The sequence below is a fragment of the Rhodamnia argentea genome, chromosome 6 (assembly GCF_020921035.1).
Source record: "Rhodamnia argentea isolate NSW1041297 chromosome 6, ASM2092103v1, whole genome shotgun sequence".
Lineage (NCBI taxonomy): Eukaryota > Viridiplantae > Streptophyta > Magnoliopsida > Myrtales > Myrtaceae > Rhodamnia > Rhodamnia argentea.
This window is the reverse complement of record NC_063155.1, coordinates 13,169,992-13,242,080: the sequence shown is the minus strand read 5'-3', so window position 1 is coordinate 13,242,080 and position 72,089 is coordinate 13,169,992. Positions and strand designations below refer to the sequence as shown.

Genomic DNA, 72,089 nt, shown 5'->3' with positions numbered 1-72,089 from the left:
GCTTCCAATGTTGATTTTTTTTAATTTTTTGATTTTTTGTGAATTTTTAGTGAATTTTGGAAAATAAAACTAAAGAAAAATTGATTAAAAATCGGGTGTCAACAATAGGTAGACGAGACATTCTCGCTCTCCTCCTAAGAGGTTGTGTATCATAAGCTCCCACTAAATCGGAGATCGGTGTCTGAATTTGGTTATTTGGTACTTTAATATTTTCTTCTTGTAAGACTATTTTTCGCTCAGCACTACCTTCTTGGATGAACTGATTTTCTAGAAGAGAAACATGCTTGCTGTCCGAAACTTTTTGGGCAGAGTGGAAATAGAAAAAATATCTAAGAGTCTCTTTTGGATATCCAATGAAGCGGCTTTGTTCAGACCTTGCCTCCAATTTTTTTGTTCTCATCTTCTTGACGAAAGCTAGATAACCCCAAATCTTGATATGATTAAGATTTGGTGTCTTACTATGATATATCTCATAAGGCATAGTTAGAACAGATTTGAATGGCACTCTGTTAAATAAATATGTAGTTGTCTCAAGAGCATATCCCCAAAGGGATACAGGCAAATCGGTGTAACTTATCATAGATTTCACCATATCTAATAAAATGCGATTTCTTCTTTCAAATACACCATTATGTTCTTGATTTGCATAAGATGTCAACTGTAATAAAATGCCATTATCTTTAAGATAGTCCAATAATTCAGTACTAAGGCATTCACCTCCTCAATCAGATTGAAAAGCCTTAATACTCTTTCCTGTTTGTTTCTCAAATTCAAACATAAATTCCTTGAATTTTTCAAAGGATTCAAATTTATACTTCATTAAGTACAAATAGCCATTCCGTATGATCGTTGGTAAAGGTAATGAAGTAAGAAAAATCACCTCTAATAGTTTCATTAATTGGTCCACATATATCCGTATGTATCAATCCCAATATTTCAATAGCTTACGCACTATGTCCTACAAAGTGCGCTTTTGGTTATTTTTCCTAGAAGACATGCATCACAAGCTGAGTATGGTTCAAAATCGATTGGATTAATATATCCATCATTACTTAATTTGTTGAGTCTTTATTATCCAATATGATCTAATCGAAGATACCAAATATATTTTGGATTTGGACTATCTCTAGAGTGTTTATTGGTTATAAAATTTACATAATGATTATTTTGCTTATTGATATTGGTAATCGCATTATTGGATAATGTAATGGTATAGAGATTATTGGTTAATAAACCATAACTAACACATATTCTATTATAAAAAATATAACATACATCATTTGCAAAAGAAAATTTATAATTCTCTTTACCTAAATGAGGTATAGAGATGATGTTTTGAATATCATTCTCATAATGCAAACAATTTTTCAAACCAAAATATGTTTAAAAGGCAAACATAAACGAAAAAGCCCTATAGCTAATGCAGCAACTCTTGCTTCATTAGCAAAAGTCGAGACAATCTCATTTCATCTCAACATCCTGTTTATTTCCAGATTTTGCAAAGACATAAATATGCGAGGTTATTGCAGAATATAAAATTCATATGCTGGATTTGACACTAATCATAAGATTAGTTTTAACAAACATAGACACCATACCTTAGTAAGGTTGATTCTTAGGCTTGACCTTTAAGCTAGTGAAGTACTTCTTACAGTTCCTCTTCAAGTGCTCCATGACAACACAGTAATGACATTTCCCTTTTTCAACCTTGAGCTTTAATTGCACAACAGCTTTCACAGGCTTCTTTCATTTCTTTTTCTTCAAAATAGTTTTACTCTTTCAAGAAGTTTTAGCCACGGCCACTAGATTGGGCCTCGTGTTGTGCATTTTCTTTTTCATGAACTACCAACATGCTGTGTAACTCGGCAAGAGTTTTCTCCATCTTATGCATGTGAAAGTTTAGGACAAAATCGGGGAAGGAATCGGATAAAAATTGGAGGATCAAGTCGTTGACGCCTAAATTTTGACTTTTCCTCTTCAATCATTTTCTACATAAAAATTAGAGCTAAAATTTTAGTTCAATCAAAAATAATTAAATCATTTTTCATACTTATTTTTAGGATTCACGCATTTGCATATTCATTTGGATTGGTGGCGGGCGACTTGAGCTTAATTTGATAGGCGATTTAAACCTAAACTGGCATATAATTTTTTGGCAATTCATGAATATATGCACCGAAATTTTCAGGCTTTTTTTTGGAGCTTATAATTTAGGAAAAAGAGGCTTTAGTTAAAATGCTAATTTTATGAAGCCTGATTCAAGCCCAGAAAATGCGCAGTAGGCCTGCGATTGAATGATAAATTTTGGGTAAGACGTGGACATAGATGTGCTGAATTTTCATAGGTTCTGGAGCCTATTTTGATTTCGATTGGGACTGCATATGTTTTGATAAGAAAAGGCGTGCTCTCAAACTTTAATAGAGTTGAGTTGGACTTGTATGATCAGAATCAATGTTTATTAAAGTTTTCAAGCCCAACTCAGCCAATGAACTTATGAGGTTCGTCCTAGTCCATGTCAAATAGAGCAGTGAGTGGCTGAAAATTTTATAAAGGAAACAAGAGACCTGCATTGGTTCGAGCCCACGTGAGTTGGAATCAAGGGATGACCCATTACTCCTTTGGTAGCATACAATTGGCCCAGTCAATAAGATTAAACCTAGCTCATAATATTATAAATAGACCCTTAAGTCTTCACAAAGAGGGGTCGGCAATTACATCCAGAATTTACGTGAAAAAAGCGTGAGAGAAAGGAGGAGCGACGGCCCCTTTGTTCGGCCAACCATCACGCCTGAGCGGCCCTCATCACCGGTGCAATCCCCTGCACTGAATCGGCACCATCCCTTGCTGTCATTGCAGTCACGATATTCTTCCAGCTCATCAACAAGTGGTTGCTTCCCCTGCTTGCCGATGAACCTTAGCCAAGGTAGTCATACCGATCTTGTCCTGCATCAAGCCTCTGTTCTTGCTGAATTGCTGAGTCCATATTGAGAATAAAGACCAATATAAGGGTGGTCTTCTTGGATGTATTCAGCAGAAAAGAGATGCAGAGAATGATTTGGGGAGTGGTTCTCTTCGGTGAGCACGAGTCCGTCTGGGTCAGAGATTGACGTAACCCAGTCCAGCGGAGGTCCAACACAGTGTTGTCACGAAATTCCGTGCTCGTCCAATAATCCTAAATGGATTTCCGTATTCTGGTCGTGCAAGGAGCGATATTCACAGTACTTTTCACTGAGAACTTCGTTGATTGAACGTGTCCCACCGAACTGGTCCAAAATTGCAAGCTCAGAGTGCAAGTTCGTGCAAGTTCAAACGAGGAAAGGAAAATTTACAATCTAGGTATTTTCCTAATTTGAAACTTGAAATATTTGATTGCATAATTTGGTTGATTGAAATTACATATTTTGAAAATTGCCTTGCAAGATTAGAATGTTCACTTGCCTGAGTTGAAAGATTGCACGTTATTTTGGAAATCGGAAATTCAGAATATATCTTGCAATATATCTTGGGTTTGATTTGGAAAGATTATATGTAATGCGAACATTTTTGGGATTTTGTGATAATCTTGTGATAATTCGAAAATCTTTCTGAATATACTCAAGATATCAAAAATCTTTCAAAATGTGATCGATTAGGAAAATTTCCTAACCCGCAATTGCATACATGGAAATAAGTTTATCATCAGGCTTTAGATGGAATTATTTCCATAGCGGGTATTTCAAATTTTAGGGTCGATCTGTCAAGCTCCGGATCGAAACTTAATTCTAAAGATTTAGCGGTAATTATCTTTTTCATTAAAAGATTTGCAACTTGAATTTAAATTCACTCATAAAAACTAAAAATCACAAAAAATTCAAAAAATTCAAAAAAATAAAATAAAAATTCATCTCTCATTTCATGTCAGAAAATCTCAGAAAATAAAAAAAAAAGATTTGGAAGATATGGTTTCTTAAAAACCACATCCCGTCAGCTTTTTTTAGAAGGAAGATATGGTTTCTTAAAAATCACGTCTTATAATTTTCTTAGAAAGATAAGATTTTCTAGAAATACTATCTCATAGATTACATTCAATAAACAAAATCTTTTGAATCCATTAGGATAGATATTAATAGAGGTAGACATAGGTTAAGAGATTTTCTTAAAAATTTTGTGGCTTAATGTGAATTAAATCCGAAAATTTTAAGATAATCTTGAACCAATTCACTCTCATTTTCCTTTAATTTTAATTTCGAAAATACTTAAAAAATACAAAAAAATTCATAAAAAGAAAACCCAAAAATTGTACCTTTGAACTTAAAGTCAGAATTCATCAAAATTGCCAAATTGAACTTTTTTTTTCGTAAAATTGATACCGAAAGGGCATTAATTTAAAAATTAATGTAACCAAGTCTCGAACTTAAAATCTCTGGTTCGTAGAAATAAAATAGCTTTCTACCACTATTTTATTTAGGTTTCTAATCAATCTACCAATAAATGATTAGTAGTAGCTCCAAAGAATAAATTTTTGTTTTTGTAAAATAATCACTCGAACCACAAGTCACGATTTGGTAGAACTTGGGAGAGTTCGAGCAAGGTTAGTTAATTTAATTAATTAATATAGTAATCCATTAACCTAAAATTGAAATCCCGATTTTTAGGTCACGACACAAATCCACAGCTAAATCGTTATCCATGGCAAGATTCAGCCTAACCAATTCTTCTAAGTGCAAGATCATTTTCAAAACATGATCGTTAATCGATGATCCATCAGCCATCCTCATATGATACAATGCTTTAGATATCTCATATCTAGAGGTTCGACCATTCTCATCAAAGAACTCCTTTAAGTGCAATATGATCAACTTAGCAACTTTCATTGCTTCATACTTCTTTTGAAATTCGTTATTCATTGAAGCAAGCATATATAACCTAACTTTTAAGTCATCATCATGCCATTTATCATAATTGAAGCGTTCCTCTTGTGTCTCACCCTCGGGAAAAGAGGTTGGCATTTTTCATCATGCACATACCTGATTTTTTTCTGAATTGAGAACAATTCTCAAATTCCTCACCTAGTTGGTGAAAAAGGTCCTGTCAAACAATTCTCGCCAAGTATCGAAGCAAGTGGGTTTGTGTTTGCCATTTTCAAAGTAATAAATATGTGTACAGAAAATAAATTGTTAGCCGTTATCTTTCAAAATAAATATTTCATTTTGGCCTTTAAATGAAATAGAGCATCCCACTAAATTTATATTCGGATCCCATACTTTTTAAAATGGGAAATGACAGTCTTTGTTGGGTAGAGATTATTAGTAGGGATCGACGTCCCATCAACCCGTAGTCTACCTCACCTGACAGCTATTGGTGTTCTATGAACTTAGTAGTGAATCAACTTATTCAACGGATCGTATGCGTCCCAATCATAACTTCGGTCTCTAGACCATGAAAGTTTCACTTGACAATTATTGACTTCAGGATCATAGTTAAATCTAACACACCGTCTCATGCAAGTATTGAAAACGCAAATGATCCCCTCATCTAACCGTTATTGGAAATCCTTTGGCTCCAACCCACAACACCATATGTTTAATGGAGTGGTTCATTATTATGAATGACAATTGACCCCTATGTATCCATGGCCGGTCAATCAACCACTATAATATAAGATCAAACCACGATGACGGAAGGCCATGAGTTCGAAATCCATTTCGACTTAATATTTTTATTAAGGAGGTTTCGGTCATTATTAAAGGTATCACTTTTCATATTAACTGATTTAACATGCTCACATAAACATAATAAATAAATAGATGTCAAACACATAAACATATATCCTACACGGTGATCATGGAATTATGGTTTAATGGGTCTTGAGCCAATGAGACCACGTTTAACCATATTAATATTTTAATAAAAAAGAGCCACTTTTCATTTCTTTTTGGTTCCTCGAACTCTTTGCGAACCAGGCCCTTAGAGCTTTTTGGTTTAACGGCTTCTCCACGTAATCCTCATGGCATTTACATTAATATTCAACTATATTAAACTACGCTAAAAATAAAATATTGCATGAAAAATAAAAGGACCCAGCCTCCATTTAATAATTATAACCCCAAAAATATCAATAATCAATATACATTCCTCCATACAACAATCACATTGATTAGGGATTTTTTCAAGATCATCACGTGAAAATACAACAATCACATTGATTAGGATTTTTTTCAAGATCATCACGCTTTCACGTGAGCAATAAATTCATAATTTAATGCTTCAGAAGGCACAATACAAATTTTGCATTGAATCAAATTCATGGTTGATCAACGCAAGCCGCATCAAGAAATTAATACTGGCGAAACAAATTTCACGTGCATTCTCGCCACTAGATTCATATCCACGAATCACTTTTGCAGAATTCATACGTAATGTAAAACCAACTACAGATTTTCAATTCAAAATTGTTTTAGTCCCAATTTTTGCTACATTTATTAATTTATTATATAAAATAATCAACTTCTATTAGCCACGTAAGAACAAACAATTCTCTAAAATTAAATTGGCCATTGAAACGCAAAAATTACTACGAACCTAAATCAATTAAATGCACGAAAAAGCTGAAGGATTGGCTCTAATACCACTGTTAGGATACACGAGACAAGCATAGGAAATAAAAAAATATAAAACGCAGCGGAAATAAAAACCCATACATGTATCTCCAGAGGCATTGTTCGTATGTTTCAATAAAGAATCAAATTACATGAGAGGGTGTTAAATGAATTACCTCTTGAAGCATGCTTTAAATGAGTTGGATTAGTTGTTCTTCAATTCGAGTTCCACAAGCGTTGAGCCTCTAGTTCAGACACACCATCAATTGTACGTCGAATGGGAGAAAGATGATGCGGATAATCACTACACTTAATTGTGCTAGCAATCTTGTGAAGATAACTCTCCGCACTCTTAATATTTTGACCACCGCAAGAATAAAAGTGTAGAGAGAATTTTTGTTCTGGTTTCTCGCACTTCCTCTCTCTCCTTACTTTTTACACACCGAAGAAGAAAACTCCTATTCTTCATTTACAATATGCACACTCACACGTTGCAAAATTGTTGCTAAATCCATGTGCACGATCAACAAAATTTTGATCGTGGGACACATGGTCAACAACTATTGATCGTGGGGGTAAGTACACTACGAGTGCCATAACTTTTACACAACGTTTACTTGAGTACCATAACTTTTTTTCGCTCACTTGAGTGCTTTAACTTTGAAAAATCGACCACTTAAGTGCTATCACCGACGTGGATGCCAAAAAAGCTGACATAGTGTGACATCCCGTATTCCGACTTGTTTTCAAAGCTTTGAATAAATGAAAGGTCTTATTGATGTATTTTAGTCTAATCTCACTTAGAAATGGTCCATTTTGAGCAGACTAACCAAATGTGAATAGCTAGTTAGGAAAATCAAGTACGTGAACCTAAGAACTTGATCTTAAACTAACTCTTTGGCCATGAAAATTGTTGAGGGAATATTTTGGACCAATATAGGCCGATCCTAGAATGGTTAAGGAACAATTTGGGTAATACCTTATGCTTGGATCACAAGTGATTCCGTTTGACCTCGTGTGGGTTTTGAACGTCCCTAAATTATTTTCTAACGATCGTATCCGTCGGGACTAGTAATTGACCCTCGCAATTGAATGAGAACCAAAGTTGCCATGACTCGAGAAATTCTTAAATGTGATATTAATCACGGGCCAATACGCGTAACTCCTAAAAGCTGCCCGTTAGTTTGAGATACGCTAAATTTCAATTGATCGAGATTGATCGCGAATCGAGCTTTAAAATTTGATGTCGGACCTTCAAAGGTTTCAATAATTAAATTTTGGACGTTTCCTCATCTAGTGCATGATTTCTTCGTGGTTCGCCCCAAAGGGTTCGGGAAAAATAAAATTTGGATTGAAAATGGGAAAAGACCCATTTACCCTTGGAGAATATCCAATTTTCCACTTTGGCTCAAGGGCATTTCGGTCAATACCCCTAGTGGCCGAAAATTTGGACTATTCTTTGGTGAGGAAATTACCTTTTTGCCCTTCTTGACTTTGAAGACCCTAAAATATCTAGCCTAAATATTATCCAACTTTTTATTAATCAATTTTCTTGGTCTTCTTCTCCATTAATTCAAGACCACACACTCTCTCTACCTCACCCTCTCTCTTGGCCGAAACCTCCATTGTTGCCCTCCCTCATCGAAAATTTTTCAAGCCGCCACCGGTTTCACCTTGAACCACCGGAGCTCAACCACCGCCGTGAATCGCCCGGGCCCGCCGGATCTTCGTGAGTTTTAGCCGATCAAGAGAAGTCGCCGGAGCCACCGGTTGGGATCAAAATTTTCTCGATTTTCTCGCCGGAAAATTTGCTAAACTTTGAGTAAGTTGGTTCCTAACCTTGGATTAGGTATCTAGGTTGCTAATAGACATTAGATTGAGTAGTTTGGAAGAAAAATATGTGAGATTTGCTCTAGAATAGAGCTAGGCCGAAAATGGTGATGTAGGAGAGAGAAAAATGTGTTCTTGAGTGAATAGTGAATATGCATGATAGATGATGGATGGCTAGCATTTAATCTAGCTTGATCTTGCTTTATTTGAACGGCCTAGAATGAATCTTGCTTAGGAAGATTGATCGGACGGCTACAATTAAATCCCGCTTTATGTAGAATAATCATGTGGTGGAGATTATTAATTGTCACGCTAGTATGGTTTAATTATATGGTACGTATTAATTCTACGTTAGTGGAATTTCGATCGTACGGTGATTATTAATTGCTACGTTGGTATAATTAATATCGTGTGGCATAGATTAATTTTTGTGGTAGCATAAATTAATCGTGTGGCCCGATTGACCGACGGCTTGAGTGTGATTTAATCGGGTGTTCCCGATTTATTATTTATTTAATGTGTGAGTGAATCACATGGTCCCGATCGAGTATTTATTCAGTATAATTAAATCGAGCGGTCTTGATTGAGCAGTTGAAGAAAATTAGAAAGATCGTGTGGCCCGATCTTTATTTGGAGCAAAATTGGTGGGATCGATGGTCTCGATCCGCTAATCGGGAAGTTTAGCAAGATCACGTGGCGAAGATTGATCGATCGGAAGGATTTAAGAGATCGTGTGGTTTCGGACGAGCGATCAAGGAATTATTGTTATCATATGGTCTTTATGAGGATTATTTGAGAGGAAATGTGGAATTTTACCTTGAAGCGTTTTGACGCGGGGTTCGTATTTTATAAGATCATATTTTTCCCGAGGCGTTATGACGCGGGCTCTAATATTATTATTTTACCCTGAGGTGTTAAACGCGAGGTTATGCTTATTATTTTATCTTGAGGCGTTAAATGTGGGATATTAACCTGAGGCGTTATTACGCGGGTTACAATGACTCGAGGCGTTATTAAGCGGGTCTGTCCATTTATTTGTTAACCCGATACGTTAAACGCGAGCATTTGAGTAACGTGGAATTTTATTTGTTAGCCTGAGGCGTTAAATACGAGCTCTAGAGTACGTGGAATATTTTATTTACAGTTTGAGGCGTGGAACGACAATATGGGAGTAATGTGGAATTTTCGTAAATGTGTGGCAATTTTGGGAGAAAGAATGGAATATTTTGGAATTTATTTGTGGAATTTTTTATTAAAGGAAGAATTGTTGGGAATTGCTCACCTAGGACGTGTCTGGAGGCACTAGCACCCTAACCTAGGATTAGAGACTTTCTTACTAAGAGATTTATTCTAATCACGTCGTGGGCTCGTCTTTTTTTTTTTTTTTTCTTCAGACCCTCCGCCTCAACCATGAGTGTTCCGCCCCCGAGGTTCGGCATTCCCCGGGATATGGATACGTTAGTGACCGAGTATCCAGTTGGGGAGGATCAAGTGTATTATAGGCACGCTACTATGATTTTGGTGGACACAGGAGAGCTCTATTGGAAGCCCCACACATACGTGGTATGGACATACCATCATGGGGATTTGTCGGTGGGTCCGTTGAGTGGATTCGATATTCCCTACGATGGTGTTGGGGAGTGGGACCCCACTAATGTTGTACCTCCAGATAGCGTAGTGGTGCACCCCAACGCTGGACCTGCAGGTTTGGAGCCCAACCCGGAAGTTTTGGTGCCGGAAGAGAGTGAGGAAGTGGTGGAACCATTTGTTGCGGAGTAGCTACCAGAGTTGGACGAGGACGAGTTGACAGCTATGGATGAGATAGTAGCGGATAGCGAGGACGAGGCATAGGGTAGTTGGCCTCTTGACTTTTGTAGAGTGTTTTAATTTGGAAGTGTAGTGGGCTTCGGCCATGTAATCTTTTTGTTATAGGTGGTCACGGGCTTGTACGGTGGCCTCTAAAGCTCTAGGTTTGAGAGTTGTAACAACTATGTATATATGTACATAATTTTTTTTTTACCATCCCAAGTTATCGTTTTGTTGTTGGTTTCTATCACGCCCGCGTACCCTAGTGCTCGCCACATCCCTTTACGATCGTCATACTCCAGGATCCGGACGATGATAAAACTCAAATTAGATGTACACGTGGAACTAAATAAATAACCCCGACAAACAAAAGGTACATCGAGGTACCCCATACATAATTAACATATGCATCAAAGTCTTACAGGAAGGTCAGGTCAAAATACAACAGACATCCACTTGGTCTCGTCAAAAGTCTCTAGCAAAAGACAACCAAGATCCCAGAGAAATAACACCACTACACCGAACTATCGGTCTCATCATCATCCTCGCCTTGGTCCGCTTTAGGGTCGTAATCAGAAGAACCGCCGGATCGTACCTCGGTGGCATTCTCCTCTTCCTCCTCCTTCTTCGAGTCAGAAATCTCAATCACTTCTATGTCCTCCTCAGCTTTATGAGTACTCTCCAGGATGTTCGTCGATCCAACCATACTAATTTCCAGCTCTACGTCATCTCGGATACGGTGACACCGGTTGGGCACTACTCCTCTAGGGACCTCTGTTGGCTTTAGCGGACCTGTTGTAATGTTCCTAACCCGACGATACCACGCCTCATAACGATAAGGTGCTAACCGTTCCTTTCCTTCATCCACCCAGACGGTAGTACACTTCCTAATGTACGTAAACCCTCTACCATCAGGAAATTCATCAAAAGTGGAGGTCATCTCCTTGGGGTCTCCCAGGCGAATTGGTAGCATCTTCGTGGCCTGGGGTCTAAAAAAAAAGATCCCACGACGGGGTGAGAATAAATCTCAATAAATCAACCCTAACCCTAGACTAAGCCACTAGTACCTCCAAATTACTTCTCAAATCAAAGACGCCTGAAGACATCAATAAAATCAAGATAGATATGATGCAGTTGCAGACATAGACATTGGCAATTTAAACAAACACAATAACCAGGCATTCAAGGGTTTAGAACCAAGCTCTACGTACCGGTATAATAATCTCAATTTTTTTTTATATATCAAGACCCGCGTAATAACGCATCAGGCTATCTTGAGGTACTTGGCAAGACCCGCGTAATAACGCATCAGGTTTATATATATATTTGCCAGGACCCGCGTAATAACGCATCAGGTCAAATTCCGCGTTTAACGCCTCAGGATAATATCAAAACCCCGCGTTATAACGCATCAGGGTACAAATAATCTCATAACCCGCATCATAACGCCTCAAGTTACCATAGTCCATGACTTTGCAATCCAATCGATCAGACTCAAATTCAGTCAAAACCTTCCCATTGGCCAAGGGTTCACAAATACAATTCTCATTTTGTAGACTTCATGATCGAGTATAGCTCGACTTAGCGAACATTTAATCTATCACACGAGAATACACACGGCCACGTTACACTAGGCCCGGCACAAATTGCACCACTATGCAATCAAGTTAACAAGTATAATTCCCGCCAATTCCAGCATAATTTATTCTCGTGTCAAACAGATGATTAAATACCATATAATCATTCAATGCAATCGATCATGCATAACTTGCCTCATAATTCACCCAATTGGATCACAAATTGGTCCCTTAGTACCCTAATGTCTTAATAAAGGGTTAAGGGCAATTTACCTTTTTAATTGAGCTAGCCACAACCATTCAGTCAAGCGTCCAAGTCCAAAATCAATTCTGTCCAAAACAGGGCAGAGTACCATTTAGGTTCAATCGCGCCGTTTAGCCACAAAACTACCCCTAATCGTCAATCCACTGCATATACTCCTCAATAACACATTCATATACGTCGTAGCATGTCTAAACGAAAAATTCAAGCCAAGGCGACACCAATTCTAGCCTTGAACAGAATCGGACAGCACCTTCCCAGAACAGAGCAGAAACCGGTTCTGCTTATACCATTTGCAACAGTCCTTAATTTCATCCTACGCTCCAAATTAATGCGAAATCAACTTGCTAAAACCTTATTCTGTATGTCTCATGAGTTCACCGAAAATTTGAAGTCAAAATAAAACTTTGAAGATCTCCAATTCATCCAATTCTCTCAGACATACAAACAGGCAGTTTCTGCTCCTCAAAAACCATCTCCATTCAGCCATGATTACTCATCAATACTCAACTAAATTTGAGATCCTAACTCAGGAAAATCAAGTACTATATGTCTAGAACATCCCACAAAAATTTTGAAGCAAAATGAGTTCTTAAAACCGTTGTAAGAGAGCTCTCTCTCAAACCGGGTCAGATTCAATCCCGACTGGACCTTTGTCCATTCAATCGGACCTACAGGAAAATCTACTGGGCCAAATTTTTCTCATAATATGTCCCTAGAAAGATAAGATGATAAGCTTTCAAATGGAGGTGATCTCACCTTAAACCGATGTCGGAAAAAGAAGTTATGGCCGAAATAGTAAAGGGAATCGGGGCTTGTCGGGCTGAGCAACTTTCTGTGGAAGTGCAGAAAATGAAAGAACAGCAAGGCAGGATCGTGAAGAGCAAGAGTGGTTGGTCAACTGAAGTCAAAGAGTGTGTGAGAAGCTTGGTCTCCATTATTGGCTTGGTCCAAACAAAATAATAGAGCACATGGGTCAAATGAAGTCCAAATATCTTGGTTAACTCTTATCCATAAATTTTCTCTAGAAGCTTTGACTTCCATTGACCCCTTTCTCATCCAATTTTCGGTAGCCAAGGGGAAAGAAAAACCAAAATGCCCCTTGGATCACTTACGGCAAAAATTAATGCTTGAGGGGTAAAATGGTCATTTTATACTTATCGTCCAAAATTTCAGATTTTTCTCAATCAAACTACTATCGGTGAGGCGACGTTCGATTCAAGACCAAAATTGGAATTCTTCATTTCCATTTCCCCTATTTCAAGAATCCATTTCCTAATTCATTTTTCTTCGAACGTAATTTCAGTTCATCTCAACCCGACGGGCGGCTTTTGCAAGGACCTTACACTTATTGACTCAATGATTTTCATCACTCTTAGGCTTACTCAAGTCATGATCATATTGGTTGTCATGTAATTGCGAAATTTTATTACTAGTCCCTTAGGTCACGATCGTCAAGATCCAATTTAGGAAAATGTCACAAATTATACATTAGTTAAGCAGAATCACCCGCGCTCCAATCGTATAACGCTAGCAATGGATTCCATAATCGCCCTTAGATCGACCTTTACTAGCTCTAAATATTCCCTTTTTGGTCAGTATAATCGGGATTGATCAGATCCCGGAGAAATAAACCTGAAGTACATCGGTAGATAATCTTCATTCAATAGTCTCAAAATGGTACGAAATTCAGAATGTCACAGCTTCTGTACGGGGATTTGTTTCTACTTTTGCACGTGCTGTTTTTGTTGGCCTTTGGATCCCGGAGAATTGTACGTAAGCGTGGTTAGAGGGGATGTTTGCGAGCTCCCGTGGTTCGGGTCGTGACATTCCCGTTTGGAGTGGTATCAGAGGAAGGTCGGCTCGATCCAAGTTTGGAAGAAATATGGAGTGATAAGGAGCGATGACTTTGGGATGGTTAGACAGAGAGATCTTAGGTATTTACGCGAGTTAAACGCGTTATGCGGGGCATTTGAACGTACGCCCGTGATTTGCTTGATTGACTATTTTCGTGCTGAGTGTTTGGTTTTGTTTGTTGAATCGTTCTATCGGAAATGATTGTTAGCTTTGTGCTAATTGCTGTGTAAGCAGTGTGGAATTGCTAGACTCGAGTAGGTGGCTTAGGTCTCTAATTCCTTGGTGGAATTATTTTGGTTCAGGTGTGGTGAAAGTTATTGGAAATGGACAATCGACGTAGAGGTTCCGGAGGAGGTCCTAGAGGAAGTTCTAGCGGGGAGTATCTAGCTCCGAAAACGCAGTTAGAGAGGATTCGAGAGTGGATGGAATCCTTAGGGCTCTTGAAGAAATTGGAAATTTGATGGGTAGGCGGACTCAAGAACGAGCTGCTGCTATTGCCCAAGCCGCTAAGGTTGCCGTTGCTGCCCATGGGGTAAACGTGAACTAAGGAAATAACAATGGGAATAGACAGATGCACTAGTTGGTGGAACAGTTTCCGAAGTTGAAACCAGCAAAATTTACTGGAAAGGGTGACCCAAAAGTTATACCTCGTTGGATAGAGGATCCGGAGAAAGCATTCGAGGTTTTGGGTTGCACGGAGGAGGAAAAAGTGACCCTGGCAAAGTATCGCCTTCGGGATACGGCCGGTGATTGGTGGAAGGCCACCAAGGGAAGAGTTTTCTCGGAGGGTATAATGCTGAATTGGATTGTCTTCACCGAAGTCTTCAATGGAAAGTATTTCTACGAGACCGCTCAAGAGCAGAAAATGTTGGAATTTCAACAACTCCGCCGAAATCAAATGATAATCGATCAGCATGAGGCAGAGTTTTCAATATTGTCAAAGTATGCACCAAGAATGGTGGAGAATCCTCTAGACAAAGCAAGAAGATTTCGGGATGGATTGAGGCCGGAACTTCGTAGCTAGTTGATCCCGCTAAACCCGAGGGATTATAATGAGCTATATGAGTGGGGTCAGATGGTAGAAAGAAACATGAAGGAGAGGGTTGCCGCATTTGGATCGTGGTTTATGCCGATTAGGGACAACCGACAGCTTGGCAAGAGGCCAATGATAGGAAACCGGCGCTTCGTCTCTCCGGTCGGGAGAAATAACGGGAAACCGGTGTATCGGTCCAACCGGAATTGCCGACTTTGTGGAAGGAGGCACGGGAATGGACCTTGCCCGAGCAGGACGGGAGCATGCTTCAGATGAGGCAAATTTGATCATCAGATAAGAAACTTCCTAGAGCAAGCCCTAGGGCCTCGTTTTCAGCCCCAAAGACCCTAGGCAAGACCTCAGATTGGAGCAGCTCCGTAGAATAATCGAAAATGATCGCCAATCCAAGGGAGTGTGTATGTAGTGGCACGCAATGAGGTAGAGAATGCGCCAAGCATGATCACGAGTACGGTCTCCTTATGTGATCATGCTGCATATGCTTTATTTGATTCTGGAGCATTGCACTCTTTTGTATCTTCTCAATTTGTGGAGTTAGTCGAGATTGAGTTAAAACTACTAGAAGTAATACTGTACGTAACTACACCCTTAAAGGATAAAGTATTGGTTACATTAGGGTGTACTAGATGTAAGATAGTCATTGGTGGTAGAGAAGAATTAATAGACCTAGTAGTTTTGATTATGCATGACTATGACTTCATAATTGGAATGGATTGGCTGGGAAAACAAATAGCTGTCTTTGATCGTGGTAGTAGGGTGATCCAATTCAATCCGATTGGTCATCCTAAATTTGAGTTTGTGGGAAGCCGAGGAGGAATCTCGATTCCCCTGATCTTATCACCGGAAGTGACTAAGTTGTTAAATGAAGGATGCTAAGGGTATTTGGTTGTTGTGGTGGATTCGTTGATTGAAGGACCGAGGCTAGAGGATATAGCCATGGTGCACGATTATCTTGATGTCTTTCCTCAAGAATTGCCGGGATTGCCACCTGAAAGGGAAGTATAGTTAGTGATTGAATTAGCACCAAGGACAGAACCGATCTACGAGGCACCCTACAAAATGTCCCTCTCGGAATTGAAAGAGTTGAAGGTCCAAATGCTAGAGTTGCTGGATAAAGGATTTATCTACTCCAATGCATCCCCTTGGGAAGTGCTAGTGCTGTTTGTGAGGAAAAAGGATGGGTTGTTGCGATTATGCATTGACTATCGGCAGTTGAATCAAGTGACCATCAAGAACAAGTATCCTTTGCCAAGGATAAATGACTTGTTCGATCAATCGCAAGGCGCTTCAGTATTTTCTAAGATTGATTTGAGGACGGGCTACCATCGCTTGAGAATTAAGAAGAAAGACATACCGAAGACCGCTTTTCGTACTAAATATAGGCATTATGAGTTTACGGTCATGCCGTTTGGATTGACAAATGCCCTAGCTGCTTTCATGGATATGATGCATCGGGTGTTCAGAGAATTTTTAGATCAGTTTGTCATCGTGTTTATCGATGATATTTTGGTATACTCGAAGAGCTTGGAGGAACATGAATACCATCCGAGCATCATTCTACGGATTTTAAGAGAACACGCTTTCTATGTCAAATTTAGTAAGTGTGAATTTTGGCTCGATCTGGTAGCATTTCGTGGACATATCGTCGTTGGGAATGGAATCTCGGTAGACCCAGCAAAAATTGAGACCGTGGTGAATTGGCCAAGACCAACGTCTATCACGAAGGTTCGAAATTTTCTAGGCTTGGTGGGATACTATTGACGATTTGTAGAAAAGTTCTCTTAGATAGCTATTCCGTTGATGTAGCTAACGAAGAAGGAAACTCACTTTGAATGGACAGGTAAGTGCCGAGAGGAGTTTCCAAGAACCGAAGCATAGGTTGATGATAGCACCAGGTTCGACGATACCATCGGGTCTTGGAGGGTTCGAGATATATAGCGATGCTTCGCTAAAGGGGCTCGGATGTGTATTAATGCACCATGGTAGAGTGGTCGTATATGCGTTGCGACAGTTAAGGCCTCATGAACAGAACTACCCAACGCATGATTTAGAGCTTGCGGCGATTATTTTTGACATGATTTAGAGCTTGGGGCGATTATTTGTGGGGAGAAAATTTTCAGATTTGTACGGATCATCAGAGTTTGAAGTATTTGTTCTCCCGTAAAGAGCTGAATGTGAGACAACGTTGTTGGATGGAATTGTTGAAGGACTACGACTATGATATTTTATATCACCCCGGGAAAGCTAATAAAGTAACGGATGCCCTCGGTCGGAAATCGAGCATTGCGCATTTGATGGTGAAAGAATGGACGTTACTTGAAGAGTTGAGGGATTCAGAGTTTAGGTTTAAGGTTTGCAATCTCTCAAGTTTGTTGGCAACTCTGAGAATTGAACCAGAGATTCATGTGAGGATTTAGGCATTGCAATCGGAGGATTCTAATATCCAGAAAATTTTGGAGATGGATGCAACCAAGAGAAAACCTGAATTTCAAGTGGCCGAGGACGGAATCTTGAAGTTTCGTGGACATCTGTGTGTCCCTAATGATGAAGAACTTAAGGAGAAAATTTTGTCAGAAACTCATCGTAGTAGCTACGGTGTGCATCCAGGTAGCACCAAGATGTATCAAAATCTGCGTAAGCATTTTTGGTGGAATGGAATGGAAGTCAACGTGGCTAAGCATGTAGCTAAATGTTTGACGTGCCAACAAGTGAAGGTATAACATTGCAAGCCTAGAGGATTACTTCGACCGCTAGAGATTCCCGAGTGGAAATGGAAGCACGTGACCATGGATTTCGTCATTGGATTACCGAGGAGCCAGAGAGGGCACGATTCGATTTGGGTAGTCGTTGACAGATTGACGAAATCTACACATTTTTTGGCAAAGCGAAAGGATTTCACAATGGAAAGCTACGCCGAATTGTATAAGCGCCAGATAGTTCGACTGCATAGAGTTCCAGTAATAATTACATCAGACAGAGACCCTAAGTTCACTGCAACTTTTTGGAAAAGCCTTCGTAATGCTATGGGAACCCAAGTGCGGTATAGCACCGCCTATCATCCCCGGACAGCCGGACAATCAGAGAGAACAATTTAGACACTTGAGGATATGTTGCGGGCATGCGTGATAGATTTTAAAGGAGGTTGGGAAGAACATTTGCATCTAGTGGAGTTTGCCTACAACAACAGTTTCCAGCAGAGTATCGGAATGACACCCTTTGAGGCGTTGTACAGCAGAGCTTGCGGAACTCCAGTATGTTGGGATGAAGTTGGCGAGAGAAGTATAACGAGTCATGAGTTGGTGCAACAATCCGTTGAGGCAGTGAAAGTGATCAGAGAAAGGCTAAAGACTGCCTAAAGTCGTCAAAAGAGTTACACGGATAGACAACGTAGACCTTTGGAATTCCAGTGGGAGACCACGTTTTCCCGAAGGTATCGCCAATGCAAAGCTCATCTCGATTTGGAAAGAAAGGAAAATTAAGTTCGAGATATGTAGGCCCATTTGAAATCCCGGAACGGATTGAGACGTTAGCTTATTGACTTGCCTTGCCGTCGAACTTGTCCCAAGTCCATAACGTCTTCCACGTATCCATGTTGAGGAAGTATGAACCGGACCCAACTCATGTGCTGGATCACAAAGTTATGGAATTAGATGAAAAGGTATCTTACGTGGAGTGGCCAGTGTGAATAGAAGATAGAAAGGAACAAGTTCCGAGGAATATGACAATTCCACCGGTGAAGGTAATATGGGAGCACCATGGAATGGAAGGGGCAACCTGGGAAAATGAAGAAGCGATGAGGCACCAACACCCCCATTTATTTGAATAGATAAGTTTGTTGTAAATTTCGAGGATGAAATTTTTGTGAGGGGGAAGAATTGTGACATTCTGTATTTTGACTCGTTTTCGAAGATTTGAATAAATGAAAGGTTTCATTGATGTATTTCAGTCTAATCTCACTCGAAAATGATCCATTTTGAGCAGACTAATCAAATGGGAATGGCTAGTTAGGAAAATCAAGTACGTGGACCTAAGAACTTGATCCTAGATTGACTCTTTGGCCATGAAAATTGTCGAGGGAATATTTTGGACCAATATAGGCCGATCCTAGAATGGTTAAGGAATGATTTGGGTAATACCCTACGCTTGGATCACGGGTGATTTCGTTTGACCTCTTGTTGGTTCCGAACGTCCCTAAATTATTTTCTAACGATCGTGTGCGTCGGGACTAGTGATTGACCCTCGCAAGTGAATGAGAACCAAAGTCGCCATGGCTCGAGAAATTCTTGAACATGATATTAATCACGGGTCGATACCCGTAACTCCTAAAAGCCGCCCGTTAGTTTGAGATACGCTAAAATTTCAATTGATCGAGATTGATCGCGAATCGAGCTTTAGAATTTGACGTCGGACCTTCAGGGGTTTCAATAATTAAATTTTGGATGTTTCCTCATCCAAGGCACGATTTCTTCGCGGTTCGCCCCAAAGGGTTCGGGAAAAATAAAATTTGGATTGGAAATGGGAAAAGACCCATTTACCCTTGGAGAATATCCAATTTTCCACTTTGGCTCAAGGGCATTTCGATCAATACCCCCTAATGGCCGAAAATTTGGACTATTTTTTGGTGAGGAAATTACCTTTTTGCCCTTCTTGACTTTGAAGACCCCAAAATATCTAGCCTAAATATTATCCAAACTTTTATTAATAAATTTTCTTGGTCTTCTTCTCCATTAATTCAAGACCACACACACTCTCTACCTCACCCTCTTTCTTGGCCGAAACCTCCATTGTTGCCCTCCCTCACTAAAAATTCTTCAAGCCGCCACCGGTTTCGCCTTGAATCACCGGAGCTCAACCACCGCCGTAAATCGTCCGGGACCGCTGGATCTTCGTGATTTGTAGCCGATCAAGAGGAGTCGCTGGAGCCGCTGGTTGGGATCAAAATTTCTCTAGACTTTCTTGCCGGAAAATTTGCTAAACTTTGATTAAGTTGGTTCCTAACCTTAGATTAGGTATCTGGGTTGCTAATAGACATGAGATTGAGTAGTTTGGAAGAAAAATTTGTGAGATTTTCTCTAGAATAGAGCTTGGCTGAAAATGGTGATGGCGGAGAGAGAAAAATGTGTTCTTGAGTGAATAGTGAATATGCATGATTGATGATGGATGGCTAGGATTTAATCTAGCTTGATCTTGCTTTATTTGAATGGCTTAGAATGAATCTTGTTTAGGAAGATTGATCGGACGACTATGATTAAATCTTGCTTTATGTAGAATAATCATGTGGTGGAGATTAATTGCACGTGAGGATATTTTAATGGTACGGTCCCAATTAATTGCTACGTTAGTATGGTTTAATTATATGGTACGTATTAATTGTACATTAGTGGAATTTCAATTGTACGGTGATTATTAATTGCTACGTTGGTACAATTAATATCGTGTGGCGTATATTAATTTTTGTGGTAGCATAAATTAATCGTATGGCCCAATTGGCCGACGGCTTGAGTGTGATTTAATCGGGTGGTTCTGATTTATTATTTATTTAACATGAGTGAATCACGTGGTCACAATCGAGTATTTATTCAGTATAATTAAATTGAACGGTCTCGATTGAGTAGTTAAAGAAAATTAGAAAGATTGTGTGGTCCCGATCTTTATTTGGAGCAAAATTGGTGGAACCGGGTGGTCTCGATCCGTTAATCGGGAAGTTTAGCAAGATCATGAGGCAAAGATTGATTGATCGAAAGGATTTAAGAGATTGTGTGGTATCGGACGAGCGATCGAGGAATTATTGTTATCATATGGTCTTTGTGAGGATTATTTGAGAGGAAATGTGGAATTTTACCTTAAAGCATTTTGATGCGGGATTCGTATTTTATAAGACCATATTTTGCCCGAGGCGTTATGACGTGGGCTCTGATATTATTATTTTACCCCGAGACGTTAAATGTGGGGTTGTGCTTATTATTTTATGTTGAGGCGTTAAATGCTGGATATTAACCTGAGGCGTTATTACGCGAGTTACGATGACCTAAGGCGTTTTTATGTGAGTCCGGACTATATAATGGCCTAAGGCGTTATTACGCGGGTCTGTCCATTTATATGTTAGCATGATGCGTTAAACGCGGGTATTTGAGTAACGTGGAATTTTATATGTTAGCATGAGGCGTTAAACGCGGGCTCTGGAGTATGTGGAATATTTTATTTACAGTCCGAGGCGTGAAACGACGATATGGGAGTAACGTAGAATTTTCGTAAAGGTGTGGCAATTTTGGGAGAAAGAATGGAATATTCTGGAATTTTTTTGTGAAATTTTTTATTAAATGAAGAATTGTTGGGAATTGCTCACCTATGACGTGTTTGGAGGCACTAGCCCCCTAACCTATGATTAGGGACTTTCTTACTGAGATTTATTCTCACTTCGTCGTGGGCTCATCTTTCTTTTTTTTTTCAGACCTACCGCCTCAACCATGAGTGTTCCGCCCTGTCGTGACGTAAAATTTTAGGCTAACGGATTATCAGGTCAATTAAATCAACTAACGTAATTCGGACCCTCTCAAGTCCTACCGAATCGCAACTTAGGTTTATTCATGAAAAAAAAATCAATTGGAGCCGCTACTAATCATTTAAAGTAGGTTGATTAGAAACCTATATAAAATAGCGGGAGAACTATTTTATCTCTACGAACCGCAGAGATTGGATTCGGGGACTTGGTTACGTTAATTAAAAATTAATGCCCTTTCGGTACCAATTTCATGAAAAAGCCTTTCCAATTGATGTGAATTTGATGATTGGAAAAATGTGACATGAAGACCGTATATTATGCGCCCAGAGGATGATTTTTTTTTGTATTTTCGATAATAAAAGAAAACATTCAAAAGCAATAAAAAATCTGAACAAAATTAAACAAAAATGCCCATAATATACCTTTAATTTCTAATTTTTTTTGAAAATCCTCTCATTCCCAAATATCTGGGCTAAAGTGAGATTTTATCCGCTATATCCTCGAGGATTCGAGCCAATATGCGGATACGCGTATAGAAAAACAACATCCCTTTTGCCAAAGGGTAAAACACGAATTTCTATACTAAATCACCATCCCATTCCACGAGATCGTGGCTAAGGCGTGTGATTTATTTTTCCGACGGGTCTAGGCACAAAGGGGAGCATATATTATGGACATGTTTGTTTAAAATTGTGCAAATTTTATAACAATCAAAAGCAAACAAACAGCATGACAAAAATAAAATAAAAATAAGTCAATTGAGATTGAAATTTCAAAAATTTGGAGGGGTGGCCGAAATTGTGAGATTGGGGATCCACCTTTCCTCATCCAAAAACTCAATTGATTTTTAATTTGAGAAATTATCTTTGAGATTTGAAAATTTAATTTTAGATAATCCTCATAAAAAAAAAGATAGAGATTCAATCCAACCAAACCTTATCTCTAATCAAATGTGTTCAGAAAATTCACCAGAGATAAGATAAGATAACATCCAAATCGTTCCGCATGTGTTAAAGATAACGACTAGCTCAAAAAAATGTATCCATGAGTCAAAAATTATCTAATTTAGCCAAATCAGATAAAATTTCAATTTAGTCGAATCTTTATTCACACCAGGAGTTAATATCGAACAATCACAAATTCCTATCAATAACACAAAGCCATGATCGACCACCCAATGGGTAATTTCCAGTCAACCAACGTAGCGAAAAAGATTAGTCCTCCACCCACATTAAAACATCCGATCAAACGGATTGCCTACGTGCCAAAAATTCCATGCTCGTGCCATAAAGTCCTGATTTTTTTAATTCAATGTAACTTGACGACCATTGAGGAACAATTTTTAATTAAGGAAGGACAAGTTCCACTTGAATTAAAATCACCTTCCCTAACACGTGCAAGCATCCAACCAATTCAAAGGTAAGCATCAGACGTAAACTCATTCATGATCAGAATTTTTATGCATCCTAAGACAAGTTTCGGCTTTGAGAAAAAAATTCTACTTTCAATTGCAAATCAACACATGATGGCAAATACCTAGGCAAGTTATTAGCTTGACGAGCATTGAATAACAACCAAAATTTGAGAAAAAGTACCTTTTTAAGCAAAAACTCCAGCACACTTGCAGCTTTGAAATCACGTCCAAAAGTGTCTCTTCTTTGAACGAATGGGAGCTCTAGTTCTCAGGGATTATGATGCCAAATAACACTTGAGTTGGTGACTGAATATTGATAAAAAATCAGATCAAATAAACCTGAAATAGTGCTGGAGCAGTGACGCAAAGAAGGGTTGAGCAGCTATTTGGATTTGTTGGGACAGCAGCTAACTCAAGGAATTGATCTTGCGGGTGTATAGCTTCGATAATGGACAGTGGAGCTTGATCACGGATGGACGGCGGAGCTTGATCACGAATGCACGGCGGAGCTTGATCACGAACGGTTAGGAGAGTCGAACTCTTAAAACCTCCCTTTAGCTCTCAAGTGACGAAAATTCTGATGTGCCGAATCACACGAACGCGAGTGAGCCCTCATTTATATAGAGCTAGGCACGGCTACTTCTAGTAGGAGTAGGACTTCTTGAGAGCCATTAGATGAGCAATCCTAGCTATCGTAGGAGTTGTTATTAGCTATTGGATCATGAATTCCCACATCAATAAAACTCTTAGTTAAGATAAGAATTCCAAGCTAATAAAACTCTTGATTTAGTTTGAATTTTGAGAAGCCCTATTCTCCTAGATATATTTCTGCCAAGGGATGATGAGAGTGATAATGGGCGAAATCCCTATGTCTACGTGGGTTTGGGACAATGCTCTAGGGTTTAGATTAATTAAATGGCTGATCAATTGAAGCCTCATATAATCATAAGGGCTGAATTGAACTAGATTTGAGGTTTATACCCATTAGAAATTTCGGCTCCTTCATGAACCAGGCCCCAATTGGATTTTCTAACTAAATTATGAGCTCGTCCTGAATTCTCAAGCTCAAACTAAGGCTATTTCTAAATAATGAACATTTAATTAAAAGCCTTAATGATTAAAACAAGCTTGAATGAATAGAATTGTACTCAAGAAATAGGTCCATTCGGCACACCTTGTAGGTCCAATTAAAAATCTTAGATCGAGTCCGGTCCGACCGCTTGTCAGGTCAAACTAAATTAATTTATATATGACCCTAAATGCAGATGATGCGACTGACGAAAAATAAAAATGCGATGCATGAAGATTATTTTTTTGTGAGAATTATGACTAACTCTCATTTTATGAAGTAAATAAATAAATTTCTTTAAAAAATAAAATTTAGGTGTCAACAGCTGCCCATCTTTGAGTGGAAGTTCATAGAGGTTTCACTCAAAAACCAAAATTGAAACCTAAATTTTGTCAACGTTTTTTTTCGCGGGAGTTTTAATCCCATTTTCTATGCAAAAGGAAATGATGCATGATATGCAAGGCTGTAAATAACATGCGCCAAAGCTCCCTTCCTCCATGAATGGATTAAAGAAAACTGCACATGGGTCACACATGAAAATACCTGTTTTACCAAATACCTCATAATGCTGATGGTTCCCTCAATCTCCAAGCTTCCGATGCGGGGATTTCAAGGTACTAGGCCTATCTGTTACTAGAGACTTCTCTCTAATGCGAGATAGCGCAAGATATGTGTAATGTTGAACATATGCTTTTCGAGATCACGAGAGCTACGTCGTCGTGAATCGAAAAAAAGGACCAAGATCACAAGAGGATCTTAAGGTACTAGGGCCTCATCCGTTACCGCAGGTTTCACTCTCTGATGCGGGACAACGCAAGATATGTGTGTCCTTTGAGATCACAAGAGCTACGTCGTTGTGAGTCGAAAGAAGTGAAATCAAGTTCACAAGAGCTACGTCGTTGTGAGTTGATAAAATGTCAAAATCGCCAGTGCATGTCTTCACGATTTGACAAAGGGGAACCAAAATCATAAGAGCTACGTCGTTATGATTTGATAAGATGTCAAAATCGCCAGTGCATATGTCTACATGACACGATAGGAGAGGCATATTGCCCGATTTAAACAATATTTAAGAGGAGTACCACCGAATGGAATCGATAAGTACGAAAGGGGCATATTGCCTGAATTGAATCATAACAACTATCATCAGAAGAGTTGTTAATTTGAAAAGGGCTTTAGAAAACTTACCCGGATTCTCCAAACGAATAATAAAGGAACGAGGTAGATTGCTTGCACCGTACTTGTTTAATCCCTTGAGATGAACATGATCGATTGTCAACACAACATGACACATCCACAAATTCTTGAAAATTTCTTTTGTTTTTTTGTTTTTACACATTGCAAAGCTCCATGGGGATTTGTCAATAAGGAAATAAATTTGATCCTTTTGACAAGTTTGATCAAATTGAATGAGGAACTGCAAGTAAAAAGGACTTCCGCTCACTCTCATGAAAAAGGTTTGGAAACCCGACCATTGATACGGGTGAGAGAAAACACTCAGAACCGCCATCATCACACTTGACAAGGGTCCGAGTATTCTCGCAATTAGTTTGACCCGACCAATCTATGAGGTCTTTTGCAAGGACTGTAATTTAGGTTTGGTCGATGGGTTTATCAAAGGGGACTCGTATGAGTCATTTTTGGCTTTGAAATGAAATGAGATTCTTGTCAGTTGCATCGGGTTTACAAGTCAGGAACCCTACAAAATGAAGTAAAAATGATCTTGTTCGCACTTCTTCGAGCGTTATTTATAAGCAATTCAAAATCCTACATTAACCCAAGTGCCATAATCCGAAGAGACTTTTGGTAACGGTTGTAATGTAGGTTCGGGGTAGGCCTAGAAATGAAAGGCCCGTTTGCAACAAATGGTGCATAATGATGAGATTGGTAACCATCTCTTTGCTTAGAATGGTATTCTTGCAGATTCCTTGGGGAACATTCGAATGCGTCTAAATGAGACACCCCTTCATTGCGGAGATTTTCCCGGGAGTTTTTTTCTCTTTACTTTTACAGGAAATGGCCCCCCCTTTTTTTTTTGTTTTTCTTTTGGGCCGCATTTCTCATTTTTTTTTTTTCCCTTTTTTTGGGATTTTGAGATGCTCAAAATTTTGCCCACTATTTCTTCTTTTTTTTTTAGTGGTAAGCCTTTTGCTTTTCTTACTCCCTTCTCTCGCCTCTCTTTTTTTCAAAAGGAAGGAAGGGGTCTCGTTCGAGCCCCGCATATTTTGCTGGCAAATCTTTCGAGTTCGAGTTTGCCCCAAGGCATTTTGCTCATTTGCTAGATGATCCGAAATGATTCCTTGTTAGGATGATCACCAATTGGGTTACGAGAAATGAATCCATCGCTCAAGTTGGGTTTGCAAAAGGATAAACGTGTATGATGTAGAGAATGAAATGCTCTTCGTCATGTCTAAGACACTTGGACTAATACAGAATTCGTATGCAAAAATACACTTGAAGATTGATGCAAGTGAGAGCAAGAAAATTTTACTCATTCCTTAATCCGAGAATTGCCCCGATGTGGGATTGTTCTGACAGGGGACATGAAATGAAACGCCATTCAAAATGGTTAAGCAAAGGGCAACATTTAATGTTTGGATAGAGGAAATGAATGCCTCGTATCATCTTGGTTGTTATACCTCTCGCGAGATAACCCTTTACCTTGTCGGTATGGAAACTCTCTCTTTTCACTGGGGTTTATGATATAGACGTGTATAGGAAATGGCTTGCCTTTCATCGTCCCGATATTCCTCATTCAAAATGATCGGTTCAAAAGAGTCAAAGAAATTTCCCGATAAAAAAACTTCCCACATTGAAGATTAACAATGCGAACATGGACAATTCAAGTACAAGTATAATGCATGAACACTCGTTATTGCAACTTGATTAAAATGTCGGAGCAAATCAAGCATAATATTTCTTTACAGACATCGAATTGACAGGGTTGGTAAAAACACGACCATCCATCTCGGTCAAAATTAAAGCGCCTCCCGGGAGTACCTTCTTCACAACATACGGGCCTCCATAGTTTGGAGCGAACTTCCCTTCTGGAAGTGGAACAATGGGCAACAATTTTCGTAGGACAAGGTCACCAACCTGGAAATGTCGAGGCCAAACCTTTTTGTTGAAAGATTTAGCAACCCTTTGCTGATAGCATTGGCCATGACATATGGCCCTAAGCCGCTTTTCATCGATCAAATTTAATTGGTCCACTCTCCGTTGAATCCAATCGGCCTCGATCGGCTTGACTTGAGATAAGATCCGCAACAAAGGAATCTCCACCTCGACCGGTAACACTGCTTCCATCACTTATACAAGAGAGTACGGGGTTGCCCAGGTAGATGTTCGGATCGAAGTCCAATACGCCATAAGGGCAAACGGCAACCTCTCATGCCAGTCACGATAATTCTCAGCTGTCTTAGCTAAGATCTTCTTAATGTTCTTGTTGGCTGCTTCCACCGCCCCGTTCATGCGGGGACGGTATGGAGATTAGTTCGGATGCTTGATCTTGAATTCCTTGAATAGATCATCGACCCGCTTGTTGTTCGGGTTTGAACCATTATCGGTGATTATGGCTTTAGGCGAGCCATATCGCGCGATAATATCCCGACGGATGAATTTCACGACATTCCGAGCTGTATCTGCCGGGTATGATGTAGCTTCGATCCATTTGGAAAAATAATCGATGGCCACCAGAATGAATCGATGCCCATTGGATGCTTTAGGATTAATAGGACCGATCACGTCAATGCCACACATAGAAAATGGCCATGGTTCGCACAACCGATGCAACTCGTTCGGAGGAACGTTAATCCTGTCACCATGAATCTGGCATTTGTGACAACTCGGACATGTTGAATACAATCACTCTCTAAGGTGAGCCAAGAATAGCCCAACCTCATGATCTTCTTGGCTAGCATGTATGCTTTCATGTGTGGACCACAAATTCCTTCATGCACCTCCATCATCAGGTGGATTGCTTCGATAGAATCTACGCATCGCAAAAGGGTCGAATTGAACAACCGTTTGTATAAATTCTCTCCACTCAAAAAAAACTTCGAGGCCATCTTTTTTATATACCTTTGATCGGACGAAGTACTCCTCTCAGGGAACTCTTGCTTCTGAATGTAAGTCTTGATGTCATGGAACCACGGTTTGCCATCAGATTCATCGATTACGACCATACAATATGCCGGTTTTCTCGGTACTTCAATCTTCAGGGGCTCAACCTCAAGCCCATTAGTTACTTGTAACATTGAAGACAAGGTTGCTAATGCATCAGCGAACCGATTATGAGTTCTGGATAAATATTCAAATGAGATATCATCAAATTCCTCCACCAACTCATTCAGATACTCATGGTAGGACAGCAGTTTGGCGTCCCGAGTTTTCCATTTTCCAACTGTTTGGAGGATAATCAACGCCGAATCCCCAAATACCTTGAGTCGATTAACTCCTAACTCGATCGCGGCCTACAAGCCAAGGATAAACGCCTCATATTCTGCTATGTTATTTGTGCAAGGAAATACCAACTTCGCTACCACGGGATAATGCTGGCCACCAGGGGATATTAGGACCGCTCCGAGGCTCGATCCAGATAAATTTACAGCTCCGTCAAAATACATGGTCCAGATATAATCATCGATTGCCATGATTCGATCATCGGGATGATAAGTATCATTATCCTACCCCGGACTTTCGACTAGGATATCGCCTACGGCCCGTCCCTTGATCGATTTTTGAGACAAATCCTGAACATCAAATTCGGAAATGAGGACCTGCCATTTGGCAAGTCTACCAATCAAGGCGAGTTGATTCGGTAGGTATTTGATAGGATCACACTCTGTCACCAGTAGCACCTGGTAATTCAAAGTATATTGCCGAAGCACATGCAGTACCCATACTAACGCCGCACATGTTTTCTACGCTTCGGAGTACTTCATTTTCGAAGCTGTGAATTTCTTGCTCGGATAATAAATAGCTCGTTCTTTTCCATCCTCCCGCCTTTCTTGGGCTAACATAGCGCCCAAAGATTCACTATGGATTGTGAGGTAGAGGATTAAAGGTTGCCTCGGCGTTGGAGGAACAAGTACAGGTGGATCCATGAGATCTTGCTTCAGCTTCTCAAAAGCTTCCTCACATTCGCTATCCCATTGGACTAGCGCATTCTTCTTTAACGACTTGAGGAATGGCTTAGCGGTTTCTGATAACCGAGAGATGAATCGAGCAATATAGTTTAGCCTACCCATCAAACTTCGAACTTCTTTAACCGTCGTCGGTGGCTTAAGCTCACGAATCGCCTTGACTTTAGAAGGGTCGACTTCAATACCCTTGTTACTTACCACAAATCTGAGCAGCTTGCCCGAGCTGGTCCCAAAGACACACTTGGCGGGGTTGAGGCGTAACTTGTACTTTCGGAGTCTATCGAACAATTTCTTCAGCGTTTCGACGTGATCTTCTCCATGCCTTGTTTTTGCTATCATGTCATCGACGTAAACCTCCATTTCATTATGCATCATGTCGTGGAAAAAGGCAACCATGGCTCGTTGGTAAGTAGCTCCAGCATTTCCGAGACCGAACGGCATCACCCGGTAATGGAACATTCCCCATGGTGTGGTGAAAGTGGTTTTCAACTTATCATTGACATTCATCAGGATCCGATTGTACCCGGAGAAACCATCCATGAATGAAAACAATTCAAACCCCGCGATCTTGTCAACGAGTACGTCGATATGTGGGAGAGGAAAATCATCTTTAGGACAGGCCTTGTTCAAATCTCGATAATCGACACAGACTCAAATACGGCCGTCTTTCTTCATGACAGGGACTATGTTAGCGACCCAATCGGAATATTCTGTAGTCTCGATTAATCCTACGTCGAGAAGCTTCATGACCTCCTCTTTAATCTTCTGCACCAAGTCTGGTCCGGCCCTCCGCGATTTTTGCACCACCGGCTTAGCCGAACGATCGATCGACAAACAATGTTCGACAATGGAACGGTCAAGACCGGGCATATTTGCATAGGACCAGGCGAAGATGTCTTGGTAATCCCTCAAGAGGTTGGTCGGACGTTCAGCTACATCCTTAGGAAGGTTTGCCCCGATCTTAACTTCTTTGGGGTTTTCGGCATCGCCTAGGTTGATCGAGATAGTTTGTTCATCGGTCAAGGGCTTGATCTCCTCGTGTCGCTCGAAATCCCGACGAATTTCCTCATAATCCGGATTGGACTCATCTAGGTCGTATACTTCTGAATCCACTGGGTTTCCCTCCTTATGTATCTCCTCCGAATCTAAACCCTCCAGTGGATCGTCGAATATGGCATTGACGGATGGCCTTGGAGGTCTAGGCACCGTGTAAGGCTCCTCTTCGGGTGTTCCATCAACTTGCATGGGATCCTCAAAATACGGAAGCAATGGTTAAATCGTCAAACCATCCAGCAAGATCGGGGACTCCATCATCGGCTTCCTCGTGGTCCAGGTCCATCGGCTCAACCACAGCATCTTGGCCCTTCGATGAGTTAGGGAAGACAATCCCTAGGTCATCTTCAAATTGAGCTATCTCATTGTAACCGCAGACTACTCCAACTGATCGGAAGGTGGTGTACGAGGGTGATGGCAAAGGACTACATTCCAGCTTATCGCGACCTATCGCACGTCGCTTACCATGTCTAGGACGGCCACGTCCTTGGAATCCCAAACCAGCTGTATGGGACCGGCCTCTAAGTTCAATCGGGTTGCGGATCCCTTGGCCATGCCGACCCAAACCCTTGCCAGGCTCAAAACCATTGCCGATCATTACCTTAGCTACCATAAGAGAGGTAGTTGATATTTCGAGAACGGGTATGGGACTTTCCGGCGACGCATGAATGGTCCGCACTAGCTCAAAAGCATGGTAAGAATTTTCTTCATTATGAGCCAGCTCGATGTAGGGGATAGCCGTTTCGTTGAAGATTCGATGATCTTCCTCCCCATGGACAATCACTAACTTCTGCTCGGCCACGAACTTGATCTTCCGATGAAGACTTGATGGAACAGCACCCGCATTGTGAATCCACGGACGTCCTAGCAAGAGGTTGAATGCAGATGGAATGTCTAGTACTTGGAACAAGACATCGAACAGAGAGGGCCCAATCTGGATCTCGAGATTAATTTGCCCCATAACGTTCTTTTTCATACCGTCAAAAGATCTAACCGAGGTTTTGGCTACCTGCATCCCGGCCAAGTCAACTCCCGGGCGATTCGGTGTAGCTAGGGGACAAATATTCAATGCTGACCCATTATCAATGACTACCCGAGCAATATAAGTCTGTTTGTGCTTGACTGTTATGTGTAAGGCCTTGTTGTGGCCTCTTCCTTCGGCGGGGATCTCATCGTCGGCAAATGTGACCCGATCTTTTAGAAGGATGGCCCCAACAAAATTCTCCAACCTATCCCGATCGATGTTTTCAGGTACATGAATTTGGCCCAACATCTTCATCAGGGAATCTCGATGTTTTTCGGACGACCGTAAGAGCTCAAGTAGAGAGACCTTAGCCGGTAACTTTCGTAACTGATCAACAATGTTGTACTCACTTGTCTTGATCACAGCCAAAAATTCCTTTGCATCCTTTTCAGCCACCTGCTTGGCAGGCTGATCATCATTATAAGCACGTCCGGACCTTGTTATCGGGGCAAGGTCATAGGACCAAGGAACCGCCTTGCCATCTTTATAAGGAAAAGACTGGGGGGAAGTAATCACCGTAGTCTCGGGTATAACAATTCCGAGTCCTCCCGGGCGGACATATAAGCTAACTCCGAATTACTCTTAATTAGACGGGCCACGTCGGCTTCTCTTGCTTTAACCTTCGGAGAAGATTCAAATTGAGATAGAGCTAAAGCGGCAAATTCTTGATCCCAGTCAATTACAATTTGAGATACAATGGCTACTACCTCGATCCGATTTGCCCATACTATCAATCCGTTCTCCATAAGAGTTGAGATTCTCTCTTCCAGCTGGCCGAACGATACTATTTCTCCAACCTGATAATAGCCTGCTCTAACCAGGGCATTGAAAATGTCAACCACCCGGATCTTAAAAACACCTTTTCGTCCGCCTTCAGAACTAAAGACAGCATTAACCTTGCCTGAGTGATCCGGCAAAGGATTATTCTTGATATTTGGGTGACTATTGTCTTGAAATGAAAATGCTTTGGAATCGAGCAAGTCTTGAATGCGGTGTTTCAACACATAACAACTATTTGCATCATGTCCAGGCTCACCACAATGGTAGTCACACTTCTTTGATGGGTCATACCTTGGTGAGTTTGTGTTACCAGGTCGTAGAGGTTCGGAAGTCAGAAGCCCTTTCTTACGTAAAATCGTAAGTACCTGTGACGGGGTCCCGGGTAGAGGAGTAAATTGCCGAGAATGACGTAAATTTCCTTTTTGCCGTTGTGTACTAAAGTTGCCCTGCTGCTGGTTAGGGATCTGCACGACCGGCACATGGGCCATAGGTTTCTGGGCATAGGTCATGTTAACCTGTGAGACGGGTTCTTTGTCTTTCTTTGCCGTGAATCTCTTGGTACTGGTGGCAACATCTCCGTACCAACCTTTCTTCATGCCGCTCTCAATCTCCTCAGCCATCGCAATGAGATGATTGAACGATGTCGCAGCAGATCCAAGGATTCGTGACCGCATCGTCCGAGGTAAAGTGGAGACAAACAATTTCATGAGCTCTCACTCAGGGGGTACCGGCTTCAGCTGAGATGCCACATTCCTCCACTCGGTGGCGTCTTGCTTAATTGTCTCGCCTTTCTTCATCTCTGCATGTTCTAGATCTTCCCTAGAAATGAGAACATCCAAGTTGAAACTAAAATGCTTAACAAAAGCATTAGCCGCCTTCTCCCAGTTCTCCATGCTGTAGATTTCATAGTCCGTGTACCATCTCATAGCTGCATCTTTCAAAGCGGCCTGGAAGGTCCGAATCATCGAAGGGCCGTTAGCCGCATACTTGCTCATTACGGCTTGGTACATCTGAACATGTTGCACTGGGTTGGAAGTGCTGTCGTACTTTTCGAAGTCCGGCATTTTAAACTTCCCAGGCACACTGACTTTCGAGAAGGCAGAGAAATCAACCTGGGGAATGTTATGGGTACCTTCTACTTCTTGGATCCTCTGCTCCATCAGAGCTAACGGTTTGGCCATCTCATCATTCATTCCCATAGCTACGAAATTGGCTTGGGGAATTGGGATCGGGGGTAGTGAACCCGAGCTCGTGCCCGTAATGATCACGTCTTCCAGCGGCATTGTCCGGTAAGGAGCAGCTTCCGGGGTTTTGCCGGTGTTATCTCCCGGAGGAATGGAAAGGCCTGGTAGTAGGCCAGAATTAGGTGGCTGAAGCTTGGCGGTAAAGGCAGCCATCATTTCCTCCATCTTTTGGGACATCATCCCTTCAAAGCGTTCGGTCGGGGAGGCAAGTTTCTCATCCAGGGCGGCATTGACGACGGCGTTGATGTCGGCCATCCTCTTTGTGATTGATCGAGTAATATGCGGAGGATCCGTGTTAAATTACCTAAAAGGGACGATCAAGTGATGAGTACAACGTTGTGAGAGACGTCGAGTCGATCCATGGCTAATCTAGACTTGTGAACGCCACTCAAACTTGGCTCGCGACCCCGACCAGGAAATTCCAGTTTCGTTGGATTTTGGAAAACAATCCGTGAAAAATCATAATGTGGTCAAAATGGTATGAAAATTTATGAGCTTGTAGTCGAGAGGCTGATGAACAACTTTCATGTAGGACGATCAGACTAGAAATGAGCGGATCAAATCAATCTAATGTGTCTTTCGGAAAAATCATGTTCAGAAAACTGTCCTATCCGCCTATATTTAAAAGAACGAAGAACCCCCTTAGATTGTGAATTTAATTCTGAAATTTTTCAGGCTGTTAGTTGAAACTAGATCTACAACTTTCATGTTTGACAATTTATCAATACGGCACGTTTTATAGTAGTAAATTGCAAAATGAATCTGTAGTCTGGGAACATGTCAAATTCCAGCCTGCTCGACCCCGGCCATTAATTCCATAATAAATAGAAAACACACTGGATTACCATGAAATTTTTTGAGATGATGGATCAAGATCTTATGAACAGTTTTCGTTTGAAGTGAGGAAATTAAATCCAAGATGAAAGGGACGTAAAAATTCGTACAAGACAGCGAGGTCAGAATGAAAACAGAACTGTTTTAGTAATCGGAAAGTGTAATAAGATATGAGATCCCTAAAATCCGACGAAAACTCCTAACAGGAGGCCTAGGAAAGAAAAAAAAAAACACGACGACATGACTCAACAAATATCTATCACTTCGAGGGCCCAGCTCCATTCCTAGATCTCTTGACTTGAGGACCAGCTTGTGCCTTCAACCGCTTGATGACTTTCTTCGCCATGGCAATCTCTTCATCAGCTTTGGCCAGCAAACACCTAAGCTCGTTGTTGAGGGATCGGGATGGAGTAATATCTGGGAGCTTTGGACGCCATTCCTCGGGGATGGAGTGCTTCAATCGGTACTCCTTGGTGGATCGATAGGCCTCCTCAGCGGGCTCCAGCGGTTTCCTCGGGAAAGAAAGTTTGGTCGGGCGAGAAGCGGCCCATAGGTAGTGAGCGATAACGACCGTTTCTTCATGCTCCGGGATAAGGTTCTCAAAGTTCAGTTGGATCCGATCGGATGGTAGAGGCGGAGGCATCTTCTGAATGCACCCGAACCGCCGGATGACTCGGGGCGGATAATACTCAGTTGCTCCAGTAAAACCCAAGAGAGGGACCGGTCCAGATCGGCCAGAGGTGAGACGAGCCTCCTTAGATTGGAACCAGCTAGCGTGCCATTGGAGAGACTTGGCGGAGGGTTTCCTCACGAGTTTAAGCCATTTGGAAAAGTGATAATCCGGGCATTTACTTTGTTTTTCTTTGAAGATGACCAATGCCGGGGCAAAATTTCTCAATGTGTCTCTTGACACAAGGTTTTGACATTCTTTGATATGAGACAAAAACCATACTTGTAAAAGCTCGGCAGAGGCTCGTAAGACCTTATCCTTGCCCCGTCGATACTTGTTCAAGGAAATAACAATTTCAGCTAAAATAGCATTCACAAAATTTCTTCCCTCACAAACTTGTTGAACAAAATGAGCCATGTGAGGATTGACAGAATTCTTGTGATGAGGAAAAACGATCAATCCAAAAAATGCCAATAAAAAGATTTTACCCTTTTGCGGGGATCGGGCTTTGTTGAAACAATCGATGAGAAAAGTAAAAGAACAATGCCCGTAATTTCCTTTGGAACCCTTTGAACGATCGAGTAATTCAACTTTTAAGAAATCGGCTAAAACCCCGCAGGCATCCTCATTTAGGTATGGACCGATGAGCTCGTGAATCGATGGACTTACCAATGAGCACGCTATACTCTTCCAAGGTAGGGGTGAGCTCGTGCTTACTAAGCGAAAATGTGGCGGTCCGAGGAACCCAACAGTGAGCGAGAGCCTAAATCATCCCGATACGGACCTTAATATCTAGCAACAAAATGAGCTTCCCAAGTATGCTCTCTACATAGGGACGGGCGACCTCGTCCAGGTGGGGAAGCCGGTCGATCGAATCATCCTTAGTGATCTCTACGATGCGAATGTTGCCGTGCCCCATGAAGTGATAGATCAAAACGACAACGCACCTAACAACCATGGATCGACTCAAAAAATACATATGCGAATATGATGGTCATGGGTTCAAAGACAAGCAGAATGATATATGCATGCTTTATTAGCCAAGTTTTTAAAGAACTCTTGAGGGCGGATCAGACTCAACGATTTAAGCCATATCCAACGCCTCTTGAGCTTGGGGGATGTCAAGAAATCCTCTCATGCCCGCAGATTCGGGCCGGAGCGGGGAATTCTCAACATGATCGGGGTCGAGGGTAAAGTCATCCATTCCTCCATCCAGAGGCCGGGTAGATCCTTACCCAGACACCATCCTAGGTTCAACTAGCATTTTAGGGTCTAATGCAATGTCATGAATCATGCACGACAGGTACAATCCACTCAATCATGGCATTTTACAATAAAATAAGACAACTGAATTAAATGCTAAAAATCGAGTATACCTATAGAAAATCATCAGAAAAATGAAGCACAATGGAGTAAGATAATGCAAGATATAATCAAATAAAAATCAATCAAACTCCAACCAGTCGTTCCAAAAAAAAATCAATCACATTCAAGGCAAATCACAATCAATCAAGGCATAGATCATGAAAATGAACGGCTTAAGTCCACAAAATTTTAATTTTTTCGAAAATTAAGGGGAATTGGGTGGAAATTCCGAAAATCAACCTTAAAATTTGAAAATTAATTCTAATTTCGAAAAATCAAATTTAATTTTCGAAAATTAATTAAAATTTCGGTTAACCCCTTTTATTTTCAAAAAATTAAAATTAATGCTCCCCAAAGGAGTTGCCAAGCTGTCGCGACCTAAAATTTTAGGCTAACGGATTATCGGGTCAATTAAATCAACTAACCTAATTCGGACCCTCCCAAGTCCTACCGAATCGCAACTTAGGTTTATTCATGAAAAAAAAATCAATTGGAGCCGCCACTAATCATTTAAGATAGGTTGATTAGAAACCTATATAAAATAGCGGGAGAACTATTTTATCTCTACGAACCCGAGAGATTGGGTTCGGGGACTTGGTTACGTTAATTAAAAATTAATGCCCTTTCGGTACCAATTTCATGAAAAAGCCTTTCCAATTGATGTGAATTTGATGATTGGAAAAATGTGACATGAAGACCGTATATTATGCGCCCAGAGGATGATTTTTTTTGGTATTTTCGATAATAAAAGAAAACATTCAAAAGCAATAAAAAATCTGAACAAAATTAAACAAAAATGCCCATAATATACCTTTAATTTCCGATTTTTTCCGAAAATCCTCTCATTCCCAAAGATCCGGGCTAAAGCGAGATTTTATCCACTACATCCTCGAGGATTCGAGCCAGTATACGGATACGCGTATAGAAAAACAACATCCCTTTTGCCAAAGGGCGGAACACGAATTTATATACTAAATCACCATCCCATTCCACGAGATCGTGGCTAAGGCGTGTGATTTATTTTTCCAACGGGTCTAGGCACAAAGGGGAGCATATATTATGGACATGTTTGTTTAAAATTGTGCAAATTTTATAACAATCAAAAGCAAACAAATAGAATGACAAAAATAAAATAAAAATGAGTCAATTGAGATTGAAATTTCAAAAATTTGGAGGGGTGGCCGAAATTGTGAGATTGGGGATCCACCTTTCCTCATCCAAAAACTCAATCTATTTTTAATTTGAGAAATTATCTTTGAGATTTGAAAATTTAATTTTAGATAATCCTCATAAAAAAAAAGATAGAGATTCAATCCAACCAAACCTTATCTCTAATCAAATGTGTTCAGAAAATTCACGAGAGATAAGATAAGATAACATCCAAATCGTTCCGCATGTGTTAAAGATAACGACTAGCTCAAAAAAATGTATCCATGAGTCAAAAATTATCTAACTTAGCCAAATCAGATAAAATTTCAATTTAGTCGAATTTTTATTCACGCCAGGAGATAATATCGAACAATCACAAATTCCTATCAATAACACAAAGCCATGATCGAACACCCAATGGGTAATTTCCAGTCAACCAACGTAGCGAAAAAGATTAGTCCTCCACCCACATTAAAACGTCCGATCAAATGGATTGCCTACGTGCCAAAAATTCCATGCTCGTGCCATAAAGTTCTGATTTTTTTAATTCAATGTAACTTGACGACCATTGAGGAACAAATTTTAATTAAGGACGGACAAGTTCCACTTGAATTAAAATCACCTTCCCTAACACGTGCAAGCATCCAACCAATTCAAAGGTAAGCATTAGATGTAAACTCATTCATGATCAAAATTTTTATGCATCCTAAGACAAGTTTCGGTTTTGAGAAAAAAATTCTACTTTCAATTGCAAATCAACACATGATGACAAATACCTAGGCAAGTTATTAGCTTGACGAGCATTGAATAACAACCAAAATTTGAGAAAAAGTACCTTTTTAAGCAAAAACTCCAGCACACTTGCAGCTTTGAAATCACGTCCAAAATTGTCTCTTCTTTGAACGAATGGGAGCTCTAGTTCTTAGGGATTATGATGCCAAATAACACTTGAGTTGGTGACTGAATATTGATAAAAAATCAGATCAAATAAACCTGAAATAGTGCTGGAGCAGTGACGCAAAGAAGGGTTGAGTAGCTATTTTGATTTGTCGGGACATCAGCTAACTCAAGGAATTGATCTTGCGGGTGTATAGCTTCGACAATGGACAGTGGAGCTTGATCACGAATGGACGGCGGAGCTTGATCACGAACGCACGGCGGAGCTTGATCACGAATGGTTAGGAGAGTCAAACTCTTAGAACCTCCCTTTAGCTCTCAAGTGACGAAAATTCTGATGTGCCGAATCACACGAACGCGAGTGAGCCCTCGTTTATATAGAGCTAGGCACGGCTACTTCTAGTAGGAGTAGGACTTCTTGAGAGCCATTAGATGAGCAATCCTAGCTATCGTAGGAGTTGTTATTAGCCATTGGATCATGAGTTCCCACATCAATAAAACTCTTAGTTAAGATAAGAATTCCAAGCTAATAAAACTCTTGATTTAGTTTGAATTTTGAGAAGCCCTATTCTCCTAGATATATTTCTGCCAAGGGATGATGAGAGTGATAATGGGCGAAATCCCTATGTCTACGTGGGTTTGGGACAATGCTCTAGGGTCTAGATTAATTAAATGGCTGATCAATTGAAGCCTCATATAATCATAAGGGCTGAATTGAACTAGATTTGAGGTTTATACCCATTAGAAATTTCGGCTCCTTCATGAACCAGGCTCCAATTGGATTTTCTAACTAAATTATGGGCTCGTCCTGAATTCTCAAGCTCAAACTAAGGCTATTTTTAAATAATGAACATTTAATTAAAAGCCTTAATGATTAAAACAAGCTTGAATGAATAGAATTGTGCTCAAGAAATAGGTCCATTCGGCACACCTTGTAGGTCCAATTAAAAATCTTAGATCGAGTCCGGTCCGACCGCCTGTCGGGTCAAACTAAATTAATTTATCTATGACCCTAAATGCAGATGATGCGGCTGATGAAAAATAAAAATGCGATGCATGAAGATTATTTTTTGTGAGAATTATGACTAACTCTCATTTTATGAAGTAAATAAATAAATTTCTTTAAAATATAAAATTTAGGTGTCAACAAGCCCTCGAGGTTAGGCATTTCCCGGGATATGGATACGTTAGTAACCGAGTATCCGGTTGGGGAGGATCAAGTGTACTATAGGCACGCTACTACGATTTTGGTAGACACGGGAGAGCTCTCTTGGAAGCCCTACACATACGTGGCATGGACATACCGTCATGGGGATTTGTCAGTGGGTCCGCCGAGTGGATTCGATATTCCCTATGATGGTGTTGGGGAGTGGGACCCCACTAATGCTGCACCTCCGGATGTCATAGTGGTGCACCCCGACGCCGGACCTACAGGTTTGGAGCCCAACTCGGAAGTTTTGGTGTCGGAAGAGAGTGGGGAAGTGGTGGAACCATCTAATGCGGAGTAGCCACCGAGGTTTAACGAGGATGAGTTGGTAGCTATGGATGAGATAGTAGCGGATAGCGAGAACGAGGCTTAGGGTAGTTGGTCTCTTGACTTTTGTAGAGTGTTTTATTTTGGAAGTGTAATGGGCATAGGCCGTGTAATCTTTTTGTTATAGGTGGTCACAGGCTTGTACAGGTGGCCTCGAAGCCCTAGGTTTGAGAGTTGTAACAACTATGTATATATGTACATAAGTTAGTTTTACCATCCCAAGTTATCGTTTTGTTGTTGGTTTCTGTACGGGGATTTGTTTTTGCTTCCGCACGTGTTGTTTTTGTTGGCATTTGGATCCTGGAGAACCGTACATAAACGTGGCTAGAGGGGATGTTTGCGAGCTCGCGGGGTTCGGGTCGTGACACATAGCATCGGCGAAACTATTCTATTGAATATTTTAATGTACAAGTGAATTTTTTTCTAATTTTTTTATTTTACAAATTTTGTTTTTATTTTTTTTTGTTCCCTTTGCTGTTGAGGGTTACCGACAACCCTCGCCCATCACGATCGGTGGCCCTAGGGGTGAGGGCCATCTTGCCTTGGGCCGGTGGGGCCACGACAACCCTTGCGTAGGGCCGTCGCGGCCTCAATGGTAGCAAGCGAGGTAGCAAAGGCCTTCGCTAGATCCGGGCGAGGGCCGTCGTGTCCCCATTGGCTATGGGCTAGGGCCATTGCTCCCTTGCTTGCTGTAAAGTGCTGTCCTTGACGGTGGCTAAGGGCGTGACGGCCCTCGACCATGGGCGAGGGTGCGACGGGTCCTCGTCCATGACTAAGGGGGTCGCGAGGGCCCTCGCTTAGATCTAGCAAGGGCTTTGTGCTCTTGCCCCTCACCACCGCCGCCGAGGCTACGACATCTATCCCCTAGGGCCGTCATGGCCCCGCCGGCCCAAGGCGAGACGGCCTTGGCCCCCGGGCCAGCCGGTCATGGCCGTCGAGGGTCGCCGATAACTCTCACCGGTCGAGGCTGAAAAAGCAACAAAAATAAGATAAAAAGAAAAATATCAAAATAAGAGATTTCTTTAGAAAATATTAATTTTTTTAAAAAAATCTATGTAGTGCTGAAAAATAAATAAAAAAAATCACATTGGATGATTCATCGGAAGTGGCACTCAAGTGAATGTTTTTCGTCAGAAGTGGCACTCAAGTGGACGATTTTCCTTTGATGTGGCACTTAAGTGAGCGGAAAAAAAAAGTTATTGACACTCAAGTAAGTGTTGTATAAAAGTTATGGCACTCGTGGTGTACTTACCCCATTGATTGTGTGTGCCAAATAATTGTAGCTAATTGTGTGCATTGCACATGTTTTCCTTTTTTTTTTCAAAATAATAATAAAAATTATTATTATTATTATTATCATAAAAATAAAAAGGTGCACCACTAGCATGTGTGAAAATTGGGCACATCAATATTGTCCATAGAAGACATACATGTGCATCATATGCACGTACATCAATGATCTAATTTCAATCCGACTAATTCAATAGTCGTGGTTATAAATATTTTTACAATATTGTCTTTCATGTTCAACGTCGTTATATATTGGTTAAGGTGTGTGACATCCCTAGGTTTATCATGGAGTTGGTAGTAAGACATGCACTAACACATTAGTACTTCCAAGAGAATTGATTGCTCTAATCAACCTCCGGGTCCTACAAGCCATGGGTAACATCTAGTAATATATCATGGCTATCCAGACAATGTGAATGGATAATGAAACTATTAGCTTTGGCTATAGTGTAATTTAATCCTTTTGTCTTATTATGTCTCAATCGAACAAAGATCATGAAATATTTGTCAAGCCACCAATTCAATCATATATACCAATCTAATCGACATGCATTTATACGAGACATGAACATTTCATTCTCGGTTACAATTTTGGCCGAAGATTTCAATGCATTATCATAGTTAGATCACATAGGACATTATACCTTGCATGTAATAAGGAGATAGATCCCATTTTGCGCACATATTTAACTTTGTATGTGCATGAACTATGACCATCAAGTACGGAGACAGATCAATGAACCACTAATATGCGCACTTGTGAACCGTAGCTATCCAAAACACAAGTCAACATTGTGCCTCATGTATAAGGATTATTTACAGAAGACCAAAGCAAGAATGATTAGACATTGACAATGCTAAAAGCTTCCATGTTGCAAGTTGTGTAATGCGTGTCACGTTAAGTGAACTTGTTTGATACAAGCACTTGTGTTCTAACTCGGACATCACAATACCCAATGGCTTGTGACTCGTCATTCCCTTAAGTATCCAATACTTAATGGTGAAGTTAAAAACACATCGGTCTCAACAGGATCATTAATGTTCATTCATCGATCCATTGATCGGGAAAATTTAAAGATTCAGTCTAACTGTGAACCCATCACACATATTCTCAACGTCTCAAGAATAGGTCCAGTCGCAACTAATCTTACGGAATTTATTCATATATGTAAATAAACGAACAAATGAATAAACATATCTTTGCCAGTAATTGAATAATAAATTGAAATATAACTGAAATTCCTAACATGTAACTATTACATGATTGCTTTGGGGCATATATCTAACAATAACCTGGTCTTGACTCTGAAAAGGAAAAAAAAAAGGTCTCGACAAATTTCATAATCCTCTAACATTTTGGATGGAAATTTTTGAAAATTGCAGTCCAAATTCTCATGTGATTAGTGTGTTGACTAACCTCTCCTAGAGGCTGAAGAACAAGCTTTGGGAATTAAAATTCCAAAAGGGCCGATTTTTCTTCATTTCACTTGATATTGAACAAACATCAAGAAGGTATTGCTTAGAATCTGCAAGGAAAAGACCCCCGTTTTGACATCTACAATCGCTATAGTCTTCTATTGTTTCTCCAACCACGATAAAAATTCCATACCTCAACTCATGCTTCACTAATTTTGGCTCTTTATACTCCAAAACATTGAAGAATAGAAAAATTGATCCTAACCAATACAAAATAGCACGATGAAATTTGTAGGGACAATGTCTAAAAAGGTCATTGTACTCCCTTTTTTAAATTCAATTTGATCCTTAAACTTTAATTTTGATCAATTCAATCATTGCGCTTTTCTAATAGTGGTATGTAGTCCCTAAAGTCAATTTGGTTTGACTGGCATCCGACATGGCAATATGACTCTAAAGTAGAACCCAAACTTGATGTAGTTGTACACATTGTTGCCACATCAGAAAATTTTTTAAAAAGAAAGAAACAACAAAACAAAAATATTAAGAAAGACAAAGATTACAAAAAAAAAAAAAAACATGAATTCGAGTGCATAAGAAAGAATACACTAAATGACGATTAGAGAAAGGTGCCTCCAAAGGCTGAGGAGGTTCCGCCGTATTAATATAGGAGTGGCCTTCTCTAGACTAATCTTTAACGCAATGGATTGAATTCCTTTCAAATGTTGCTCATGACTGTAATATAATGAATGATTGCTTATATTGAAACCAAACTAAAATGATCAAGCGAGCAAAGAGGGCTTAAATTTCCCCGTAAAATCTATTAAAGCGAGAACATAAATCTAACCACACATCAAAGCCATCCAAACAACGAGATTCAAGTGTCTTTTTAAGATATATCTCCCCATCATGGAGATCAAAACCTTCTTGAAAATTATGAGGAGTCCTCTTAGATGAAGGAACTCTAATTGAAAATTCTCTTAAAACAAACCTTTTGAAAAATGTTTAAGTCATGTGATTCAAAATTTCCCCAATGGAGTTTTGAACATGAATATGATATGATAATGTGTTTGGACAAGTTTCCTTTACAATCACGTTTTGAAATCCTCTTTTCCGAGTTATAGTCTCTCAAGCCATAAAATCGCAGTATTTCTGTAGGAGCCTCATAAGAATCTCATGAGTCTTACCAATATGGTCCGATTTCAGACCCCCCCGGTATAGTTTAAATTGATTAGGGTTTGACCTTCTATAGGTATCCTAGAGTTCTTAGGTCCTCAGAAATGTGCCCGTCTTATTTAAATTAAATGGGGCATGAGCTTCTATAGGTTTCCTAGGGTTCTTAGGTCCTTAGAAAGGCGCTCGTCTTCTTTAAATTGATTCGGGTTTGAACTTCTGTAGGTTTTCTAGTCTCCCCATATCCTAGAATGGAGCCCCCATTGGTAAGATAATTCGGGTTTGAGCTTTTGCAGATTTTTTGGTACTCCTAGATCCTAGAATGGCACCTTCATTCAAAGATAATTCGATTTTTGAGCTTTTATAGGTTTTTTTTTTCGGTTAAGAATTATAGGTTTTTGGGTCTCTCCAGATCCCATAATGGCACCCACACTTAAAGATAACTCGGGTTTGGGCTTCTATAGGTTTTTTGGTCTCTCCAAATCACGGAATGACACCCACATTTAAAGATAATTTGGATTTGAGCTTCTATAGGTTTTCTAGTCTCCCTAGATCCAAGAATGGCACCTACATTCAAAAATAATTTGGGTTTGAACTTCTATAGATTTTCTAGTCTCCCTAGATCCTATAATGGTGCCCACATTAGTAAGATAATTCGGGTTTGAGCTTCTGTAGATTTTCTAGTCTCCCTAAATCCCAGAATGGCACCCACATTCAAAGATAATTCAGGTTTGAGCTTACGCAGGTTTTCTGGTCTCCCTAGATCCCAAAATGGTGCCCACATTGGTGAATTCTTACTACATGATAGCCAATCTTTTAAATTTCTTGATGAACTCATTACTACATGATAGCCAATCTTTTAAATCTCTTGGTAAACTCCTTACTATAGAATAGCCAATCTTTTTAATCTCTTGGTGAATTTCTTCCTATAAGATTGCCAATCTTTTTAAATCTCTTGGTGAACTCCTTACTATGGGATAGCCAATCTTTTTAATCTCTTGGTGAATTCATTCCCACAGGATAGCCAATCTCTTTAAATCTTTTGGTGAACTCCTTACTATAGTACAACCAATCCTTTTAATCTCTTGGTGAATTCCTTCCTACGGGGTAGCCAATCTTTTAAATCTCTTAGTAAACTCCTTACTATAGGATAGCTAATCTTTTTAATCTCTTGATGCATTCTTTCCTAAAGATAGCCAATATTTTAAATCTCTTGGTGAACTTCTTACTACAGGATAACCAATCTTTTAAATCTCTTGGTGAACTCCCTTTTACAGGATAGCCAATATTTAGAATCTCTTGGTGAATTCCTTCTTACAGGAGAACCAGTTTTTCAACCTTTTGGTGAATTCCTTCTTACGGGTAGCCAATCTTTTTAGTCTCTTGGTGAATTCCTTCTATAGGATAACAAGTTCTTAAAACTCCTTTTTCTCTAACCCCCCCCAAAGAGGGTGAGATCTAGACATATTCTTTGGTGTTTCCAAAAAGGATGATCCCTTCCATAGGTCAGACTTTGTCCTTAAAGAGATTTCCATGGTAAATCAACTTTAAATCATCCTTAGTGTTTTTATAACGAATCCTTAGGTTCCATACCATTTCTCAAACTCATATGTATCCGGGCCAATCAACAGGTAAGTTGTAGGTAAATTTCTCTCTCTATCTTTCTCTTTCAAAAAAAAAAAGAGGAAAAATACACTAAAAGTGCCATAACTTGTGTACGGCGTTCACTATGAATGCCATAACTTTCAAAACGTTCACTTAAGTGCCATAACTTTCAAAAATCATTCACTTGAGTGTTACGTCTGAGCAAAATCGTTCACTTGAGTGCTATAGTAACTTTTCAAATCTCTTGGTGAACTCCTAAATTTTATTTTTTACTTATAAAATGATAGCCAATATTTAAGAATCTCTTGGTGAATTCCTTCATTACAACAGGGGCTAGAACCGAGTCTAAGATTTTCGAACCTAAATTTGGTGAGAATTGGGCCTTATAATTTAATTTGTTCAAGTCCATTTAGTTTGTAAAGGCTTTTAATTTAAAGTCTATTATTCATAAACCCAATTTGGGTCCGAGAATATCCAAAAAAAAAGAAAAAAATAATTTTATTGGCCTATTATTGCAGTTTGTGAGGAATTCTAATGGGATAACCTTGAAGATCAAATTTAAATACCATTAACAAGTCATATTAGTTTATAAATACCTCTTAGGTTGGGGAGGCCACATTAGTTGAAGACACGGCAGATTTTAGGGGGCACTTCAGTACACGGCCAACAAAAGAAAGGGAGAACTCTATTATGTACATCAAACCTCTCTAACTCGTTGCCTGGTGGTTTCCAAAGTGCCCCGCAGTTCTCACAATCTCGCCCTCTCTCTCGTACCAATATCAAAGGCGAATTTGGATCATCCATCCTTCCTGAGGAGTCAGTTAGAAAAAAAAAAAAAAATTTGTGAAAGAGAAAAAAAAAAAATAAGAGGGTGGAGGGGCAAGATCGGTAGAGAAACAAACAAAAGAAAAAAAAATTCAACTAACAAGTTGTCTTCGTGTCCTATTCGCGCTGTCTACTTAATCCCAATTGCTGTTTGGCGCTATTTTAGGCCACTGCCAAGGCGATTTTCCTTGCTAAATGCCATTCCGTTTGCTCTGCTGTCCGGGGTTGTTTCGCCGTTATTTGATGCTGTTTTGTTGCTATTTTCGGTCAAATATCTGTCCACCCTCAGTTTGTCTACAATCCAGTGCAGAATTTTTCTGCACTTTTTAAAGCTGTTTGGTGCCTCGAACTCCGCTCAACCCAGTTTTCCCTGTTTTCTTTTTTTTTTTTTCCTTTTTTAAATTTTTTTTTTGGTTTATTTTAGCTTGTTTTTGTTGTTATTTGAATATCTCATTATACTCTTTGTGTTAGATTATTCAGGTATATCCTCGTGGTAAATCAAGCTCAAACGGCACAGTTTTGGAAAATTCCAGCAAGTCGCATGTGCAGAATTTTTAGCTTGGAAAAGGTAAAGTTCTCAACTTTCGATTGCTAATCTATGCTTGTTAATTTGGTAACTTGCATTGTCTTTCTTAGATCTCTTTGAACACATTGATTTAACAATTAAACTGAAAAGTTCATACCTTTTCCTATCAAATAATGGCTAAACTGAAAATCACCCATTTGTTATACAAAGTCCTCATTTTTCCCTAAGAAATTTAGCTTGTTCATGAATTGGTCGAATCTCACATGCATCCTTAAGAATTGATTTATTTTGATTGGGAAGTATCTTTTCTTAAGGTAATAAATCGTTTGGATTTTTAGCTCACATGCTCTCTTGGCGGAGTTTGATATGCTAATAGATGAGCCTCCTTTGATCTTGCTCTTGAATTGGTTGAATTGCATTATCCTAAGATTTCCCATTAATACTCGCATGTTATGGATAATAATTGAGCTAAGTTAGATAATGTCTAATTTGAGAGCTTCTTAATTGGATAATATCTAACCCCGAGGGATAGGCTTCTTGATCTCGATGATTATCTCTAATACGTGAAGTTGGTTGGATGATTTTATCTCTTGTGGATATTCAGTGCCATGGATGAGGTTTACTTGAATCAGCTAATTATTCGAATTTTTTAGGATTAACTGAATTAGATAATATCTGATCTCTGTCTTGGATAATATTTGCTTTGAATTGTTATCTCGTTATCTCGTTATCATTGAGTTGGTTGACTTACTTTATCTAATTGAATGGACTTATCTTGTGGATTTCCTGATAATGTTTGATTTATAGATAATGTTTGATTGGGTTTGGATATATATCCAATTTTTTTTTTGGGGAATTATCTAAAATCAATTTTCAAATCTTAAAGATAATTTTCTCAAATTAAAACTTGGATTTTGGATGAGGAAAGGTGGACCCCACTTGAATATTTTCGGCAACCCCTCTCATATTTTCGAAATTCCAAAATAAATTGACTCATTTTTATTTTATTTTTGTTGTGCTTGTTTGTTATAAAATTTGCACATCTTTAAACAAACATGCCCATAATATATGCTCCCATATGTGCCTAGACCCGTCGGAAAAAATAAATCACACGCCTTAGCCACGATCTCGTGGAATGGGATGGTGATTTAGTATAGAAATCGTGTTCAAAAATGTTGTTTTTCTATACACATATCCGCATACCTGTAGCGATAAAATCTCGCTCTACCGATCTTTGAAGAGGATTTTCAAAAAATAGAAAATTAAAAGGTATATTATGGGCATTTTTGTTTATTTTTGTTCAGATTTTTATTGCTTTTGAGTGTTTTCTTTTATTACCGAAAATACCAAAAATCATCCTTTAATAATATATGGTCTTCATGTCACATTTTTTCAATTAATTAATCACTCAAATTCACATCAATCGAAAAGGCTTTTTCATGACAAAAGGGCTTTTTAATTAGCGTAACTAAGTCCCCAGCCCCTTTTTCCCTAAAGATAAAATAGTCGTTATTATATAGGTTTCTAATCAACCTACTAAATAGCTCAAATATTTCTCATGAGTAAAACTAAGTTGGACTTGGGAGGGTCCGAATTAGGTTAGTTGATTTAATTAACCTAATAATCCGTTTTTTTTAGGTTGCGACACCGCCTATAGTAACTTTTTTTTTTCCTACCTTTTTTTTCCTGCAAGGTAAATGTCATGACTTGTTTTTAATTTTCCCCAATAGAACGATTTAAGACTCAAGTGTCGTCTTGTCTTTAAGAGTAACCTCATTTCCTAAAATGAATAGAATCCCTCTTGACTCGAGCTTTTCGAAAGTAAAGGTAAATGTCATGACTTGTTTTTTATTTTCCCCAATAGAATCGATTAAGACTAGTGACACCTAATTTTTAATTAGTAGTCTTTCAATCAACTTTTCAAAAATCAGTAGAAAATTCATAAAAAGTCAAAAAATTGTAAAATCAACTTTGGAAACCTTAGTCAAGCCTAGAGAACCATTTTTGAACAAAATATAAATTTTCATATTTTTCATAACTTTTAATTTTTTTCAAAAATAAAAAAATACTTGAAAATTCGGAAAACATAGCATTTGAGGTCAGAAAAATACAAAAAACAACTCAATATTTTTATTTTTATTCCCTTTTCAATTTAGCTACTTAAAATTTTAAAGATTCGATTCAGGACCCCATGTCTCTTCATTGAGCATAATCCCAAATCGAGCCAAAAATTACAATTTGAGTCATTTTAATTGCAATTTTTACATTTTTGCAGTCTTGACACTCAACTTGATTACCTTGCATTGCAACTGAATCCTTGAATTTTGAAAAATTCACCAATTGCAGGAAAAGTTTTCAGTTTAGTCCCTAGGTTTCATTCAAATAAAAATTAATCAATTTTTAGGATCGCCATGCCACAATAAGACCTCTACCCATAGTTTTTGACCTGCTGAATCATTTGGCATGGGTATTGTAAGATGAATTGATCATTTAAGCCCTCAATTGCATTTTTTTTTATAATTGGATCCAATAAGCAATTTGGGGTTTTTGATTAATTCACCACAAATTTTTGGGAAAAATTGCATTTTTAGATGATATTCACGCCTTTGAGATCAATTTTGCAATTTAATTTGAAATATTTTGAAGAGTAGGGGGTCGATTTGATCATTTCAAGTCGCCATGGGTCCGACAGGTCAACCCAGCATCCGACCCATCGACTCGGGTGACCTTCTTCTTCTTCTTCTTCTCCCCCATTTCTCATGCACTTTGAACTTTGCCAGGCCAAATTTGATGAACCAAATTGGAGCCCTTCCTGGCCATAATCGAAGGAGTTTGTGTGGGGGTTTTGTTCGCCGCTTCGTCCGGCATCGATCGGGGCCGGTGTCGTAGCCAACCGTCACCGGAGCATGAAGGAATCAGCTGGTCAAAGCTACAACAGCTCATAGAAATCAACTTTCACAAAATGGTTGAATCGGATGACCATTTGTGCTCGTAGACTTGTTAACGTTCTAGACAGAATCCCGTGTTGTCTCTGATGCCGTCGGTGCCCACACGTTCTGAGTAAGTCGGTGAACACCCCCCCCGGAGCGAAAATTTCAAATTCGGGATATATGAATCCCACGTGTCTTGGTTCGGGAGGAAATGGTCATTTTGTTAGAGTGCATTCCACAGAGAGAGAGAGAGAGAGAGAGAGAGAGAGAGAGAGAGAGAGAGAGAGAGCGAGCGCGAGCTTGAGCGACTACCATTCGAGCTCATTTTTACCAAACTTGTCAAGGTTTTGCCGGGCCAATTCCAGCAAAATCGAAGCTTGCCGGTGGCCGTTCAAGCATCCCGAAGTCCCAAGGAAGTTGGCGGACTCTTCCGATCGCGCTATGATCGCTAAAAAGGTACGGTCGAGCTCTACATAGCCGAAGCATCTTCACATGGCATCTCGGGTTTTAGTGGATCATTTTGCGCGCTATCGATCTTAATTTGTTCTCTATGCTCTCCTAATCACGTACGTACTTTGTTTGTGCATTTTCATCGAGTAAATTCTTGAGCCGACCTCCAACCTCCTCCGACTAGTCACCCATTTTCATAGAGTGAATTCTTGAGCCGACCTCCAACCTCCTCCGACTAGTCGCGAGTCACCAAGCTCAATTTAGGCTAAATCAAACCATTGCAATTGTTAGGTAAGTTTTCTTGAACTCTTGTGGTGCTTCCCGAATGATTAGATTAGCAAATTCTCGTAGAAAGCGGCTAGGATGATCTCTTGCTGGAGATTAGCTTTGGCCGGAGTTGTAGGTGGATTTCATGTTGTCGTTATAGCTTGATCTTGACATATGTTGTAGAGGATGAGCTTACGAGTTGAATAGTGCAAGAATCGTGTCATTTGGTGGTCTGTAGCTGTCGGAATAGGCTTCCAACGAGGTGCCAGCGAAAGAACACCAGCACCTATTGTCTTCTTCGGCCACGGTTGACTAGGTCAATGCTGGTTGACCAGGTTAATGCTGACCTAATGCTGACGTGTCGCTACATAGCATGACATGTGGTAGCCACATTAGCGAGGCTGTTATAACCATTTTTAAAAATAAATAAATAATAAAAATCTAGATCGGACCGTTGGCATTAGGCCACGTATCACGATATGTGAATCTTTGAAAATTAAAATGATTTTTCATAAATAAAATCGATTTTCAAAAATATAAAAAATAAATTTCTGATCGAATGGTTGAGAATTAGTCTCCTCGTTTGATCTTGATCGTCCATTTTGGTATTTAGATTGGACGGTCTAGGTTTAGTTGTCGTTCAATCCCAGCCATAGATTTTGGTTGACTAATCCGAGAGCCGTGGCTTAGCCACGTTGGAGCCGTAGAATCTAGTGTTGGATTTTTTAATATTCTCAAAAAATAGATAAACATTAGGAAAAATTAGAAAATCAAATAAAAGATAGAAACAGTGCCGTTTAAAGTTGGGCCGATCAAGTCGGATCAAGGTCGGGCTCCCGGTTTGCGTGGACCGGGTTGACTTGGTCTGAAAAAGATTAAAAAATTCAAAAAGTAACAATTAAAAAAAGGAAAATCAATAAAAAAAAAATACAAAAAATCATAAAAAATTCTAAAAAACTATAAAAAAAATTAGGAAAAAATTCCAAAAATATTCCCAAAAATCAAAAAAATTGGGACATGACCACATTCAACTAGTTTGACCCAATGTTATTGATTTTGGACTCCCAATTCTTCTAAAATGACCATTTTACCATTCTGGACATTTTGCCCTAAATATTTTCCGGACCAACCCTTAAATTTTATTAGGCCATTCTCTAAGCTAATAGGACTATATTAGGTGTACCATGTAGAAATTGATTGATTGATTTGGTGCGTTTTATCCATATATGTCTGATTCCTTGATTTGCGCATTTTAATTATGGATTGATGCTGATAAGGTAGAAAATTCTCATGTGCATGATATCCATAAGTAGTAAGAGCCTACCTCACCTTCCAAAGCACCACCATGAATTCTTAAGTTAGAAAGACACTCGACTTCGGTACCAAAATGGCGTTGATAATATTCTCGACTTAACCAAATCCCCGAACCCATTTCTCTAGCTTAAGTACACTACAAGTGCCAAAACTTGTGTACATTGCTAATTTTAGTGTCAAAACTTTCAAAATGATCACTTAAGTGCCAAACTTTTTGAAAAGCAATCACTTCGATGCTAAAACTTTAAAATCGATCAATTAAGTGCCAATTTATTTTTAAAAACAATCATTTAAGTGTCAATTTTTTTTAAAAAATGATTGCTTCAGTATCAACCGCACCTAGCCACGTCGGCTCAAATATTAATAAAAAATAGCACGTGTCGGATTTTCGATAAATTACGTCGGCTCAAATTGGAGTTGGCACTAAAGTAATCGTTTTAAAAAAAGTTGACACTTAAGGGATCGTTTTTTAAAAAAGTTGGCACTTAAGTGATCGTTTTGAAAGTTTTGGCACTAAAGTGAGCGTCGTACACAAGTTTTAGTACTTCTAGTGTACTGTAGTCCACTTCTCTTGTTTTAACATAATCGAGTAGTAACTCCCAACTTCTCAATAGGGTTTCCAATTATACCCTCTAAGAAATGATTGGTGGCGACTACGATGGCACGTATACTATGCACATACCACCCGACCACACTAAGGTCGACCCTATTTCTAAATTCCTTCCCTCTATCATGATTTAGGTAATGTGCCTTGGGAGGGGCTCCCGTCCGAAATCCATCCATTGTGAGTTGGAGGACGACAACCCATTAACTCTCAAGAGCTTTTCCTCAGCCAACGGGGAGCCACGTAAGAGGGCCACGATAGTGGTGACTCCCTTCCGCATGTACACTCATACATGTCACCCGACCACACTAAGGTCGAATACGAATTTCCGACGTTGCGATTTGGTATGGGCTTAGGAGAGCCCGAACCAATGGCCTTGCACTCAAGGCTTCCCTTGTTAATCCATTCGTTCGCCTTTCCTCGATCTATACATTCGAAGATTCAAGGGCGGGTCTCGACAATGGGCACGCAGGATTTATAGTGATTCGGTTTTATTCAAGCATACATCCACTTCTTCACATTGGCGGCTGATCGGTTGGATTCCACTAGTGAATAGATTAGAGGTTATAATATGGTGAATAGACTACTTATCTAACACACTTACACTCGTATGTTTTCCTCTAAGTATTACAATGTAAGATCAAAGGTACGTGAAGGATGTGAAGCTTTCTTGATCTTGAAATTTTAAACTCTTTTCCCTCGCTTTTTCGTTCTTCAACCTTGAAGTGTCCTTTTATACTCCTCCATTTTCAGCTGACCTTTGCAAGATCTCCAAGATGATTGCTCTCTAAAACTTCCCCGTTGGACAAGACTATATATAAATGATTTCGTAGCCATTGAAGTTGATAAAGAAAAAAAATACATTTTTGGATCAAATCGCTCATACAATCATGATCATGGGGATAAGTACACCATGAATGCCATAATTTGTGTATGGCGTTTACTTGAGTGCCATAACTTTCAAAACGTTCACTTAAGTTCCATAATTTTCAAAAATCGTTCACTTGAGTGCCACGTCGGAGCAAAATCATTCACTTGAGTGCTACAGTAATTTTTCCGGCAAGCCACGTCATATTTCCGGCGAGCCACGTTAGTTTTTTGGCGTCCACGTCAATATGGTATTTTCAAAAATCGTTCACTTGAGTGCCACGTCGGAGCAAAATCATTCACTTGAGTGCTACAGTAATTTTTCCAACAAGCTACGTCATATTCCCGGCGAGCCACGTTAGTTTTCTCGCGTCCACGTCAATATGGTACTCAAGTGAACGATTTTTGAAAGTTATGGAACATAAGTGAACGTTTTGAAAGTTATGGTACTCAAGTGAATGCCGTACAAAAGTTATGACACTTCTAGTATACTTTTCCCCATGATCATGGGTTTCCATAGATAGATTACTTCATTAGGTGAGTCATCCTTATCTTCATTAATTTGCATCCTTAATTGATCTTCATGATTAAGAATCTTCAAGTACGAATCCAGCTTGATCGGTTAGCTATTGTGATGATATAATATGTCAATTAAATTATCTTGAATATGTCTCTTTATAATCTATTCATTGCACGTGAAATACTCCTCTTGGAGCTTGAGCATCATTCCAACATATGAGCTCAATACAACATCCGAGTCCCTCGAAGCAACGTTTGAACTTTTTCTGCCAGATTCAATCCTATGTAACCCACACCTATGGATCATCTGCAAAATATGTATTTCATTGTAATAACTTAGATTAAGAGATCATGGATTCTTTTGTCAACTTCAAATCAGTTAAGGGTTTTTCTCAACAGCTAGCACAATCGAAAGTGATGGTCACCGGCGAGTTCCATCTTTTTGTTCAACGTGAGGTTAGTGGTGTGTCCGTACCATAGGTTCGATGCTTGTGGGACTTAACGGAAGAGCATCTGAACCAATTAGTTTCAAGCATGCTATAAGAGATAATCCGGTAACCGGTTTGCAATAGTTCTCACTCATTCTCACGAACCGGTTCGGTTAAGGGTTTTTCTCAACACCTTTGTTTAATTGATTTTTTATTGGAATGCATGAACAACGGTTTTGGAGATTCATTTATGGGTTTTTAATTTCCACTGTGTTTAATGTTTGATTTGCTCGCACATGTTCCGTATAGTATCAAGGTTTACACAACGCTTTGAGATTTTAAATAGATATGCCTTCAATATGAAACGATACATTCATAAACACTTTGTTGAATGTAAAAGAGTCAATACGTATTAATACTATTACTAAATGTAACAAAACACAGATGTAAACTTTATTAGAGCAAAAAATAAAGAGCTCCCACTAAACAATAGCATCCCAAGATGCTTCTAAGCTCATGTTAATGACATGTCGTAACAGCATCCCATGATACTTTTAAGCCCATGACTTTTCATTCAAATACACAAAGGCAAATTCCTTTAGTTACTGGGTCTGCATCCATATCATTTGTGAAAATATACTCTACTGTAGTGTCACCATTCTCGTCTATTATCTTTACGGTAAAAAACTTGACCGCTAACCGCTTAGACCTCTTGAGATCTTTGTTGTTGTTAATAAACAATACTGCAGAGTTATTGTCACAATACAATTGTATGGGTCTATCCATAAAATCAAATACGGTCAATTTCCTAACAAGGTTTCAGAGCCAAATAGCCTCATTAATAGCTAAAAAACATGTTATAAACTCCACTTGCTTGATTGGGGATGACATAGATTTCTATTTCTCAGTTTTCCATAATGTTGCACCTCACTTTAACATATAAATATATCTAGTTGTCAAATATCATGTCACCCCGATAGCTAGCAAAGTCTAATCCAAATACCCCGCTAGCTATAGGTTCCGAACATGTATGTAAATTAGCATATAACTTTTGTCATCTTAAAGTACCTCAAAATTTTCTTAGTAATAACCTAATGATCATGTCTTGGATTCATTGATAGTTGCCTTGAAGTTTTGTTCCAAAAGCAATATCTAATCTGATGCAAACTTGAGCATACATGATCTTTTCAATTACACCAGCATATGGTACATTCTTTATTTGAGTTTTCTTAATTTCTGTATGAGGAAATTATAACGGATTCAGTTTATTGTCCTTAATGATAGGAATAATTCTTGACTTGTAATACTAAATACCGAATATTTCCAATCAATAAATGACCCCTCTTCCGACCAAAAAAAAAAAAAACCTTTGAAATAAACCCAACACAGCAAGAATGATCCATATGGATCTCAATGCCTAGGACAAAAGACACCTCACCAAGGTCATTCATGTCAAAATACTTTGACAACACCCGCTTCTTTTCGTGCAGTAATTAAATATCAACACTTGCAAGCAAGCTATTGTCTACATAAAACATGAGGAAAATAGATGTCCTCCCATTGACCTTGTTGTCTATATACAATGATTTACTTTGTTCCCAACATAACTGAATGAAGTGATAACTCTATAAAAATTCAAGTACAATGTCTACACCCTATTGCAGCTCATGAGCTTGTGACATTTAGGGATGTGAACAAGCTTTGAAATACCATTATTTAATTCATAGATCGCATCTCATCTCTCACCGCATCCATCCACATATCTAATTGAAGATAAGAAACGACATCTATATAAGTTATTGGATAAACTACATAGCCAGTTTCATAGTTATGCTCTCCTATATATATATTACATAGTGCGGTGGTACAACTGATTGCCTCTCGCCGATAAATCCATTAAGTGGAGTTACTTCAACCTTATCATGCGTTTGTGGGGTTTTATGAACTCCATTAGGAAATGTCTCAATAATAGGATTCTAAACCCCAACAAGTTTAGTTTGTGATTTGGGAACCTCCATGATTGTCTGTACAGGTACAGAAAAATGACACGGTAGTTCCCACCGTACCATTATTCGTAATAGTCTACGAACAAGTACCCTCTTTGGCCATATGAAACTCCAAAAACTTTGCTATATGTGATTCTACAATTCTCGTTCCTCCATTAGGATCATAAAATTGATACCCCTTCGAATGATCTAGGTAAGATACGGAATAAACCGAGTGGTTCTAGATTCTAGCTTACTTATGTTGGATTATATAACTTCACTTCTGCAAGACAACCCAAACCTTAATATGGTTCAAACTAGGTTTATGTTTAGTCCATAACTCGAAAGAAATCAATGGAACAGCTTTGTTAGAAACGTAGTTCACAATATAAAAGGCCACTTTCAAAGCATCACCCCATAGAAAATCATGTAAATTGGTTTACTAATCATACTCTTCATCATATCCATAAGGATATGATTGTGGCTTTTAGGCCACGCCTTTTAGTTCAAGATTCCTAAGAATAGTGACCTAAGTTACTATCCCAGAATCGTCATAAGTATTTGGTAAATGGCCTTATAAGCTATACAACATCGTCATGCCTGCTAAAACATTTAACACCTCGGTTAAATCTGACAATCTTTATAACTTTTCCCAACTGTTTGTTGACTCTAGTCTGAAAAAATCTTGAACTTGTCAAGAAACCTATACTTTTCTTTAATCAAGTATAGATAACCATATAGAGAATAATTGTCAATTAAATGTGATAAAATAAAAATTTCTACATGATACCGTTGTATAGGGTCCACTTATATAAGTGTGAATGACCTCTAACAAGTTAGAACTTCCGACTACGATTTTCTTCTTCATCCCAATTATTTTACATCTACAATGATCTATGCAAGTCTCTAGGTCACTTTTAAGAGCAAACATGATGTTGACCTTTATCAGCCTTTCAACTCTTTTCTTAGAGATGTAGCCAACACTTTTATGCTACAACGCATAAGACAGTTCTTTAGGTAGAGGTCTTTTGGAAACTTTTTCAATCGTATAAGCGACTCATATATCATTGGGAGTGAAACATAATATGTACAATCCATTGGACAAATAGCAGCCCCCAACCTTATTTGAATCAAAGAACATAAAAATACTGTTGTTCCTTAATTCAAAAGAGTAGCTACATAAGTCTAGACTATATAAAGAAACTAAGTTTTGTTTTAAGGAAAGTACATAAAATGCATTTCTTAAAGTCAAATTAGAATGAGAGTCTATAATTAAAATGACATCTCCCACGAACTCAATGTCAACTTTATTGTTGTTTCCTATGGTGAAAATAACATGAACAGTTGAACCACTATCTAGCTACCACGAACAAGATGGGGCTTTTGATATATTAGATTAAAAAACCAATGCCAAAGAATCATTAACTTTAAGCTCACGCTTAGACACCCAAATTTTATATTTACTGCAGTCTTTTTTTTATGTGACCCTTCTTCTTACAAAAGAAGTAGCAATCACCATTCTTCTTAAGGGATGCTTTCTTTGAACCCAAAATGTCATAATGACTGGTGGTTTTATGAGTCCCTTTATGAGTATGATTTGTGAAACTCTTAATATGCAATTCTACCATCTTTAAGACGTAATCTCTCAACCTATCAAAACCATCATACCCGATGAAGAAGAATCCTTGTAGATGTATATCATTCTCGGTGTTAGACGATATATAGTTCCAAGCCACTAAGGTTTCTTTCATTTATTTAACGGTGCAGTCTGCAGGCAAACACTTTTCAAGTGTTCCTCAATGGATCGCTCCATAGCTAGCAAGCAAACCCAATAGCTCTTTTTCCTATATAACAATTAGCGCTTCACAAGGTTCCTCACTAATGAAAATGAGACATATGAGCTTGTTCTTAATAAGTGTGACATCTCAAAATTTTGAGGTCCGTAAGAAAAATAAATTCAATGGATTTTAGTCTCGAATTTGGGATTGGTGAATAATATGGGATTTTTGAGATTTAAAGGACAATGATTAGACGCAATTGTAATTGATCCGAAAAGGGATTTGGATAATCCAGTAGTATCGATCAAAGAAAATCAAGCCCGGATAGTCTAACCGACTATCTAAAATATCGAGACCATTCGCGCCCAAGCCTAGTCCTGGCCGAACTTTAGAAGTGAATTTTCCATTTTGCCCTTTTGCCTTGAAATAACCATTCTATCCCTTTGCAAAATTACCATTTTGCCCTTGATGCTAAATTACCAAAGTACCCTTAATCATTTGTGCCAAATGACTAACCTACCCTTGGTTGAAAAATTACCAAATTGCTCCTGGATTTTATTCATAAAAGACAAAACTCATTGATGAGGATTTAACTTATAGGCCCCACCTTTTTCTTCTTCCCAAGTTGGCCGTGACCTTCTCTTTCTCTCTACTATTCCCCTCCAATTTTCATGAAAGGCATCCCGTGCTCCCTCTCTCTCTCGGTTTTCTACACATGCTCGAGAAGAAATCGCTCATTTGAGTTGATTCGGAGGGCAAATAGAGCTTCGCTTTCTCCTACGATACCGTGAGATCGAGGGCTATTTGGATATGATGACTGATTGTCCAAAAAGTTGTTGGAATTTTGTGGATCCTAGAAAAATAGAGGCTGGTGGGTAGAGACCCGGTTCGTTCGGCGTCGATTCAAGTTTTACCATTTGTCGTTCGTTGCCGGGCCACTACGGGTTGTGGTCGCCACGCCACATGCCACCCTTGAGCTCAAGTTGTCGACCGCCGAACCGAGCCGAGTCGAGAGGCCGAGAGCGCTAAGGATCTATATTGTCGCGCTCGAGTTATCGCCACTGATCATTCGTCGTTGCCGGCCGTTATTTGTGAGTTAACCCCTAAACTCTAATTAGGACGTTAATTATGTTTGGGGATAGATTATTTCATGTTAATTGTGGGTTAGTTTAGTTAATGATGGTTGGGTTAAGTTAATTGACTGAGATCGGATTAGTCAACCCTGGTTAGTTAAAATAACCATAGTTACTTTTAGTTAACTATAGTTACTTTTCATTAATCGTAGTTACTTTTCATTAACTGTAGTTACTTTATGTTAACCATAGTTACTTTTTATTAACCATGGTTGGGTTAGTTAACCTTGGTCGATAAGCTATCGGTTTGGACAATAAGCTATTGAGGTTTTGATGATAAATTATTGAGGTTTGGACGATAAGATATTGTATTTTTGACGATAAGCTATCAAGGTTTTGATGATAAGTTGTCCAGGTTTGGATGATAAACTATCAATTTATTATTTTACTAATATTATTGTGTAGTTTTAATACTCGCCTGTGATCATTCTATGCTTAAATTGTGATGTTGATATTGAGAATAGCCATATAAATTGGCTTATGTAATAAATTGATTGGCAACTTTCAAGAATGATGATTGAATTGTGAGTAGGTGATCACGTGCAATTTATTTACCACATGTTTGATCACATGTAATTTATTTATTGCATATTTGGCATGAAAGTTGTGATTAGTGTTTTGGTTGTAAGCCTTGATTTGTGTGTGGTTGAATGCCATGTTGAGTACTGTATAATATGTGAGCTAAGGCGAGGTAAGGCGACAAGTAACCGATAGTTAACTATTGAGTTGCGCCCGATCATGTGATAGCTATAGCGTTACAAGAGTTGCACACTATTGGTTTGTTATCGACAGTTGTCTTATGTATATAGGCTCCCCTAAGCGAATCAGCGCCCTACTTGGACTTAGGCGTTGAGTCACGTAGATTTTATATCTCAACTGTTGTTGTTAACCATTTTTCGGGCCTTTAGCTGTGGAAAATTGAAAGTAGACGTGGATCCCTTTTTGAGTTAGTATGGAGTAGCGTTAACCCTAATCTAAACCTAGTATTTTTTTTATGGTTGTAGGAAGTGGCCTTAAAGTAGGGGTTGTATATTCGTATTTCCTAGGGTTAACGAAATAAATAAATAAAAATGTTGTTTTACTGATGTTGATTGATTGGACTGCTTGTTATGCTATCCCTACTGTCATTTAAATGTTGTCCAGAGAAGTAGCACATTTCGTGTGACATTTTGAATTCCGACCCAATTCGAGATTTATAAATGAATGAATGTTCGACAATATATTTCAGTTATATCTCGCCCTGAATTGATCACTCACGGATTAACTAACCAAAAGGGAAAGGCTAATAAGGAAATTACTATGTGGACCTAGGAACTCGAATAAGAAATGGGGTTTTGATGATAAGGATTGTTGAGGGATTTTCTTGAGCCATTAAAGGCCGATTTAAGAATGAATATGGAATACATTCCTAGCGTTATACAATTGGACCGCGGATGGTACCGCCTAACCAATGTGTAATTTGCGAGACTTTCCTAAATCGAATTCTGATGATCGCGACCATTGGAACTAGTGATAAGCCCTCACGGTTACATGACAATCAAAGCCGTCACGACTTGAGAATCCTAAATGTGGTAAGAATCACGAGGTCGATACGCGTAACGCCCGATGAGCCGCCCGTTAGTTTGAGATAAACTGGAATCGAGATCAACGGAATTCGGACGTGAATTGGAATTAGAAATTGGGAATTGGAGTTCAAGAATTCCAACAATCAAAGTTTGGACGTCGCCTCATCAAGATCAATTAAATCCTAGGATTATTCCCAAGAAATCAGAAATTGGAAATTAGGGGTTATAAGTTGGAAATTACCTTTTACCCCAAAGGAATGCTCATTCCTTTAGTTATTAGAGAGGGCATTTTGGTCTTGTATAATTTTCTTTGTGACCAAAATATCTAAGGGCATTTATGTCCAAAGTGGTCTTGACTTATGGATAAGAGACAAAGATAAGATTTTGTGGGACCCAAAGCCAACCACCCCAACTACTAGTCATTCCAAGTTGTCAATCCATCAAGCTAGTCACTCAAGTGTCATTCCACCCTTCCACTTGCAAAACAAGCTTCTTGAGCAAGACTTGGAAACCCTCAACTCTCATTCTCTTTTCTCTCATCTCTCTCTCTCTCTCTCTCTCTCTCTCTCTCTCTATTTTCTCTCTTCCCCACCGGTTGCTCACTTGCTCGAACGCCGCCCTTTCCATCGCCACCGTGAGCCGCTCCGGCCGCCATTATACCACCACCAAACCACCACGAACCACTGCCCCTTCGGCCGCTTGAACCGCCGGCCGGAACCGCCAAAAACCGCTTGCTGCCCAAAGTGAAATAGCAGACTTGTAGAGCTGTTCTTGGAGTTTTCTTGAGTTGGTTCAAGGTAAGAAACTCCCTAAACCTCGCTTAGTATATTAGGCAACTTGTGTTTGAAGTTGAGAGTAATTTTTAGTGGATTTTCGTGACTGATTACATGTGTATTTCAAGGGAACAGAACCTGTTTTCACCGACCAGACCTGGACCGTGTTTTATACCGCTTGTTTCGTGGATTTCCTTGGCTCAATACTTGGTAAGTTACTCTTAAACTTAGCCTAGAACTTTAGGCTACTAAAAGATGAATTAGAGTGGGATTCGTGGGTCTTAAGAGTTGTGCTTGCATGAAAAACACTATCAAACTCGAGAATCTCGTAATCTCGTTTTTCAGCGCGCGCCAAAAGTAAAATGGCTCGTTCGAGGTCGTCCGGAGCTTGAATTGAGCCCCGTTTTCTCTCACATGACCATATGATCATGAGGAACAAGAATATAAGGTTGGATTGGCCAGATAGTAAATAAAATTTTGTCACTTTTGAGAAATTCGAAACTATTCATGTGGAGACCGATTTTTGCTTGGGGTATTCTTGAGCCAAAGATTGTGTGGCCTGGGCTAATTTGATTAATTGCTCTTGGTATGCTTAATCTAATGATGAGGAAATGACTTAATTGATGAGTTTGGGGCATAGTGGTCGAATCATGAGATGACATTGGTAATCGTGCAAACTCAAGTTCTCTTGAACATGTTTTATGATTATGTTGTCCGAATTGTGTTGTTTAGATCACCAGTGATCCCGATCTCAAGTTGGCCAATTGAATAACGTATATGAGAATGCCTATTACGACCCGAGAGCCGTTATTACGAGGGGTTCTATAGAATCGCATATTAACCTAATAAGGTTAAAGCATGACCCGAGAGCCGTTTTTACGGGGGTCTTGGTAAACATATATAAGCCCGAATGTTATAATGAGGGCATTTACCAAATGCAAGCATGACTTGAGGGCCGTTTTAACGAGGGGTCCGGCCAGATGAATTTATTTGACTTGGGCGTTACGACGAGGGTCTTGCCTAATGCAATGTGATTATGATGCTACGTCCCGGACGCTCCGGCGAAGGCTGAATAGTGAGAATTGAGGTTATTGATAGAGCGTACCTTATGTGAGTTATTGATTGATTAAATGCCCGGAGTTTGAAGCCCAGTCCTAATTATGAGATTGTGACTTGAATTGGATGAAATCGAAATGCTTGACTGTTATACCATTATTTGTTGTTTTAATTATCATGTTATTGCATGTGTTTAGAATTGCATGTCTTAGGGTACGTCCAGAGGTACTATTGGCCTAGTCTAGATTTAAGAATGACTTGCTGAGATTTATTCTCTCCCCGTTGTGGGATAACATTTTCAGGTCCCAAATGATGGAGTTTTGTGATTGCCATGAGTTTGACTTCTGAAGATGCCCTTTTGAAGTAGATGAACCCTTAACCTTACTTGACTAAATTTCTTTTGTGGTATTAGAGAGCTGCTTTCTCATTTGGAATTTTAAACGCTTGTTTAGCTCTATAGGGTTAAGCTTCTTCTACCTTTTTTTTTTTTTATTAAAGGAAGTTGTATTTTGGTACAAGTTGTAACTTTTGATGTATAATTGACGCTCTTAAGCAATGCATGAAGTAAGTTTTTTTTTTTTTAAATCTCTCTTCTTCTTCCTAAGTCATCTTGTTTTAAATGTTTGGAGTTTGATCGTTTCCGCTTGCGCACTTAATTTCTCACTTAAGTTGTACACGGTTGGATCCTAGGAATAATCGAAATAAACGGTCATGGCGGGATGTTATCGAGCCCGTAGGGTTCAGGACATGACATCCCCATTTGAATTGGTATCAGAGCAAGATCGGCTCAAACCAAGTTGGTTGAGTTTTGGAGTGATAAGGAGCAATGACTTTTAGACTGCTCGTAATCGGGCCTTTAAGTGGTTATGAGTCTTAGAAATGAAATGCATGACATATGGATTGGCGCGTGTGGATTGGCATAACTAGAAGCTTTGTACTTGGCATTGCTTGTTGTTGACTATCTGAAATTTGAGATGGCTTATTGTGATTATACTAAGTTGCGATGCGTCCTGGACTTGAGGTATGAATGTGAATCACCGGCCGTGGTATTTGTGATGGCTTGTTTGGGAACGGTTTGCATGGATTGTGTTTGCTACTATGATGTGTAGCGTAGAACCTTAGGACTTAAGTACGTGACGTAGGTTTCTAATCCTTGGATGGAATTATAGTGGTTCAGGTGCTGTGAGAATTAGCAATGATGAGCTATCGTGGTAGAGGTACTAGAGGAGCGTCTAGCTCGAGAGCACAAGTAGTTGAAGACCCAAGAGTGGACGGAGTCCTTAGAGCGCCGGAACAGATTAGGAATTTGATGGGCAGGCAGGCTGAAGAACGAGCTGCCACTATTACCCAAGCTACCGAGGCTGCCGTTACTGCTGTGAATATAACGAATGGAAACAATGGGAATGGTAACGGGGGTGGAAATGTCAATACTCAAGGCAATAGGAACCGATCGATGGGTAACTTGGTAAAGCAGTTCATGAAGCTGAAGCCATCCAAGTTCGATGGCAAAGGGGATCCCGAGACTACCCCTAGGTGGATTGAGGAACTAGAGAAATCTTTTATTGTATTAGGGTGCACTGAGGCTGAAAAAGTGATCGTAGTAGTATATCGCCTTCGGGATACCATGAATGATTGGTGGAAGGCCACCTAGGGAAGAGTTTTTCCAGAAGGTGTCGCATCGAATTGGACTGCTTTCATAGAGGCCTTCAATGGAAAATATTTCTCTAAAACTGCCCAAGAGCAGAAGTTGGTTGAATTTCAAAACCTTCGTCAAAATCGGATGGCTATTGATCAATACGAAGGTGAATTCGCAAGACTGTCTAGGTATGCTCCGAGGATTGTTGAGAATCCTTTGGATAAGGCACGGAGATTTAGAGATGGATCGAGGCTTGAACTCTGTAGTTAGTTGATACTCTTGAACTTGAGAGACTACGATGAGTTGTATGAAAGAGGCCATATGGTGGAGCGTGATATGAGAGAAAGGGGAACCGCTTTTGGATCATAGTTTACTCCAGCTAGGGACAATCGCAATTTTAGCAAGAGGCCTATGGTGAATAATAGGCGATTCGTCCCTCCAGTTAAGAAGAATATTGGAAAGCTTGCTTATCGTAACAATTGGAATTGTCGTCTCTGTGGACGAAAGTACGGAAGTGGGCCTTGCCATATCAGTCGGGAGCATGCTTCAAATGTGGCCGAATGGGTTATCATGCGAGACAATGTGGAAATCAGGCCACATGGCCTTAGTTTCAGCCCCCGCGACCCCAACCAGGAGCACAAGTTGGAGCCGCTCTACAGGCTAATCTAAATAGGCTGCCAGCTCGGGGAAGGGTGTATGTTGTAGCATGCAAGGAAGCGGAGAATGCGCCTAGCGTGGTCACAGGTAAGGTTTCTCTTTGTGATCATGCTGCCTATACTTTGTTTGACTACGGAGCGTCACATTCTTTCATATCTGCACGGTTTACTGATTTGGCTAATTTGGAATTAAAACCATTGGATGTTATATTGCATGTTACTACGCCTTTAATGGATAAAGTGCTAGTCTCATTAGGCTGCCAGAACCGTAAGATAGTTATTGGTGGTAGCAAAGAGTTGATAGACTTGGTTGTGTTACCTATGCATGATTTCGATGTTATTGTTGAAATGGAATGGTTAAGTAAACAAGGAGCTATGTTGGATTGTGGTAGTAGGGTGATCCAATTTCATCTTATTGGTTACCCTAGATTCGAATTTGTAGGAAGTCGAGGAAGAACCTCGATTCCCTTGATCTCGTCACTTGAGGTGACTAAGTTGATGGATGAAGGATGTGAGGCCTACCTAGCTGTGGTAGTTGATTCGACGATTGAGGAACCTAAGATAGAGGATATAACCGTAGTGCGCGAATTTCTCGATATCTTTCCTTAAGAATTGTCGAGATCGCCACCCGAAAGAGAAGTGGAATTCTCGATTGAATTAGCCCCTAGAACGGAACGGATTTCGAAAGCACCTTATAGGATGTCCTTGTCGGAGCTAAAGGAATTGAAGGTTCGGATGCAAGAGTTATTGGACAAAGGATTTATTCGTCCAAGCGCGTCGCCATGGGGAGCGCCGGTGTTGTTCATAAGGAAAAAGGACGGGTCTTTGCGGTTGTGCATTGACTATAGATAGTTGAATCAAGTCACTGTCAAGAATAAGTACCCATTACCAAAGATAGATGACTTGTTCGATCAGCTACAAGGTGCATAGGTATTCTCCAAGATTGACCTAAGGACGGGTTATCATCAATTGAGAATCAAGAAGGAGGATTTATTAAAGACGGCCTTTAGAACGCGATATGGGCACTATGAGTTCACAGTCATGCCTTTTGGATTGACTAATGCCCTAACTGCATTTATGGAGTTGATGCATCAAGTGTTCAAGGAGTACTTGGACCGATTCGTCATTGTTTTCATTGACGATATTTTGATTTATTCTAGGAGTAATGAGGAACACGAAATTCATCTAAGGATTGTCCTACGAACTTTGAGAGAACACTTGCTTTGCGCCAAGTTCAGTAAGTACGAATTTTGATTAAATAAAGTAGCCTTTCTTGGTCATGTCGTGTCCGGAGATGGAATTTCTGTGGATCCTACGAAGATAGAAGTAGTGATGAATTGGCCAAGACCGACGCCAGCTACCGAGGTTCGAAGTTTTCTGGGATTGGCAGGTTACTATAGGAGGTTCATGGAGAAATTCTCTACTATAGCTACTCCTTTGATCGGGTTGACAAAGAAGGACAAGCGATTTGAATGGACTGATAAGTGTGAAAGGAGTTTTCGGGAGCTTAAGCATATAGTGACAACCGTACCGATGTTGACCGTACCTTCTGGACTCGGAGGATTTGAAATCTACAGTGACGCATCGCTAAAGGGATTAAGATGCGTTCTAATGCAGCAAGGAAGAGTTGTTGCTTACGCATCGAGACAATTAAGGCCTCATGAAATGAATTACCCAACGCATGACTTAGAGTTGGCTGCGATCATCTTCGCATTGAAGATTTGGAGGCATTATCTGTGTGGAGAGAAGTTTCAGATTTATATAGACCATCGGAGTCCGAAGTATCTATTTTCCCGTAAGGAGTTAATTATGAGGCAACGACGATGGATGGAGTTACTCAAGGATTATGATTGTGATATGTTGTATCACCCCGGGAAAGCAAATAAGGTAGCGGATGCGCTTAGTCGGAAATCAAGCATCGCGCATTTGATAGTTAAGAATGGACCTTACCGGAATGAATAAGGGATTCAGAGTTTAAGTTTGAGGTTTGCCACCTCTCGAGTCCGTTGGCTACGTTGAGGATTGAACTTGAGATCAAGGAGAAGATTAAAGCCTTGCAATCTATGGACCCTAATACCTTGAAGATCCTTGGAATGGATGCAGCAAAGAGAAAACTTGACTTTCAAGTATCCGAGGATGGGATCTTGAAGTTTAGAGGATGATTGTGCGTACCCAACAATGAAGGGCTTAGAGAAAAGATCTTGTCAGAAGCTCACGGGAGTAACTACGGTATTCATTCGAGTAGCACAAAAATGTACTGGAACCTACGCTAGCACTATTGGTAGAATGGAATGAAGGTGGATATGGCTAGGCATGTGGCAAAATGTTTGATGTGTTAGCAGGTGAAAGTGCAACATTGTAAACCCGGTGGTATGTTACAACATTTGGAAATTCCCGAATAGAAATGGGAACATATCACCATGGATTTTGTTATGGGTTTACCGAGAAGTCAGAGAGGTCACTATTCGATCCGGGTAATCGTGGATAGACCGACTAAGTCTGCTCATTTTCTACCCGTTCGAAAGGACTTCGCAATGGATAAGTATGCTGAATTGTTTATGCAATATATAGTTTGTCTTCATGGAGTGCCGATGACGATTACCTCGGATAGGGATCCAAAGTTTACAAAGACCTTCCGGAAAAGTCTTCAGGAAGCTATAGGGACCAAGTTACAAGATGGTACAACTTATCATCCTCAGACAAATGGATAGTTTGAGAGGACGATTCGGACACTCGAGGATATATTGCAAGCATGTGTTATAGATTTCAAAGAAGGTTGGGAAGAGCAATTACTCCTAGTCGAGTTTTCCTACAACAACAGTTACCAGCAGAGTATCAAAATGATACCATTTGAGGCATTATATGGCGTAGTTTGCAGAATGCCGATATATTGGGATGAGGTTGGTGAAAGAAGTATTACGGGACTAGAATTAGTGGAACAATTGGTTGAGGCAGTGAAAGTAATCGTGGAAAGGCTGAAAATGGCTCAAAGTCGACAAAAAAGTTATGCAGACAAGCGGCGTAGACCACCGAAATTCCAAGTTGGGGATCATGTCTTTCTTAAGATGTCACCAATGCGAGGATTATCTCGGTTTGGAAAGAAGGGAAAACTGAGTCCAAGGTACGTAGGTCCTTTCAAAATTTTGGAACAAATTGGAACTTTGGCCTACCGCCTAGCCCTACCGCCAAACTTGTCGCACGTTCACAATGTCTTCTACGTGTCAATGCTAAGGAAATGCGAACCGCACCCAACTCACGTATTGGATTATGAAGTCATAAACGTGGATGCCGGAGTATCCTATGTTGAAAGGCTAGTCAAGATCGAGGATAGGAAAGAACAGGTCCTCAGGAACAAGACGATTCCGTTGGTGAAGGTGATCCGGGAACACCATGAAACCGAAGGAGCTACTTGGGAAGCAAAGGAAGCGATGAGGCGCCAACACCCCCATCTGTTTGAGTAGTTAGTTAGATTGTAAATTTCGAGGATGAAATTTTTGTAAGGGGGAAAGAGTTGTGACATTCTGAATTCCGACCCAATCCGAGACTTATAAATGAATGAATGTTCGACAATGTATTTCAGTTATATCTCAACCTGAATTAGAATTAGAAATTGGGAATTGGAGTTCAAGAATTCCAACAATCAAAGTTTGGACGACGCCTCAACAAGGTCAATTAAATCCTAGGATTGTTCCCAAGAAATCGAAATTGGAAATTAGGGGTTATAAGTTGGAAATTACCTTTTACCCCAAAGGAATGCTCATTCCTTTAGTTATAAGAGAGGACATTTTGGTATTGTATAATTTCTTTTGTGAACAAAATATCTAAGGGCATTTATGTCCAAAGTGGTCTTAACTTATGGATAAGAGACAAAGATAAGATTTTGTGGGACCTAAAGCCAACCACCCCAACCACTAGTCATTCCAAGTTGTCAATCCATCAAGCTAGTCATTCCAAGTTGTCAATCCATCAAGCTAGTTACTCAAGTGTCATTCCATCCTTCCACTTGCAAAACAAGCTTCTTGAGCAAAACTTGGAAACCCTCAACTCTCATTCTCTCTTTTCTCTCAGCTCTCTCTCTCTCTCTCTCTCTCTCTCTCTCTCTCTCTCTCTCGATTTTCTCTCTTCCCCACCGGTTGCTCACTCGCCCGAACGCTGCCCTTTCCGTCGCCACCATGAGCCCCTTCGGCCGCCATCACGCCACCACCAAACCACCATGAACCACTGCCCCTTCGGCCGCTTGAACCGCCGCCCGAAACCGCCAAAAACCGCTTGCTACCCAAAGTGAAATAGCAGACTTGTAGAGCTATTCTTAGAGTTTTCTTGAGTTGGTTCAAGGTAAGAAACTCCCTAAACCTTGCTTAGTACGTTAGACAACTTTTGGATGAAGTTGAGAGTAATTTTTAGTGGATTTTCATGGCTGATTACATGTGTATTTCAAGGGAACAGATTTGTTTTCACCGACCAGACCTGGACCGTGTTTTACGCCGCTTGTTTCATGGATTTCCTTGGCTCAATACTTAGTAAGTTACTCTTAAACTTAGCCTAGGACTTTAGGCTACTAAAGGATGAATTAGAGTGGGATTCGTGGGTCTTAAGAGCTGTGCTTGCATGAAAAACACTATCAAACTAGCGAATCCCATAATCCCCTTTTTCAGCGCGTGCCAAAAGTGAAATGGCTCATTCGAGGTCGTCCGGAGCTCGAATTGAGCCCCGTTTTCTCTCAGGTGACCATAAGATAATGAAGAACAAGAATATAAGGTTGGATTTCCCAGATAGTAAATAGAATTTTGTCAATTTTGAGAAATCCAAAACTATTCATGTGGGGACCGATTTTTGCTTGGGGTACTCTTGAGCCAAAGATTGTGTGGCCTAGGCTAATTTGATTAATTTCTCTTGGTATGCTTAATCTAATGATGAGAACATGACTTAATTGATAAGTTTGGGGCATAGTGGTTGAATCATGAGATGGCATTGGTAATTGTGCAAACTCAAGTTCACTTGAGCATGTTTTATGATTATGTTGTCTGAATTGTGTTGTTTAGATCACCATTGATCTTGATCTCAAGTTGGCCAATTGGATAACGTATATGAGAATGCCTATTACGACCCGAGAGTCGTTATTGCGGGGAGTCTATGGAATCACATATTAACCTCATAAGGTTAAAGCATGACCCAAGAGCCGTTTTTACGGGGGTCCTGGTAAACATATATGAGCCTGGACGTTATAACAAGGGCGTTTACCAAATGCAAGCATGACCCGAGAGCCGTTTTTAGGGGGGTCTAGGCAGATGAATTTATTCGACTTGGGCATTACGACGAGGGTCCCGCCTAATGCAATGTGATTATGATGCTACGTCCCGGATGCTACGGCGAGGGCCGAATAGCGAAAATTGAGGTTATTGATAGAGCGTACCTCATGCGAGTTATTGATTGATTAAATTCCTAGAGTATGAAGCCTAGTCCTAATTATGAGATTATGACTTGAATTGGATGGAATTGAAATGCTTGACTGTCATACCATTATTTGTTGTTTTAATTATCATGTTATTGCATGTGTTTAGAATTGCATGTCTTAGGGTACGTCCGAAGGTACTATTGGCCTAGTCTAGATTTAAGAATGACTTGCTGAAATTTATTCTCACCCCATTGTGGGATAACATTTTCAGGTCCCAAATGATGGAGTTTTGTGATTGCCATGAGTTTGACTTCCGAAGATGCCCTTTTGAAGTAGATGAACCCTTAACCTTACTTGACCGTATTTCTTTTGTGGTATTAGAGAGCTGCTTTCTCATTTGGAATTTTAAACGCTTGTTTAGCTCTGTAGGGTTAAGCTTCTTCTACCTTTGTTTTATTAAAGGAAGTTTTATTTTGGGACAAGTTGTAACTTTTGATGTATAATTGACACTCTTAAGTAATGCATGAAGTAAGTTTTTTTTTTTTTTTAAATCTCTCTTCTTTTTCCTAAGTCATCTTGTTTTAAATGTTTGGAGTTTGTCCGCTTCCGCTTGCGCACTTAATTTCTCACTTAAGTTGTACACCATTGGATCCTAGGAATAATCGAAATAAACGGTCATGGCGGGATGTTATCGAGCCCGTAGGGTTTGGGGCGTGACATTTCATATGTGCTTAATTGAAAGATAAAATTTTAAATGGGTCGATGATGTGTCCCGGGACGTCACAACTTAACGACCGAGAAGGGATGTTGACGTGCCCGATGGGTGCGGGGCGTGGCAATAAGAGCAATATGAATATTCACCTTCTTTGTATTTCCTTGGTGTATGCTATAATTACTCCGATGGGCTTCTAATAAAATTTCTTCCTTCAATTTTTCATTGTTAGGAATGCAAAGATGCCCACAAAACTTCAAGGCTCCATCACTATAAACTTGGAAGTCTAGTTTCTCTCCATTCAGAGCTTCTTCTCAAAGTTTGGCTATCTTGGGGTCATCTTGTTGTAACGCCTTAATTCTTTGTACTATTTTGGTTCAATTCGAAGGGTAACGGTCTTGCTAAAAAGTTGCCCTACTTCGAACTTAAATTCCGTTTCCCGAACTTTCTCTAGGAGGGTCCACTCTTTAACCATTATGTGTGCAATGGTCGACTTCTGACCGAGAGCATCGGTGACTCTGTTTGCTTTTCCTGGGTGGTATAGTATCTCATAGTCATAATCTTTTAACAATTCCATCTAGCGTCGCTATGTCATATTCAGCTCCTTCCGGGAGAACCAATACTTTAAGCTTTGATGATCAGTGCAAATCTCAAACTTCTCTCCATATTGATAATGTCTCCAAATTTTTAAAGCAAAAATTATAGCCGCAAGTTCCAAGTCATGAGTCGGATAGTTCAACTAATATGATTTTAGTTATCTAAAGGTATAAGCGACTACCTTGCTATGCTGCATTAGGATACATTCGACTTCTTTATGGGACACATCACTATAAATAGTGAAGCCTCCCGATCCTGCTAGTATGGTTAGGACATGTGCGCTTGTTCACCTCTACTTAAGCTCTTCAAAATTTCATTCACATTTGTCGATCTGTTCAAACTTGACATCTTTCTTTGTTAAATTTGTTAGAGGATCATCTATACTAGAAAACTTCTCCACGAACCTTTTGTAGTATCTAGCCAGCCTCAAGAAACTTCGAACTTCTATCACCGTCGTTGGTCATGGTTAGTTGGTTACTGCTTCCACCTTCATTGGATCCACCGATATCCCTTCATGTGTCACCACGTAGCCTAAGAATACCACGCAATCTAGCCAAAATTCACATTTGCTGAATTTTGCATATAACTTACGCTCCCGAAGTATTTGTAGTACCATCCTCATGTGCTGTTCATGGCCATTGGGGGTTTTCAAGTACACCAATATGTCATCAATGAGAACTATAAAAAAATGATCTAAGAATGGCTTAAAGACCCTATTCATTAAATCCATGAAAGCTGCGAGGGCATTAGCAAGATCAAAGGGCATTATTATGAACTCATAATAGCCATATCGAGTTCGAAAAGTGGTCTTTGGAATATCCTCAAGTCCGATTATTAGTTGATGATAACTAGACCTCAAATCTATCTTGGAGAATACCTACGCTCTTTGTAATTGATCGAACAAAGTCGTCGATTATGGGTAATGGGTAATTTTTCTTAATAGTTACCC

The 72,089-nt window shown here is 39.7% G+C and overlaps 1 protein-coding gene and 1 long non-coding RNA gene across 2 annotated transcripts; both read right to left on the bottom strand.

The window, feature by feature from the left end:
- Window positions 1-30,342: 30,342 nt before the first annotated feature.
- LOC125315489 lies at window positions 30,343-32,567 on the bottom strand. Its single transcript, XM_048280648.1, has 2 exons — window positions 31,748-32,567; window positions 30,343-31,649 (listed from the first exon to the last, which is right to left on the bottom strand). Exons 1-2 carry the CDS (start codon window positions 32,565-32,567, stop codon window positions 30,343-30,345), a joined length of 2,127 nt encoding a protein of 708 aa, XP_048136605.1.
- A 2,703-nt stretch (window positions 32,568-35,270) lies between these two features.
- Window positions 35,271-55,253, bottom strand: LOC125315628. Its single transcript, XR_007198890.1, has 3 exons — window positions 55,242-55,253; window positions 54,543-54,549; window positions 35,271-35,407 (listed from the first exon to the last, which is right to left on the bottom strand). It is a non-coding gene; the product is annotated as an uncharacterized LOC125315628 (long non-coding RNA).
- Between the last annotated feature and the right edge of the window lie 16,836 nt (window positions 55,254-72,089).

Coding starts and splice junctions, on each gene's coding strand:
- LOC125315489 (XM_048280648.1), bottom strand. CDS start 32,567: ATGGCTGAGGAGATTGAGAGCGGCATGAAGAAAGGTTGGTACGGAGAT. Junction 31,650..31,747: donor CGTGGCCCGTCTAATTAAGA/GTAATTCGGAGT, acceptor TTCCTTATAAAG/ATGGCAAGGCGGTTCCTTGG.